At 43.5% G+C, this 59,095-nt stretch overlaps 1 protein-coding gene across 1 annotated transcript; it reads right to left on the minus strand.

Moving 5' to 3' along the window:
• Positions 1-7,363: 7,363 nt before the first annotated feature.
• On the minus strand, positions 7,364-31,823 carry WDR44 (WD repeat domain 44). The gene is made up of 20 exons (XM_084212881.1): positions 31,716-31,823; positions 25,337-25,370; positions 22,827-22,901; positions 21,692-22,322; positions 20,965-21,095; positions 20,776-20,868; positions 19,705-19,841; positions 18,609-18,692; positions 18,178-18,284; positions 17,047-17,198; positions 15,515-15,653; positions 15,355-15,419; positions 14,021-14,134; positions 13,110-13,232; positions 12,011-12,202; positions 11,752-11,853; positions 11,405-11,520; positions 9,630-9,757; positions 8,863-8,994; positions 7,364-8,418 (listed from the first exon to the last, which is right to left on the minus strand). The coding sequence occupies exons 1-20, from the start codon at positions 31,787-31,789 to the stop codon at positions 8,324-8,326; spliced, it is 2,724 nt and encodes a 907-aa protein (XP_084069007.1). The 5' UTR covers positions 31,790-31,823; the 3' UTR covers positions 7,364-8,323.
• Between the last annotated feature and the right edge of the window lie 27,272 nt (positions 31,824-59,095).

Consider the following 59,095-nt stretch of genomic DNA (forward strand, 5'->3'; position numbering starts at 1 on the left):
GTGACTGGGGCCACCGCCTGTGCCAGAGCCATTCCTGCCTTCCATTTGCTACATTAGGAACGGCTCTGAGAACCAGAGTGTTTGTCTGGGGAGGAGAGTGCTGGGAGGGCCACTTGACAAGAAATAAAACCCTCCCTAAAGCACACACTCCATTTCTTATCTAGACAGAAGCAAAAGGTTCCGACTAAGATTATGAGCCTGGTTGGGTGCCAGCATCCAAAGAGCTGCCCATCAGCATCCCACCAGCCTGAGCTCAGCAGCCAGGGAAGGCCAGGGAACAGGGAGGCTGCTTTTTGAAGCAAAGCATGAAAAGGAAAATAAAAGCAAAGGGAAGAAGACAACCATGAAAACAACCTGCAGAAAGCCGTGATTCCATCTTGGGCAGACTAAACATCAGAGTAAGTCTCAAGCACAAAAAGTGTTAAGGCAAGACAACAGCAGGCACAGCACTGCTGTTACAGACAAACCCAGGCCTGCAAGGACTGTCGTTTTCATCTCCTTGTTCACAGGGAAAAAAGGCCAGTAATGGTTTATCAGCATAAGAAAGGCACCCAAGGACACACAGGGGCATTTGGAAGTGCTGAGGAGTGGCACTGCCTCAGATAACCAAACTTCCTCCAACTCAGTTTGCCATGGGGAACTCACAGATTCAAATGTGCTAATATTTTCATCTCTCTTTTTGTTGAGACTACAGCCTTGAAGTCTCCAATGTCATTTTGATCCCACACCTGCCTGAGTGATCAGAGGGTCAGCAGTAGCTTGTAGCTCCCAGTGAGGATACATGCTGGAAGGTGCAGCCAACCTGGGCAAAACAGCTCTGCTGCACAGCACAGACTACAGGAAGAGAAAATTTCCAGAGGACATCATATTAGAGTGACTGTTAGAGGCATCCTTCCCACTTAGCAGTAGCACTGTAGCACAGAAGATGCACTAAAGAAGAATTTTTTTTTTTTTTTTTTGACAAATGCCTGTCAATGCAGCTGATGCTGACATCAGGTCTGGAACCATACATAAGGGACCCTGACCCAGCTCCACAAGCCTCCCAAAGGTGCTGAAGGCTTAGTGGCAGGCTCAGGATTTAATTTCTCAAGCCATCCATGATAAAAATCACTTAATATTATCAGGCAATCATCCCATTTTTCACTGCTTTCAGTGGTTATCTGTGGGCCTTTCTAGCACCTGCACATGAGTCTGTCCCAGAAAAACACTTACCTATGAGGTTAATTGAAGCAGGTGGGTAACCAAGAGTTTCACTGCATTGAGGAGGGTCCTGCATTCCTGCAGGGAACCTGCCAGACTCAGTTACCCAGATCCAGATGTGCTTTTTTTGCTGGGCAGGAGGAGGATTATGAATGCCATTACATCTTCCACTTCCCAGCTTCAAAATTCCTGTGAGATACAGCTGTGATATTTGAATGTATTTCAAGTACTTCAAAATTAAAAAAAAAAACAAACAAACAATCCAGAGAGTGTCCTTAGAATGGCATCTGAAAAATGACCCCTCTTGATAGCAAAGCCAAGACTGCCCCAGGTCCACACGTGAAGAATTCCTTAAGCAACAAATCTTGTGCCCTCTGCCAAAGCAAGGGCCAGATGAAGTACTTGGCTATCTTGATCAGCCATCACTCCTGAGCTGCACATGCAGCCAGCCAGCACTGCTGGTGTGCTCAGGGCAAATCTGGGAAGTCTCAGGAGAGACAAACACTGTGCAAGGCTAGGTATGGCAGGAGCAGCTGCTCAGACAGCTCAGCTATGGCTGTTCCTCCCCGGGAGCCACAGGCCCTGTCCCCCACCGCTGGAGGTGGCAGTGGCACTGTCACCAAGCAGGACTTGTTGGCTTCTCCAGGCTGTGAAGGGAGGCTGCTCCAGCGGGGCAGCACGAAACTGCTCCTTGGGCTGCAGAGCCCTGGTGTTAAAGGGCTGCCCTCTGCCGACTGATCCTGGAGGGACGGGCACAGCCCCTGGGACGGGAGGAGTGCCAACGGCACTGCCCTGCCCAGGAGGGCACCCTCCGGGAGCATTCAGCTCTGCAGGAGCACACACTGCTCTCCTTGCTCACCTCCTCCAGCTCCTGGGATGGAAGGCACGGCAGCTGCAGGTGCATCCTGGCAGTTCCCATCAGCATCCACCTCCATGGAAGAGCATACAAGGGTTTCAGGGACCTTGGGTAAACTCCTCCTTGCACAAAGGGTCAGTGAAGTAGCACTAAGAGGCACCACCAGTAATGGTGATTCCATGGGATGTCCCTGGCTGCCCTTAGCACATCCTTAAAGAGACAATATTGACCCTGCAGTTGCCAGAATTTTGTATTTAAAAGTTCTCCCAAACTTTACCTTGTGAAAAATAACGTAACTTCTTAATATTTGATTTTAAAAAATGTGACCAAGATGCTGCTTCTGAAACACCCAGCATTAACTATTTTCAGATACAGAACTACAAATAAGATTAATAGTAGCTCCAGCTGTCTCTAAATCACTTCTTCACTTTTCATATGTGGCTTTTTTTTATTTTGCCACAGAGAACTGAGCAGAGATAAAACCTTCTCAGTCCATGTATTCTGCACACCCAGACACTGGAAGGGAGAGAGGACATCCCCCCTTAGGTCAAGATGTGGTTGCTGCTGAGGGCCAGCACCAGTCTCACTGTACAGATGGAGAGCCCTGACAGCAACTGCAGAGCTGCTGCTCGCCCCAGCACATCACAGAGATGGTCACACACGACAGGGACAGCACTGCCTTGCCTGCCTCACTGCCCTGCAGGCTCCACCCCTAGCCCCAGGGACAAAGGGCAAAACAATTTCTGGTAAATTGGGAACACCTCAAAAGGCAGATGTTTGAATCTGTTCTAGTGTTTTACTACTCTGACAGGGAAAGAAAACCCAACCCAACACTTTTTACATGTTTATTTAAACATAGGAATTTCCTCTATCTCATTTATGCCCATGGTCACCTGCCCTTCCACTGGATACCACCAGGAAGTCTCCAACATTTACCTGGTCTGGAATTTTTACACATGGGCAAGATCCCCCTGAGATGGCTCTTCTCCACGGTGAACAGACCCAGCTCTCTCAAGCTCTCCATACCCTGACCAGCCCTCTGTTGGACTCTCTCCAGCAAATCCCTGTCTCTCTGTGTACTGGGGAGCCCAGCACTGCAGTGAGGATGCCCCTGAGCTGTTGCCCCTCTCTTCTGCATCCTGGAGCAAAGTGATCCAATGGGAGTGATGGAAGGAAAGCACAGGCTAAGGCTAAGCTGTAGAGCTCTACTGTAACACAGCAACATCCAGCTTATCAGCACTCCCCTATTTATCTTCCTCTGCTTGAAAGCTTTAAAGATCATTTACAATAACTGCCACACACAAGAGGATTATTATCTCACACACAACTCCCATGAGCAGCTCTCTAGCTTGGACAAAGAATACAGCAATTAAGAGGTGGATACACACAGCTGCTGGACATCCCCCCTTAGGTCAAAATGCCGTTGCTGCCTGCTCCCAGCCCAGTATTTTTCATGACAACTCTGTGAAAAGGCAGAAGAAAAAACTCCCTGATGTTTGTTTCCTTGTATAGCTATGTGAGGCCAACTGGGAAACTGTATGGGGGGTCACCATTGATCAAATCAATCTATTTTACAATGTGGTCTGCAGAGTCAAGTCCTGCACAGGTCAATAAATTAATCTCTCACCCTTTCAAAGTTTCTTACTTTGTAACTGCTCTTCATTATTTGTTTTCAGACAGCAAAAGGAAGGAGCAGTTACTTCCATAAAAACAGTCTCTTGAAAACCTTAGGCACAAATTGAACTAAGCAAAGTCCAGCAGGTGTAAAAAGACAAAAATGGCATTGGGATATTTAGATATGCAAACACAGGAATAAGTGGAAGCAGAATGGAAGACAACAGGAAACGCCTTCTGTGAGGCTGGTCACATACTGGGACAGGTTATCTACAAAAAATGTAGTGCCTATCCCTGGAGATACTAAAAGGCCTGTGCAACTTGCTCTGACCTGGGTGAGCAGAGGGGATTGGACTAGAGCTCCAGAGGACTCCCTGGACCTTGAGTAACGTGTGATTCTGTAAACAAGCTATTCTGTCAATCACCATAATATAATACCAGCCTTTATTCAGGAGGCTACTAAAGGATAGATTTAAATTTATGCATGAACCCTACAAAAACCAAAGGAGTTACGGTTAGTGGAAAAACAAACTTTCTGGCACAGCTCTAAACACGTGCTCATCACTTACTGCAGTTAAAGACAAATTTACCCACAGGCTTAAACCAGTAGTCGTGTTCCTTTCTGAATGGCCTTTTGTGTGCTGCTCTGTACATAGCACTTGGCTTCACTCATTTTTGTGCTCCATTTACTGAGCATTATAGTCTGAGCAGAATTCCACACCAAAGCCTGAAGCACCATCACTAAAGCATGTATCAGTTTCTAACCATGTGAATTGAAAAGCTTCCACTGCATCTTAGCAGGAGACCAATACTATTAGCAAAATACTAGGAAAGCAAAATTAGCAGCAATAGACATCAGCATAAAGAACATGGATTCATAACTCCAGCAGCACGTCCTCAGAACTAGCCAACAGTTCCCTACAGCCTTCCAGTTTGATCCCACTTTCACAAAATGAAGCAATGTGCTTATAAGCAGTTCTCAAACAAACAAGGTATCATATATGCAACTAGAGAAAACAACTAGAAAACAGACACAGATAAAACACAAAAAATTTTGCATTGCTGACATTCCAGCCAGAAGCAGCAGGTAAGTTTGCCTCAAAAGGTTAACAGCTTAGCATTCCTTACACTTCTAGTTTCACTTTGGCTTATTTTGAAGAGTGGCCAGTTTCCAACATGTGTTCAGCAAATTGGTAATGACAGGCAAAAAAAGCACAGTGGCCTTCCATGACTGATGAATCGATTCTGCCATGCCTATGGCTAATGCTGATATATTTAACGCTGTTAGAATCACGCCAGCTGCAGAGTTCAGCATTGCTTTCAGTTAAAAAACAAGACCCAAAAGAATCTCACCAACCAAAAGAAACAAAGACACCCCCCTCCCCCTTTTAACTTCAGAAAAAAGGACTTGTGCAGCATCTAGAAATCAAATTTTAGCATGATTCAGCTACTCGATCTGTTGTTTTTGTCCCTCTGTACGTGCACCGGGCTCGGTGCCCAGCTCTGAAAGAGACAAAGGTAGCAGAGACACAGCTTTGTTTCTACCCACAGCCACTCACTGCCAGAACCAGCTGCCAGGACCCAGCTACAGCAGAAATGAGGTGCTGAAGATCTGTGACACTCCAATCAGCTCATTTTATCGATTCTTGGGAAATGACTGGGTTAATTCACATTTCCTGCACCAAGGTTCCTCTGCAATGGCAATTCCTCACTTTGCCTCCTGGGAATTCTCACTTTCTCTAAGCAGAATTTTGATGATACAAATGTCAACCTTTTGTTCCTTAACAGAGGTTGTTAAGGAGCTCCCTGGAAAAAACCACTCCAGAGGGAAGAAACCTCCTGCACAAAGAGAAGTGTTTTATTTCAACAGATCTCCATCGATGCTGAGCTTGTGCTCCAGCCAGGAACATCACTGCAGTGCAAGGGCACTCCCTGACCTACAGACAGTGAAGGCAATCGACTGAACCCAACAGGCTCAGCAGGGAAACTGACATTTACCTGCAAGGAGAACTTGGAGGCTGTGGACAAAAGCAGAAGGCAGCACATAAGGTGCCAGAGAAGTCTCCAGACCCAGCAGTCGCTGAGATCAGACAGGACACAGCACCACTCAGACTGGAACAGCACTCAACCAACACAATTTTTGGAAGGAGAGGGAAAGAGGCACTGATTTCTGAACCATCAAAAGTGAGCAGAAGAGTTCAGCTGGGGAGAAAGCATTGAGAATACTAGATCAATGCAGAGGAACACCAGAACTGTGAGTGCTGAAAAGCTAAATATCAAGATAAATAGAAGTCAATCTTCCTCAAGATCAGCTTTGTTTACTGCCTGAATAATGAAAACAATAACCCTTTTTTAATGAGCACCTGAGTACTTAACTGGTCTAAACACAAACATCTTCACAATTTCTGACAGCTAATATGCAAAACTAACAGTTCAACTTATATCTCCAAAGTAGTCATGTTGAAAAAAAAAAAAACAAAATTATTCAGATCATTAAGAGGTTACAGAGGAGACTTTGCACAGATGTAAAAGCTGCCAAAAAACTGCAGGCCATTCATATTGCAGGAACCCCTCCCAAAGTTCACTCAGCCACACATGTACCTCCAACACTGCATGTTGACAGCAGCCAGGTCTTCAGTCACTCAAAGCTGGGTTTGACCCACCCACTTCTGTGTATTTCTCAGCAGCTAATAAGAGCTCCCTTCTCCTATTACTCATCCCCAGTTTTGGGATTTACTATTTTAACTATAATATGGGAAAAGCAGGAGTGAAAAAGCAGCACACACACACAAAAATAGCATACCCAAAACCCCCAATGCTAAGCCCATATGCCTCTTCCTCCAGTCTGGACTTTTAGTTCCAGAGAAAGGAAAGCCACAATGTGCCAAGACTCTGCAATTAAGGTACCTGTAAGCAAAGTGATGGCATTGTACTGCATAAAGCAGCTTAACTTGTATGAGTCAATAAATACGTAGAACATCTATTACAAACCCTAGAAGTGTCTGGGAACAGCTCACAGAAATCTCACTCAGTTACAGTTTTCTACACAGATATTGCATATATTATAGAAACTGAATTTTGGAGTCACAAACCAAATGTCTTCTTGTGCCACCTCCTCAATTCTATCAATTCAGTGGAACTCAAAGTAACAAAAGAACCCTGAGATAGTTTAGCTTGTTTCATCCTTGCAGGTATTTTCAACTCTGAGGCAAATTCACCCAACTGTGTCAACTGAAGATAATGTTATATAATAAGTGTGTACCACTCTTGTATCTATTTTGACTGATAATAAACCCCTTGGAACTGCCTTTCTTGTCCAAGACAATTCTGTACAAAGTCATAGCCAAATTCACCTGAGTGGAAAAGAATTAAATAGTGAGACTCACTTCCAGCCTTTCCATGTCTTCATTCCTCCACTAATGGGAAGGAGAGGATTCTGTGCACACTTCTGAAGTTTTCCTCATGTGAAACTATCGTATAATTACTCTTAATTCTACTTAATATCCAGTTGCAGTACTCCATTCCCCATTCTTTCAGAAATAAAGGTGTGACAAGATCAGGAAAAGTAGCACTCAGAAGGTAACAAGTGCTTGCAGGATCAATGATCTCAGAAACAAGTCAAAACTACTTAAGACAAAAGGCAAATTAACAAATCAAAACGGAAAAGAAGCAACAATTTCCAAGTGTGTGACCAAGTTTAATGATACATTTGTTCTCTGAAACATTTGACCATCAGTAACATTTCATGGGTTTTGATGCCCAGAATGTTACTTCATAGGTGTTTCATATGAATATTTACAAAGACTTTCAAAATTCAGTGGCACTAAACAAACAAGAAGAACTTAAAACTTTAAGCTACAATGCTTAAAAAATGTAAACAGTTTATTTTACATAGTTGTAAAATATAAGAACTTTCTAATGCAGCTTAATTTTATCTGGAAGGTGAATATCCTGGTGCCCGTGAACACGGAATGAGAGAATTCTTTACACAAGTATTGTGCTCCAGTGTGCAAAAAATTATACATAAGAAAGGAATCTAAAGTCCACAACAATTAAAAGACAACAAAAAAATTTTCACGTCCTGAAGTTGAGAAATTTATAAAAACATTTACACATGGTTGCTGACCCATCAAAAACTTGCATAACTTAAAACTCTGAATATTAGCTACTACAAATTCAAGATCTTTCTCTAATGGAATTTTGTGCAAAGATCAGACTACATTATTCAGCATTTTTCCAGCCTTCCTTTCCCCTCCCAGCTCCTGACATCTAGTGGCCAGAAACACCACTAAAACCCTTTTGATACAGGTTCCAATTCGTGCATGTATCCCAAAGGCACACACATGTGCAGACACGATTTTGTGCAGAAACCTGTGCAGGCTCACAATGACATGGCAAAACAACTGTCTGTAGAAAGTTTAGAGTCTAATGTTTGGCAGGATTATTCTTACAAATTCCTTTCTATCCTACAAGCCCAGGTGTTAATAGGCACACTGCTTTCCAAGGATCCAATAATTGAGTAGCCTTAAAATAAAGATTTAAAAATAAATCAGCCTGTAACATTATTATATTAGATACTTTGCTTTTGCCTGCATTATTTATGGAATTTCAATCCCACAGTACCATAGCTTTATGCTGTCAGTTGCAAACCAACTAAGATACATTTTTCTTTTTGTTAATGAAGACTTTAATTGCTCCAGTAAAGTCAGCTGATAAAAGCACTTCTGTGTGATCTGTCTTCAGAGCTCCTTAACAAGAATGAGAATAAACTGTTAGTTCATTAAAAAAAAATTTAAAAATCACACTCTCATTAAAATATATGACATCACTGTGATACCCTTCTTCTTTATCATATTTTGGATTTCTGGCCAATACTTCAAGAAATATCTGTATTTCTAGGAAAGAAATCTTTTCATTAATGGTTGGTGCAGCTCTATCTCCTAACAGCTCCAATGTAAAAGGAACAATCCTAAAGTACTTAGGATGGCAACTGTACTCATCTCACATCCTCCCTCAGCTTTTAAGAATGCAGCAGCTGCCAAAATGCTCAAGGTGGAATGTTAAATTGGAATATATACCCATGCCACTGCAAGGACTTTTCTTCTCAAGAAACCCCCACCCAGATCTAAAGTATTCATAATATTTTCCTGCTCATGCCATGGTACCAAGCAGAGTTCACCTTAAACACCTACCAGAGGGGATGGTGTCTGATATCTCACAATCTTCTCCCTTACTTTCAGCTTCTTGCTTTTCAGAAGTTTCCAGTGACACCATCAAACCAGGATTTGGAGCAAAGATTGCAGAGGTGACGACTGCATTGTGCGCTTCAGAAAGACAATCCAACTTTGATTATCTTGTTTCAAGAATTTATTTTACAAGAATAGCAGGCAGAACTTCTAGTAAACATACAAGAATCTCAGTGCTAGTGGCCATCAGGTAAATTCAGAATTTAAGGAACAACAGTCATTGTTCTATAATCTTAGGGATTTCAGAAGATGCTCTAAGTGCCCAAAACTAACTGGCAAGAGGTCCAAAACACATTTGATATAAACATGGCCCACATTTTCCAAACACAGTGTGTATGTGGAGCAGATAAAGGAGCTGCTTCTTACCCCACCCATTTTTGGTTTTAGTCTGCTGTGAAAGAGAAAGTTTGCATTTGTTTTCAAAGTCACTTTTCCATAAAGGATTATGGGTTGATAATTACTTTGATTTCTAAAATTAGCCAGCAAAACATTACATTAATTCACAATCTCTTACTGAAGCTGGACAAACTCTAAGGTACTTTGTCCCTTGTCATCCCAAAGAGAGTCTCCTGTGAACAAGGATTCCTGACAGGCCACCGATTACCATGCATCCTGCTAAGAATTTGTTCACACTAAATTCATAGCAAATAAAATATTTCAATTTTCAAATCATATGAGCTTTGATAAAACAAAGATCAAAAGCTGGTTTTTACCTTTAATGCCTTCCCAGAAGTCATTTCGATCTCTTCTTACAGATGTAAACTTGCTCAGGTCATGGTATGTACTCCAAATATAGACATATTTATCTTCTGAACCACTTACAATATAGGTAAAATCATGGCTAAAGATTCAAAGAAGGAAAAACATAACTTTTCTTAGCTGTTCAAACACGCATGTGCTTAATTCCAAACTGTGCGACCACTGCAGCTCGATGTGCTGAGCTAAAAACCAAGTGAAATACCTCAGGGAAAAACAAGCATGGATTTTAAACAAAGACATCATGAGAGCAGCGCACCCTCCCAGATAAGCCCCCTCATTCCTCTTTCAAAAACCTCAGGCTGAAGCCCGCCACACCAGCCTGTTCCCAAAACACACATTGCTCCTTCCGTCCTCTGCTGCTGCCCCGCACAGGGCTGAGCACAGGGCTGTGTGCTGCGACCCCATCCACGAGGGTCACGAGGCTGCTCTGGGGCAGCAGCACAGGCTGAACAGGAGCCTGTCCATCGGAGTAGTGACTCCCCACCAGGAGTGAGCAGGCCGGCATTTGAACTGGAAATTCAGAGGAATTACTTCAACAGAAACGTGCCCAAAACAGCAACACAAGGCTCTGCCTTGGGCCAAGCACGAGCACAAAGGGCCCAGAATGAGGGAAAACCCAAGCAAGGGCCTGGTCCTCAGGGCCCTGCTGGTGCCACTGCCTCAGCCAGCCTGAGCCCAAACCATGCCCAAAACAGAAACCACCAGAGAGACCAAACACGCTCGCGCACACTCGGTCAATCCCATGTGTGCTCGGGCCCACCCGCACACACTCACGCACATTCAGGCACGCCTGCGCACACCCGGTCACACTCACGCGCACCCGGGCACACTCGGGCACACCCACGCACACTCGGGCACACCCGCGCACACTGGGGCACACTCGCTCACACTGGGGCACACCTGCGCACACTGGGGCACACCCGCACACACTGGGGCACACTCGCTCACACTGGGGCACACCTGCGCACACTGGGGCACACCCGCGCACACTCGGGCACCCTCGGGCACACCCGTGCACACTCAGGCACACCCGGACACGCTTGGGCACACTCGGGCACACTCACGCACACCTACACACACCCGCTCACGCTTGGGCACACTCGGGCACACTCACGCACACCTACACACACCCGCTCACGCTTGGGCACACTCGGGCACACCCTGTCACACTCAGGCACACTCGGGCACATCCTGTGACACTCAGGCACACTCGCGCACACCCGGACACGCTTGGGCACACTCGGGCACACTCACGCACACCTACACACACCCGCTCACGCTTGGGCACACTCACGCACACTCGGGCACACTCAGTCACAGTCCCTCACACTCGCGCACACCCAGTCACACTCAGGCACACTTGCACACACTCGGGCACACCCAGTCACACTCGCTCACACTCGGTCACCCTCGCTCACACTCGGGCACACCCGCGCACACTCGCCCACACCTGGGCACAGTTGCACACATGGTCACACTCACGCATGCTCGGTCACAATAGTAATGGACACACAGCTCACTGTGCACAGGACGCAAATGCATTCACTCACCCACAGGAGCTCCCAGCTCATCACTCTTCACCAGTCTTTTTTTACCTTCACATCCCAAGCCAAGTGATATTTCAGCAGCTCAGTTTCATGCCAATGTAGATTGTTTAAACAAAACCCTCCCTACTTCAGCCACAGCATTTCCCAAATCCATAAACTCCATTGTTACAAAACTGTCCTACCTAAAGCTGGCTTTGATTTGGCTGCTGCTGTTGACATAACCTTTGTACTTCATAGATAAAGACAGATCTCTTAGGTCATACAACCTGATTCTGGAATCATTTGATGTCACTAGAATCTAGAAAAGAAATAAATAAATTTAGGAGTAGAAACAATGAGCCAACTGGAACCACTTTTTCACCTGCACATTCATCAGAGCATAACATCATTAAAAGAATATATATTTTATTTTACCACTACTTAGTATTGTGTTAGCCTAAATCAGCAAAGAGTAAGGCTCATTTCAGTAGTGTTAAAAGATTTTGCACAAACTTACTAAGCATTAGATAGCTGCACTCAAAAACAATACCTTATTTTCTCCAGGCAAGGGTTCAATGCCAGTAATTTTTCTTCCAACTCTATTTCGACCTCTGGTAGAACGCACGTGTATTTGTGTGTGATACTTCAAGTGCTGAAAAGATATCAAAATGCGTCCAAAACTGAAACAATTGTGTAAAAAGATTAGTTTACTTCAAGCTCTAACAGGTTTGTTTCTTGGTATTTAAATAACCATCTAAATCTCTTTGTTATTTAACATAAAAAAATCCACAGCCTCAAAGTTTTTTTACCTCTGTGTCATAAAAGATGCATCTTCCATCATAGGTGCCTATGACTGCATATTTGCCATTCTGACAGAAGTTGGCAGCTGTAATCAATTTTGTCTGCCCATCTACTTCATTCCATAATGCCACTTTTTTGTCAGGAATGTTCCAGAGTCGGAGTTTTCCATCCAATGAACCACTGAGGAAGTACCTGTCATCCTGAGAACACACACAAGGTTTAATCTCCACTTGTGCTATGAGTAAGTTTCTGCCTTCCTTAAAACATTCCCACCCCATTTCCAAACAGCTCCTCTGCAGAATTTCCCAATAAGAACCTTCAGACAAGCTGATTATAATGTTTAAGAAATTTGTGGAAAATGGAATTCAAATTCTTACAGGTTTTTGACAAGATTACACACATGCAGTTATACCTCAGGTTAGAAAATTGCTCACTGTTAGCACAGGTAGTTTCAACCCTCTCAACACTCACCCTGCCAGGAGCTGAAAGCTCCTTTCATGCTTTCCCATAGAGGTACTAGTGCTGTATGTTTAGGGAACACTGACAAACACTGTTCTTCCACTTGAGTTTTATTAATATTAGGAAGTTGATTACAGTATTTTAAAAAATTTATAAAAAATAAGTTGATATTAATCTCTGGAGGCCTCTGATCCACCTCCTCTGCTTGTAGCAAGGACAGTTCCAAAAGTTTGATCAGGCTGCAGTGGGTTATATTCTGTCAAGTTTTAAAAATTCTGAAGGATTCTGTGGTCTCCGGAGAATCTGTTCAATCTCATTATGATTTTTTCCCTACAAATATTTAATCACGATATCCCTCACTGGAAATTCTAACTTTTCACGAAGTTACTCTAGACTATACCAGCTGTGATGGTACAGCCAACAGACAATTCACTTTCCACTTCACATGTACACATGGTTAAACCCCATGGACAGTCCTGGTGAAGTTCGGTGAAGACGAACACAAAGTCCTGGAATATTATCCAGGAAGCATATTTTTGAAGTGCACAAACTATTATTCAATCTTTTTATTTTTTTAATTAAAAAGGGAATGGAATGTTGTAATTTTAAATGCTATCTCTCTAGAAGTAAGAGGGCAGTTACACTTACCCTTGGATGGAAAGCTATAGCAGTGACAAAGTCTATATGCTGGAAACAGCAAAGACATTCTCTTCTTGATATGTGCCATAATCTGACAGTTTTATCCATAGAAGAAGAAAGCAAGAAGTAATTCTGTGAAACAAGAGAATTCCACAGTTATTAATAGACCCAAAGTAACTGGAAATACAGAAGCAATTTGATTGGTAGAGCCTTACCAAGGCTATGCTGCCATGAAATTCAACATTATATATTTTCAGATAAACAGGTTTATCCAAATTACAATTACTGATCAATGCTTTCATTAAGAGCTGTACACTGACCCTTGGTAACAGAAAATTTTCTGGAAGAATCTCAGTGAAAATGAATACTTGGAATGTAGTTAAAGAATTCAGAGAAGAAATGGCACATCAGACCTCAGAGATGCCCGAGATACTTCAACCAGACTTTGTTCCTAAAAGTACAACTGCATTCCCATGTGGAGAATTATCTGAATAAGCCTGATGTGAAACAAGGTAACTCTGTAATTTTAAAACAGATGTATGTGTTCAGCAATTTCAGAACATGTACACTGCACAAAATGTGAAGCACACTGAAGACAGGAAAAGAAAGCACCATATAATAGAAACTACACAGCTCAATGGAAAACCCTCCCACTCTAAATAATTTACTTTCATTATTGAATACACAACTGTAATTGTTACTGGCTGTTTGGGTTTTTTTAAGACCACTCTAATTACACAAGCACACGAAGGTTGCTCACTTTATTCCAACTATTTCAGCTAGCATAAATGTTGCCTATACAAAACTTCTCTTAACTTCAAAGATCATTTCATATTGTTTAAATGTATGGTTCCAGTGGCAACTGACAACAGAAAACAAGGAAAACACAGAACGGTGTAGCCTGTATTAAGGTGCCTTACTTTAGACCAGGAAAGATCAAGAAGATCTGCTGTGTGGCCTTTGTATTTGCAAAATGGTCGCTGACGAAACGGAGCATTTTTATCATCTGGGTCTTCATCAACTGCACTGCAAATCTATCAGAGAAATGTATAGAAAAATTACCAAATATTAGCTAGAAAAATTTACCATGAGGCACTTAACTGCTTAAAAAAGTATAAGGACAGTTAACAATTTGAACAAACAGTATTGCACTAATAAACAACCAAAGTAAATGTCAAGTACAATGGGCTGTGAAACATCATCCTGAAAGTGCAAAATTAAAAAGTTCTAAATTTTCCATTTTTCAGCTCTTATTCAGTGGGATCAGTTTGACAGCAATTTAAGCAAGCACCTGAAGATAAGCTTTTGGAACAAAGTGTATCAACCTTAAAAACTGCATTCACTTCAGAATATAAACTGTGAGTTCAGGTTTCCAAGTTTCCAGTGCATATCATGAATGACAACTTCCTAGTAAGAGATCAGTTCAGAATTAACAGGTGTAAAATAATAATTTTAAAAAGCCCTAGAAGTTCCTATACAAAACCTCTCCAGGAAGAAAAACTAACCCAAACCCAACAAAACCCAACCACTCAAAACAAAATCTCTGGTGTGTGTGGCTTAGCAAGCCCACTCATTTACATGAGTTAAAGAACAATTGCTGGCCTCCCTGCTTCCCCCTCTGCCAAAACAACACACACTAAATAACGCTACTGCCAAGATCTTCACTTAAACCCTGATTTTGTCATCTGTTTCTTATACTACCGGAAGCCAAAAATAGAAAAAAAATCTTAAATCCATTCATTTTAATGGCAAGATTTACTACAGTATCTGGAAACTCTACAAGTAAGAGTGTCTGAATACTTTTCTTCAGTCATGCTCCATTTTTTTCTACACAGATGTGAAAAATTTAAATCTGTCAGGTATCATTATGCTTCTGAGAATCCCATTGCTCACTTTGGCCTTCCTCAGAAAAAACATCAAGTCAGATGTTAACCACAAGTAATGGTCAGAGATAAAACACTAAGACAGGAAATTCAATGATGGAGGGTTTTTCCCCTTAGCAATTCACTCAGCAATCTCCTCTGGCAGGAGGCCACAGCACAGCTATGCAGATTTTGTAATGCTTTCAATTCAGTGATGGGCTTCCTTGCTTGCACCCCTTAATATATTTGATTGAAGACATCTATTGAAATGACAGTTTGACAAAAAGACACAAGCCAAGAACTCCTTAATGTGTGTTTGGATAAAGCAACAATGAAGATCTGGCATTACAAACCAGACCATCTCCTGCCCTCCCTACACCTTGTGTACCTACCCCTGCATCGGTGTCGGACTTGGAAGAATTCAGGCTCTCCTGAGAGGGAGAAGGGGAGACACGGCCTGGAACACAAACAGAAACACCATGGTCAGCATCAAGTTCCCAAATACCCAGAATTTTTACTATTCCAGAGCTCCAGCCATGCACAGAGAGATACCTTCTGTGTTGTACTTCATGCGCATGTTATTGAAATAGTCAAAGGCATTCTTCAAAACCCATATCCTCACTACGTTGTCCTGCCCTGCAGATGCCAGTAATCGACCACAGTGAGAAAATTTCATTGTCCAAACAGCACCCTGTCAAAATAAAGACATGATTGTTGAAGTCACAAAAAGTGTTTTTCTGCGTACCACAAAGACTTTCTACAATGTCAACTGAAAAGATTTTAGACATACACAAGATACCACAAGTAAAATAAACTGTAGATCAAAATGCTGATAAGTAATTGTTAAGACTGGTGGATTGTGTAACATATGTGCAAAAGCAGTTTGAAAGAAAAAGCCCACAGGGCAGATGACTGCAAGAGAGGAGTTACAGGAGGTCAGCAACACCACAGAATTTCACATAAGACTCATACAGTTGTCTGAGGGACTCAGAACCTGCTGTTTGTTTTGCAGCTGCACTTGAGGTTTGTATGCTTTTTTAAAAGTAGAAACTGTGATTGTTACACCAACTGGCAACCAAAATGGGTACTACATATATTTGTCATATTCATCATTGGCATGAGGGTTTTGCAAAGCCTCTGATGATAATTCTTTCTTCAATGACAAGTCCAAAGAGCTACTAGTCAATAAAACATAACCACACAAGCAGTATCCCATTTCCTCCTGCTACTGAATAAAGAGCTACTAGGCATTTGACTCCACCATGCTCCACCAATCTGGAGGAATTTCCTGGGTTTACGAAGTCAAATATTGGCATGATGGAAACTAACAGGGATTACCAGCAGGAATGGGAAGTTCAATTGTGGATGACAACTTGGAATCTCTTGTCACTGACTGCTGTAGGTCATTACCCTCAGCCCAACACTTAGACATGAAGGATTGCTTCCAATGTCAGACAGCTGCTGTCAGCAGAAGTTTGGGAAATCAGGAATACTAGAGTGTATTCCAGAATCATAGGGAAGCATGCACACTTCAAACAGTGACAAATAAGCAGCTTTTCTGCCTGATTCTCCACAGGCATCTTTGCAATATCCTATCTTGGTTTCTCCTCATCTGATCATTCTGAACATACTCCATTAACCTCTCCCAACTTTTGCCTCCAAAACCTAGTAAGTATTTCTGTTCAATATTGTGTTTATCAGTTTAATAGACTAATTTATTTACTGCTGAGCAGGTCAAGCTTGCTGCTCTGTGCTCAGTTCTGATACAGGAAAATAGACTATTTCAGCCTAAAGTTGTAACTGCAGGAACTGAAAAAACCAAATACCACTTGATACCATAACTCTTCAAAGAAGAACTCTGGAGAATACCTGATGCTTAGGAATCTACATGCTTTTTACCCCCTGAAGATCAGGGCAAACCAGCCAATTTTTTTTTTGCCAGACTATTATTTTCCAGAATGAAGTTTTTCCACAGAGAATAAACCTGACAGTCATTTTTGGAGGTCAGCAAGTAGATGAAAATGAGAAGCTGAATCTCAGGCTGAACAGACTGAGCAAAACCACAGATGGAATTTGAGACCTACCATATGCTCTCCACTGAGATCCTGAACAACTTTAATTTGTTCAAAATCATAAGGTCCCTTGAAGCCATGTGCTGCTTTGAACTTAACTGGTCTTGTATAGGGCATTCCTTCATCATCACTGGAAGAGGGATCATCTTGATCTGTGTGAAAGACTTAGAGGAACACAAATTCAGCACTAGATATTGCAGCACCAATTTAACATGTTAGTAAGCTTTTTGGTAGTGGATTAGTCTTGAATTAGAGAATTGCTACAGGCAATTTAAAGACCTTAAAGTAAAATAAGAACAGTATTGCATTAAGGTCTAAAAATACATCTGCCTTAACTTTAGGCTACAGCAAATCCAAACACTGAACACTGAAAATAAGAACTGCTATCAATTTTTGTTCTGCCCCTTTCTTGGCACCTGTCTTGCATTCAGGAGATCGTGTACTAAGCGATTTCTGTCAGTTTGATGTGTGCTGAAAATGAGTCTATTGGCTTTTTCTCTCTAAGTACACTGCAATGGCCTGGTGGTTTGCCCATGAAGTACAAGAATTGCAAAAGAGCTGTGGCCAATATCCAGTGGGAACACAAGACACTGAAGTGCAGGAGTTCCATGGCACTTCTCTCAGGCTGTGGTTACACCAGCTTGCTGCAGCACTAGAAGTCTGTCTGAAAGATACACTGATGAAACAAGAAGGGGAGAATTCAGTTGTAGTTGGGAAATCTAATAGGAGCTCATGCTATATGAAAATTCCACTTGTAGTACTGGTTGCCAGTAAACAATCTGATTTACTAAACTAATGAAGATAATCCCCACTTCTACCTTTGCTGGAGTAACCTTCCAAAAATGTGTACGTTTTGATATCAAGACCTCTTTCTAACAGCACAACAAAAAATCAGAGCATTAAGCTGGTGGAGTTGAAAAGGTCTCTCAAATATTACTTTCCAAGAATTTATCCTTGTAACTTGGTCGTCTCAAAATGCCTACTAAGCTACAAGGTTCAACTCTAAAAAAATCGTATCACCAACTGTAGAACAGTGGTAGAATGCAGCAGTGTATGTTCCTCTGCCAGCTTCCTAAAAGCACAAGGATAAACCAACTACCCCATTAAAAAAAAAAAAAAAAAAAAAAAAGGATTGTCATTTACCTTCATCTCGAACACTCTTAACCTTATTAACAGCACGTTCACCATATTCTTCAGCAAGGTGCTTTGCTTTCTTCACAGATTTGCCAAGGAACTTTTTCAGTTGAGTCCTTAAAAACAAGGGTACATTTTCAACACATAATAATGGAAAATTGTCTTTTTTTTTTTTGCTACTATAATCAGTAATTTTGATTTGTAATGCAACCTTATCTTTTTTCATTACTGCTTCTTAAAATAAGCAGTAAATTTGACAGCAGTCATGCAATCTTCAGTTCAACCACAGAGCTACAGGCTTATATGAAATCAGATATCACTAGTAAAATGATTACTTGAAAGGCAACTTGTTCAGTAATCTGAAGGGAAGCTTCAGCTTAGAAAAATAAAATCTGTGTTTTCTTTCTAGGGAAAGGAAAAAACATAAAACAGCATCTTACGTTTTCTGTTTTAACCTCCCTCCATCAGTGTCAGTTTGCTGTGTCTGCATTTTGTCTTCATCATCAGACTGTGCTGCATCATTACTAGGAAATACAGAAGTGACTGTTTAATGGGATAGCATAATGAATCTAAATTGAGTGAAACATTAATAAAGTAGGCCATGCATTTTAGGATCCATCTTTATTCCTCTATGTAGCATGTTGGAAAAGCATGGACATTATTTTAATCACATAATAAACAGGTCTTTCAATTCTTAGGCATCTTGATACTAAAGCTGCATACACTCTGCAGGTGCCAGATATATTATTCCCTGCCACAAATTTCCAATTTAAGCTTATAGCGATACTTTGAAAGCTAAGAGCAGACAAAATACATTAAATTACTAGGAACTGGTAAAATTCCACTTTGTTCTCATATCTTGCTTTCCACAGATCAAATAAATTAATAGTTGTTAATCCTGAAATAGAAGTTTTTTCACAAAAGAGCTCTAGAAAAGTGAGTTTCTCAATAATACACCAATGCAAAAAGCCTAGAAGTTGTCTGATGTATAAATTCATATGGGCCTTTGAAAAGAACATCTAGACCGACATGATATTCTGATCATTAAGCATGTGTCTTTTTCTATCAAAGACTGCAAAAATATTCCGATTTACATATTAGAAGGATCTAAAACTCTGCTAAGAACAGGCAAACCTCAAAGCATCAGCTGCACTAATGACAAAAGATCTTCAGAGAAACAGTCTCCTATGAAACACTGAAAAAACTACAGGAGGTGGTGGCATGAACAACATCCAGTACTTGGACGTAAAATGTGTTTAATTCAGCATAGAAATGACATTTAGTACATCAAAGCCTAACTGGAGATCAGTGGATTTTCAGATGTACTTGCTTGTCAAGTTCCAGCAAGATCAGCAAGTTTTAGTTAACTTGAGAGAAATCAATAATGAGCCTGGTTCATTGAGAACTGGGAATCAGCTCAGATTAGTCAGACAGATGGACTGGGGCTCTTTTTACCTGTGTAAGAGCAGCTTCCGTTTATGCAAAAACTGTGAGAGCAACAGCATCTTATGAGCTGAAAGCTCTCATGATTCATACCTGACATATTCTTTAGTTCTCCTCATAATATGCAAAGTCAGGGGATTAATGCCTGTTGGCAACTTTTCTTCTGCCAAACTCAGAGGTATTTCTTCACCTGTATCAAGGTTTTTTATCATTACACTTGCTAGAATTTCCTATCGAAAAAAATAAGATGTGAAATGAAGAGAACTTGATTAGACTTGAAAACCTAGAGCAAACAAAAATCATCAAAACTTACAAATTACTTATCTTAATGGGAAATTCTGTAGCTCACTAAATATTTATTTTACAAACACTAAGTTTAAATTAGCATGTTAGTGCAAACATTATCAACCACTAGACAAAGATGAACAGTTATATATCACAAGCTTCAATTTCATAAATCAAAAATGCAGCTACAGAGACATCAACCACTGCCTGACACTTTTCCTGCTAATATCAAACATATTATGCAAGTAAAAGACATTGCAGTCTTCCCCTTTCCTACTCCAGCTGCTGTATCTTAGGTTGAGCTAAAGGCTAACTTAACATACAGGGAGAGAAGGAATTGAGAACTGACTAGCACCACAAAGGAAAAGGTTTATTTGGAGTATCTCATGAATGCTTACAAAGGTTCAGCAACAGTTAAAAAAAGCTATACAGTGACAGACACAAATGAAAACTTACAAAAGCCAAATATTATCAGGATTAGTGGAATTATTAACTGAAGAAACTATTTTTTAGTATGAGAAAGATCATTTCCCTATTGCTGACTCCTTTCCCTTTTAGACACATGACAAAATGCCAGGTTTGCTGCTGTTCCCTCCCATGAAAATCCTATGAGGTGGTTGCATAGCTACCAACATGAACTTGATGGCATTTCAGGTCTGTTACAGCTCAGACTTCCAAAGGGTAAAGGCACACATGACTCAGGGGACACAAAAGTTCTTAGGTGGACAAAGCCAGCTGTGCCATCACTCCTATTTGCATTCCTGGTGATAGCATGGAGTGGTTCAGAGAACAAGGAGGGACCTGATTACAACAACCCATCTACCAGACAAGGAAAGCAAGCACAAAGGTGTTCCATGTACAGACCACAGCCATAGATACCTCATCTGTGAGCTCTCTGCCAGAGTTAGACCTGGGTCTTTGTGGTCCAAGTACTTCATTTGTTGTTTGGCCATCAGCTGCTTTCCCATTTTCCTGAAATGGTGCAGACACAGATTACATTATCTCTACTGTATCACTGAAGCAATAGAAAATGTTCCAGTCATCAAACTCACAACCATTTCCCAATACCTGGGCAGTGACGATTTTATCTCCACTAGTTGCACTGGCTAAATCCAAGGAAGGCTGAGAATCTTTGGGCACACCTTCTGTCACTGAACTTGAAGTTAAAAGACCACCAGCTGTAAAGCTGTCTCGAGAAACTGAAAAGAGATTTATTAGAAAGAAGAGCATAACACTTGCCATAGAGATCAAATCCTCACATCAGTTACAGGCCTGAACACCCTTTCTGACTAGTTTGGTATTTTTTAACGATCAACTGCCACCATATCTAACTGACAATTATGTATTTCTGATACAGTTGGAGGTTCAGGCATGACTTCACATCTAGGCCTCCTAAGCTTTATTAACTTATTTTTAATAGCCATTTCCTAGTAACCCAGGACTACTCATTTTCATAAGACCTCAGTCCACACCTTGACTTGCATTTCTATGCAAATACAGACCACACACACATTTTATTTGAAGTAACTGTTTTTTAGCTTAGGTATTGATGAGTCAACTTCTCCTTGCTATAGCTACAGCTATTTTAGTAGGAAGTCTTACCTTAGAAGAAAGTCTGGGAATGAGGAACACTTGTAAAGCAGAAGGGTATTACTTCACTGGAATAAGCTAAGATTGTTGAAGGATTTTTTACCTATGAACTAAACTAAAATCACAGGACTGAATGATCCTTCACTCAAAACACAAAAAATAATGCCCTGTAGATAAATAAACCCATCTAAAGTAGAATACTTGCCTTCTAAAACAGGTTTTTGCACTTCAAAATCCAGTTCACTTTTCTTCTTCCGGGGAGGTGGAGCTGGCCGTGCAGGGGGCGGTGGTCTCGGGGGAGGGACATTGGTGGGAGGCGGGGGCCGGGCGGGGACAGGTTTCTTTGTGCTCGCAACTATGTCAGGCTCTACAGTCAGCTGCCTTGGGGGCTTGGCTGGGGGCATTTCTTCTGTTGTAGGAAGGTCTTTGGTAGATAAATCTGAAGCCACTTTCTCTAAAGTATTTGCCTCTTTCTTGTCTGTTGTGTCCTCTTTTTTTGATGTTTCTCCTTGTGCTTCAGTTTCATCCATTTTATGGTCAGTTGCATTTGTTACTTTTGTTGGTTTATGAGATTCCTGTTGGTCAGAACTAAACAAAACCTTCCCAGACTCCAATTCAGCGTCCTTACACACACTCTGATCCTCTGGTTCTCTAGTGTCTTCTGATAGTGATATTTTAGCAGCTAGTACTTCTGGGACATCACTAATGATACCTGCTCCAGAAATCCAAGCATTTGCATCTGAAGTTGGAACAGTCAATTCATTTCCTCTAGAAGCTAAAGCATCATCTTCTAGTTGCTGGGCCTTCTGGCTTTCTTCTATAATACTGTCAATAATCTAGAGAAACAAAACAAAACCATTCTACCAGTCACCAGCAGGCACTTCCTGGGTACACAAACCAGTCAGCCTGCACAATACCCACAAGAACTTTTCCACTGAAGAATTGTTTTATATACAAAATGCAGTTTGTTTAAAAAGGAGACCACAACCTTGGTGCAGAAATGGGCATATTCAAAAGATAAAACAAAGTAATTTCCAGTCTTCTTCAATATACATGGAGAGAAAACGAAACTACTTTTTGTTAGGAAACAAAAGCTATTCACTCTGAAGAGTTCTCATGTACTGCTAAATATGATCCTGTAAGTTACTAAAATAATTCAAAACTAGTGAATCCTAAATATGTTTTTAGAACACTCAGTTTGATTTTTACCCTTTAGATTAACATTCTTACTAACATTAACAACTTATTCTAACCTATGGTTGTTTCAGGATGAATATTGATCACTAAATTATCTAATTTTTTTTAATGAAGCTGGAAGCTCAAAGCAATATTTAACTTACCTCTTTTGAATCATCTTGTTTCATTTCTCGTACAAATGTTTCATTTCCAGCTTTGTGTAATTTATTGTCCATATCCTACAAAAGAAAAAGTCATAAGATGATGGTACTAACTTCTTCATTAAAATGATCTAACAAAAATGCAGCTCCAACAAATTAAATAGCATAAAGGACAAGAAATCTGCCACATTTTCACACATTACTGCTGTCAGATGTTTAAACAGTAATGCTCAGTACACATGAGCAGTATTTCAGAGTCATGCACACTATGCAACAAAATAGTCATATATGAGAGGCTGCAACCTCAACAAAAATCAAACTGAAGGCAGCATGAAGTTCAGAGAAATAAACACATGTAATAATCTGAAGCAAGGAAATTCCGTATTAAAATATTGTCTCTTCTTTATCAGCTTTTAGGAAAGGATGCAAGAACTGTGTAACAGCCACATATAGTAGAAACTCTTTAGAAATTTCCAAATTAGGGCAGGCAGCTCTGTCAAGTGGTCACAAATATGCTTCTGAGGTTCTAACATGGAATCTTACATTCTACAATTATTCCTAGTGCACCCTATATATTCATTGTATATTTTAGCCACCATTGTCTTCATGCAGATCCTTCCAAAATCCAAATAAGCTGAACATATTTCATTTGTGAGTAAACATCTTAATCAATTCCTGCAAAATTTTAGGTTCAGAACCACAAGTGGATACTGCTTTAACCTCAGGTGTTACAGCCAGTAACAACTTCATCATACCTTTTCTCTTCTATATGAATTATTAGAATCCTAAAGAGTTTGCGTTAGAAAAAAAAACAAAACAAAAAACCTTTAAAAACCATCCAGTCCAATGAAAGGCCACAACATCACATTGTCCATAAGCACATATATCAGCAATATCTAAAGTGGAATCTGATGGAATCCTTGACATTGGAAGGGATCTGCAGAAATCCAGTAGCCCCCAAAGCCAACAAGAACAAGGCATTTTCAATCATTTGTCCTTTTTTTTTATTTAGAGTGACTGTCTAGGACAGATATTTAAGAAATTTCTCTTTAGACTTTGTCCAGACTCTCAGACAACCAAACAGAACCTCTAGAGCATCCTAACATATTATGTTTGAAACTCCCCCCTGCCCCAAACTCTTGCAGACATCCATCTTGGAGAGTTTGACCCAAAGAAATGGCATATTGTGCAAAGAAAGCTGCAATTACAGAAAAATTCTGCCTCCCTCTCCACTCCCTCCTGCCACAAAGCATTTCTAATCTAAATGCAAGCTCTACTTTGCTTTATTATTAAAGCTTATCTTCAAATGTATGATGACATAAATACTTAAGTGTAATCAGTGCCTACAGAAGCCTATTATATTAATTTCCAATTCTGTTGACATTAAACTCACACACCTATTAGACTTCGGACTTAGAAATATTTCTTACCCATTCCAAGACAAATGATACCATTAGTCACACATTCATTGAACTTATATGATACCAAGCAGAGAAGCTACTACTTTTTCCACCTTCAGACATTTAGCTTTGAACAGGGGATTTAGGAAGATACTTCAAAAGATTAAAAATCGAATAGCAACCTAGAGAACCTCATAGCTAATAATTCATGAAGACATTAAAGTTAGTTTTGAAGTTCATTGATTGCACACAGTTTAGTGAGATTGATAAAACAACATTGCTTGAAAGGCTTACACATGTAATACTTAATTATTAAAGGGACATTAAACAGAACACAAAACTGGGGGTAAGGCCCTGTTCCCTAAGAGGTATAGCAAGATATGGTATCACTGTTAAAATACTATTGATTCAGAGCAGAGTACTGCTGACAGCTCAGAAACACTGGCTTCACTAGGATTTCCCAACACTTTGCAGACAAACCTACAAGGCTTCATTAGGCAGAAGTGTTGTACAGCAGCACCTTTGGCCCTTCTGAGAGCAGGAAATGAGTGTTATTTGCACAAGGTTCCAGCTCCTCACCTATTCACTGCGTGCTGGATTCAGCCGCGCTGTCAGTACGCACAGAATACCAATTACCTGTGTGGGAAGTGGCAACGCTGTCTCATTAAGCTAAATATAGTGGTTTATCTTCACATAACCTAGAGGGGAGGTTTCTGAAGTACAAACATTAAGATTTTTCTTATTTTGGAGACAGAAGAGAGCACGATCAACTATTTCATATATATAGACCCAAAAGCCAGGTGGCTGCAGAGCCTTGCTTACTACTCACAAAACAGTTGAAAGAGCACAGTTTAGTAATCACATACAGCTTAACTAAATTGCACATACACATTTCAGAATAAAATGAGCTTCGAGACACTGTAACATACCCTAAATAAAAGGAAAGCTGGAATTTCAAGACAACCACAATTGCTACATACAACAAGGAAAGTCTGTAATTTCCTCTGTCTGCAGATGTCAGGGGTACTGTAGCACATCTGTAGCACATTAGGTGGAAATACTCAACCTTGTGTTCATAAACAAGAACTTGACTGATTTTAAGAAGAAACTCACCTTTACTACATTGCTTCCAACTTTTGTTGGTGACCTGTTAGAAAGAGAAGATAGATTTAAGTAGAGTTCACAGACAATAAGATTTGTTTTAAAAAGTCTATAACACAGCCTTTCTTTGCAGGAACCGCATACTTGATAATTTAGATGAGTAACAAAGTAAATGTTTTTCACATCACTTCTCCACAAATTCCCTTCTCTACACCACACACAGATCCACAGCTTCTACAAGTTCTGAGAGTTTGGCAGCAGAATCTTCTAGGAATCACCTATCACCCTTTTCTAATAAAAAGATGCTATTCCAAGTACAAAACTAAAACCATTTTGCACTACAGAGATTCAAAATTAGCACGTGTATGCCAAGCATTGGGTGGACATTAAAGAAACAAAAACTCTCAGAGAGCAGAAGCACAAACACCCCAGTACTCTGCAAATCAAGTGCTTGAATCCTGATCCATAGAGTTGGCACTATCACAGCCAGTCTGCCCTTCAGACTCTGCAGCAAACCTAAGATCTTGTTTCTAATCAGGAAATTTGGTATAAATAGAGACAAAATACATTGTAACAGGAAGGAACTGGTGTGCACTACTTTCCAAAATACAGTGAAACAGTGACTTAGCATTAGCAACCACTCACACACCGCCTCTCGTTACACTAATTACATGAAAGAACAAGCTATCTTAGGGGAATGGTATCAAATAATTACTTCTTGTCAAGTCAATTCAATTAGTGGATGGTCAGCTCTTAATATAGCCTGAACTTACATCTTCTACAAGACTTTCGGAATTCTGGAAGATATTTAAATATTGATTCACACTGCTTACTCTGACTACAGAATCTTGCTGATTCATAAAGGAAAGGTTGGACCAGATGATTTTTCCAGGCTGCTTCTACCCTGAATTGTTCTATGATTTTATCAGTTTGTCAGTCACAAGCAGAGACAAAGTTGCAGATTAATTCCCTAAAAGCTTACTACCAAAAGAACTGCCTGGACTCCACACAGACCCCAGCTGACCACCAAGATCAGTGACACTCTGAACCCCAAGTATCACCTGGCACCAAGCAATACAGACAAATATTGAGATCCCAGCCTCATTTGCCCCTCCTGCCTCCAAAATCGTTTTAAAGAACAATACTTCCTGAAAAAAACCCACAAATATTTCCAATTGTTTTTTAAGAATTTCAGCTCTTCTCCTTACCATCTGGAAGCATTTAATCACAAAAAAGCAAAGAACCCATTTATACAGCAGAGCTAAGTAAACAAGAAAGTACAGTGGATTGTTACATAAACACTCTATCATTGCAACTAATTTAACATGCTACACTAAGGTGCTTCTGTCCAAATATTAACTTCAGGTGCACAATACCCACGACACCTGTTTTGAGGTATAATCCTCCTAGAAAGCTCTAACCTCAATGTGCAAAAAAAACCCCCAAAAATTAATATTTTGGCCAGAAAAACAAGAACATTTTTTTTGTATCACAAAATACATTGCTGGGAAAGGTCACAGCCTGTGTGAGATGTCTGGTTACTGAAACATTTTCAGTTCCACTATCAACTCTTGGATTTTCTTAGGAGTGGTAGAAATGTGTCACAGTTCATTAAGTCCATGAGATGACTCTAACAATGAAATATATTTATAATTACACCACTAATGCCTAGGCTTCAGCCAGGGTCCTATTTTACAAGACACTGCTTAACAACCTGAAAAAGACAAATCCCTCAAATGCAAATAGATATTTCAGTTTTCTACTGTGACACTTCCCACTAATTAGCCACTCACTTCTGGTACAGGCAACTCATTCCTACACTGCTTACACAAAATAGGAGGTTCAAAAGACAGTGCTATTGTTTCAGACTTCTTCAGCTAATTAGTTTTGCAGAAAATCTGCACTCAAACAAAACCAGATGTTACTTTCCATGCTCAGGCTACTCAGCTGCCTTGGGAAAAAGGTGCTTGAGTGATAAAGGTTACAGAACCAGCAGGTGTAGAACATAACATCGTGCTGATAGTTTGACATAACCCACACACACAACTAAGGAGAAGCTTTACCATGAAATTTACATGCTTTTAAAATACTGGAAAGCTTCCACAACTGTTTGGAAAAATCCCCGCTTTCAGATCAGTTTGTAATACAGGCAGGTAAGTTCAGTGCCTTGCCTGAGAGGACTTGAGCTGTGTGTCTGTCAGCAGCATTGCTCCCAGAGTCCAGAGCAGTCACTGTTTACGTGCTACTACATTTACATAGTCAGCCAGCTTGGTAACTGAAATCTTTTGTAGTTCAACACAGCTCTGGAATGGTCTTGTCTTCTCAGCCACCTGAACTTACAGCCTTCTCCATGCCCCTGTACTTTAAGCCCATTCATTTTCTAGATGCAGTGTATAAATCTTTGCATTTTTAAAAAACAAATATACAGTGGGAAAAGTGTCTGAAAATATTTACGTAAGATCAACCCAAAGATCAAATATTGATTTGGCTTTGAAAGGTCAGGCAGCACATGAAAACTGACATATGCCACAGAAAACATAAGGCAAAAACTGATCTGGTATGAACATTTAGTAAAAAGTGGGATTTATAAACTGATAGCAATACATCTTCTAGACTGCATTTCACATAACTTCTAAATTATCTTACATTGCACCACTTTTACACCAGTTTAACAAAGGAAGGCTTCAAGGTTATCTACAAAGATTAAACACAATTCAAAGAAATATCCTATTTCACCTGCACAAATATATGTCTGATTAGACTGAAAGTCAAACAAACTCACAAAGAAACTTTTTTTTAAAATTGCATATCCCACTATCAAATTCATCCTGACAGTAACTAGACCACACTAAACTCCCATTCTTACTATCAGGGAGCTGCAGCCTAGCACCTGTTTAAAGTGGGCTTCACATTTTCAACATGTTGTTGTTAAGTTTTGTGACAGAAAACAAAACATTCAGCCCTTCAAACAAAAAACAATGTGAGTACTGGCCTTGGGCAAATCCCAAACCAACAGTGCCTGCCTTCCTGGGAGGATGTACATTGTTATACAACAGGTGTGCTAGCAAGCAGATGGGAAGGTGTTTGCAGTGCACAGAGCAGCTGTGCCCTGTACAGAACATACAGGTTCAGCAGCCAGCCCAGGAACTGCCTTCACTTCTGTCCTGCACATGATGTTCCCTTGAACCTGTGGCTGCCCTGGAAGCTGTAATTACTCCTGCTGCAGCTCTCCATGGCAGTCACACCTCCAAACCTACAGGGATTCGCTGCTGCAATGCATGTCTGGGCTGCCCTGGGGAAGCTCCTGTGTGGGAGCTTCAACAAACTCTTGAGTGCAGAAATGCATCTGCAGCACTGAACACAACCAACACTTCCCACTCCATCTATCTGCTGCCACGATCAGCTTTGCACATTGGCTAAAACACTCACACATGCAAAAGTTGTACTAAAAATGTCCCACATGTCAATGGGGCACAACTTAACCTTACCTGTCTTCCTACACAGAGGAACACTAAATTCTCCAGGAAAAGCATCAAGGCAACGTCTAAAGTACAGGACTACTAAAGTTACAATCAGGAATTTAAACAAAACAGAGGACATTTCTCACTACCTACACCATCTCTCGTTTGGTTTCTCAAAACAATTTTTAGGATACAAGCTTACTAGGAACAAACTTGCCCCCTCATTGTAAGGCACATGAAGTCCAAATAATTAGGTTTAACAGTTCTTGATTTCAGAGTGGGTGGATCACTTTTCCTATAAATAAAATATAGAGGGTCTGTCACGTGCCTGCATCTAACCAAGTGTGCCTTACTTCATACTTTCCTTGTCTCAAAACTGATGTCCTCCTGCATGGGACTGTTCAGGCCTCTAAATTTCAGCATCTTTTCCTAAATACTTCCATGGTTATAGTGCTTCTAAAGTGAGTGACAGAGGTTAAATAGGGGCATCTTCTGTCACACTACTTCTCTCTTTTTACTCTGGACTTAGTTATCCAACAAATGGACACCCTCCACGTGTCAAAAGTAGAATTACAAATAAAAGACAAGATCTAGAACAGAAGGGAAGCACACAGGCCTTGCCAGAGGGGAGGCAGTAATCTCAGAACTTCTCCAAACACACCTCACCTTAGAGAAGTCATCACCCCAGAAGTGCTACCCCAGGAACACTACCTCAGACCATTCTAATCTGAAAGAAACACTTTGCATCAGGTTCTGTAATTTCTGCTAATTAGTTCTTAAAAAGCACCAGCTACAGATGTAGTCAAGGATGAGAATATGGTGCTTTCCTTGAGAGGGACTCAAGCATCAGTACTTTAATGACTTAACAGTGGGAACTGGGAGCCTACATCCAACTTTAAAACTCCATTCTTATAGACCAGACAATTAATAAAGCAAGTAAACAGCAAAGAAGTCAGCAAGCTGACGTGAACACTTGGCACCACTTTCAGAGTTTCTCTATCAGCAGCTATTAAACTTCCCCACATAGAACAAAGGCTAGGGAGGGAGGAAGCTACAAACCTCACATTTTTAATGAGGGCAAATGTATCTACACTGCTTTGCTGCAAACTAGTGCTGCCAAAAAGGACTCCCAGCTGATTTTACTGATCACCAGAACACTGAATGCAAGAGGAAATATCTGAAACTGCAGAGGGCAACACGTACTTGTTTTCAGTTGCCTTGCCTGCAACAAGAAGGTTTTGATTTTTTTGCTTTTTTGTGGTCCCAACTTAACATCATTACACAAGCAAAATAATATACCAGCCTGCTTCCTAGAAGTGTCCAGTGCATGTGTGAAATTAGCTCTTATGAAATCTCAAAGCTTATTTCGAGAAAATACTGTCCATATTGGTAGATCCAACAACAGACTGAAAAACAGACCAGCAGCTGTACTGCAAACTAAGCTTGTGGACATCACCTCCTTACTTGACTCAGGCTCACAGAATTCTATTGACTCGAGTCAATCATGCATTGACACAGGTTATGGAAGAGCACTAGAGAAATTAAAAGCATCTTTTGCTTTAATTTCTAGTGAGTGACTTCATATTATGAAGTTCTGCTTAGACACAGGTGGTGGAAACCTGCAAAGCCAGGACACGCGGCATGATCTGTATCAGACAAAAGGTAGATGTGCAGTTGGGCAGATTTAACAGCTCACTTCTACCAAACAGTCTACTTCCCCTTTCCTGTCTGTGGTCTCTAGTCACACTAATCCCTCACCTTCACCCTCTCCTGTCACAACCCTGAAGGTTTTAGCTGCTTTAACTTATTGAGCAGTTTTTGCTGTTTCTAGTTTTCAGCTGTTTACTGTGAGTTAATGCAACTCAGAGAAGAGTGTCATCAGTGTTCCTAGCAGGAGGTAAACGGTTGGAGAAAAACCTCATTTCACTACAAGCACTGTGAATCTGGCTTATCACATCTTGCAGAACTGTATGCTGCTTTTCATCAAGCTACAGCTAAGTAGCTGAGTTCAGAAAAACTTTAATTCAGGGTCTGAAGGTGAAGAGAAAAGATCTAGTCTTTCCTTTCTTGTGGGCATCCAGTGACCACTGAGTCGCAGCTTAAAACAAGCTCCTTGGCCCATTATTAAAGCTTCAAATGGATCCCACAATCCATATCTATTTACTCTATAAACAGGCCATGAGAAACCTCATCCTACCAAATAAAATATTGAAGAGGTTTGGTCCAGGCTACATGAAAACCAGAACTGATACAAGCCATAACCTGTCCAGCACACAACCAGAAAGAGATTTACAACAAGAAGGGCACATTTGGCTGACACCAACAACACGGTGTCAGGGTTAGTTCTGAGGCAGCAGCACTGGGATCTACCTCACAAAACGCTGGTAAACCATCACTACTGGCACCAGCTGGCTAATGGCAAGAAGCATCAAAGCGACACCAAATCGCAGATTTGTTAGGGTTGGAAGGGAGATCATCTAGTCCAATCCCCATTAAAAACAGTAAAAGTATTAAAGGCACTACTAAAAACAGAGCACGGAGCACACCAGAAGTTGTTCTTCACGCAGCAACAGCTGCCTGTTGCTGACGAAGCTCGCTCGCTTCTCCTTCCTCGGAAAATCGGTTACTTTTATCGCATTTCAGGGATTATTCTGTCGATGCCGATGCCATCTCCGCCCGTCTCCTCCCAGCACTACACCCGCTCCCGCCTCAGGAAGGCAGGTATGAGCTCATCCTCTCACGGCCGCCGCCGTCCGCAGCAGCGCCGGGCGAGCCCCGCTCGGTTCTCGCACCCTCCACGCTCCGAGCGGACCCCGAGCTCTCAGCGGGGGCCGCGGCCCCGCTCTGACCCCGCTTCCGCCCCACACCCCCGGGAGCTGCCCAGAGACGGCGGGGCCGCGCTGACAGGAGGGAGGGCAGCGCGAACTCACGGCGCGGGGGAGCCCGCGGGGTGCACGTCCTCGGGCGCATCGTAGAACTCCTCGGTGTCGCTGTCGGACGCCATGGCCGGGCCGGGCCGCCACCTCCGGGCACCGCGGGCCGGGCGGCGCCGCGCGGGTATCGCGAGAGCGGCCCGGCCCCGGCCCCGCCCCGCGGAGCCACAGAGGGCCGGGAGGGAGGGGCTCCCCGCGCCGCGCAGCGCCCCCTGGCGGCCGCCGTGAGGGGGTGAGGGGGAGCCGGCGCCGCTCGGCCCGTGTGGAGCCCCCGGATCGCAAAATCACGGAACCGAGCGGGGTGGAACAGACCTCGGGGTCACCGAGCCCAGCCCGTGGCCCAACACCACCTGGTCAACCAGAGCATGGCACCGAGTGCCGCGTTCAGTCCTTCCTTAAACACCTCCAGGCGCCGTGACTCCGCCTCCTCCCCGGGCAGCTCCTTCCAATGTCTGATCACCCTTTTGTGAAGAAATTCTTCCTAACGTCAACCTAAACCTCCCCTGGCGCAACTTAAGACTTTGCCCCCTTGTCCTGTTGCTGGTTCCCTGTGAGAGGAGCCCGACCCCCATCTGGGTCTTTTCCAGCCAAAGGATTCTGTGATACAACCAGGTGATAGAGAATTAAGATCGTCTACTAGACAAAACGACAAGAACTTTTTAAACGTTTTTTCTCATTAATTTCTGTAATGAATGCTTCAAACCGGCAGCAGGAATTAAATAATAATGGTTCCTTATTTGTTTTTCCTCATATTTTCCTCCCATAAATTTTCATCAGATCTTCTGGTTGGTTTTGGCCTCTCATCTAATTATGAGTGATCAACAGCAACTCCCAGAGGAAAGAGGCTTCCCCTTGAAACCTGTATAGCTTTTAATATTTGCTCAGTAATATATGCCTGTTCCTGAGCCAAAACACTTAATCAATACATGAGACCATGGCAGGCTGAGCATAAATTTAGGCTTCCCTCCACATTCTCTGCACTGACCTCCTGTCCCCTTCGCTCTTTGGCTCCCTAGCTCAGCTAAAGCTCTTTTTCTGACTTCTAACAAGCACAGAGTTTCCCAAAGCACTGACACAAACTGGAGTTCTCTGTTTTCTTATTTTTGTAAAATAAGTAAAGGCTTAACGTACTGATACTGTTGTCAAATGTTCAACACAGAGGTGGTTGTGCACATGCAGGCAGGTACATGCACACCTGTCCTGCACATGCAAGTGACATCAGGCCACATCCTCCCATTCCCTTAAAAAATCATTTTGCTTCTCAGCCAAACCAGAAGTGCTGGGATGACTGGAAGAAAACACACTGGAAATGCAAGAGCAGTTCTGATTCTTTTTAAAAATAAGGAAGAATGAGCCTAGCATGCACCTCAAGCTCTCAACGTTGAAGAATTTGAATAAATAATTAGTACAGAAAATTGCTGACTTTATTCATCGCACACTGTTTCTGCTCTGACAGCCAAACACAACAATTGCATTAGAGTAAGTAGAATGGCCTCTAAATAATTAAAGTCAGTAATGATGTAACCTTAGCTGGGGAAGGCAGATGGCTCTGGAAACTGGAGAAAAATGCTATTGAAAGGCATCTTGAATTGTTTATCAGTTTGTCACTAGTGGCAGCTGCATGACTTCATGTTTTATTAGGCAGAGGAAATTATGTCATTGCAGAATTAAGGAACATTCAAATAGAAGCCCAGTTTTGGTATTTAGTCAGGTCTTACACAATTATTAAAATTCAGCTTTACCACAGTGGTCTTGACCTTTCCACACCAAACCCACTTGTTTTTTTGCATCAGAATGTCTTCTCAGAGGTTGATAGAGCCCCTAGATCAGGCGGATTATAACCACAGGACCACAGTGACACAGCCATGCCTGATTTGTCCATGGAAACAAATGTTATAGTGACTACTAAAGTATTATCTAAGCACCAGCAAACCCCCTGGCCAAGACAGAGCCAGAACAAGGACTTGTTCCTGTGGGGGTTATGCTAGCTGCTGCCTCTGCAGGGTGTTGCTGGGGATGTGTTTTCAGGCTGGCTGACTGCTGTTGTCTCTGCTGCTCATAAAGATCAGCAAGAGGACAATTGGGTGTAACAGGGACAAAGTTTCCCGAGATAGAAGATAAAGGTCATAATTAGTGTTTGCAAGTGACCTGGCTGCTTTCTCCCCAGAACTGGCACAGCTCTTCCCCAGGTGCAGGCAGGGAGGAGCACCAGGATGGCAGTGAGGGCTCATCTCACCTTGCCATAGGAGTGGGATGTATTGGCTTGGAGGGACTGCAATGCCCAGCTCTGCAAAGAGCTGTTAAATCTTCAGACTTACATCTGATATTGTCCCTGGCCCACTTTTCTCAAAACCAAACCCACATGAGGAAGAAGAGAAGATCATAGGTTAAAATCCTTATGGATGGCAGACTCCTTGACATAGCAGATTGTACATGTGCTATGCTTGGCTAACATGAAATCATACACAATGGAATTACTTGAATTGTTTTCTGACTTTCACATCCTGCTCAACCATTCATCTATGCATTTCACACCCAACTGAGCACAAACTGGTCCTAGTGTTTCTTCAGTACACCATGGCTGTGCCCTGTGCCCAGCAGCTGAAGGTCCTCCATGGCCTCTTTGATCTGGACCATGTAATGAGAATTTTTGTCTTCTTCAGCTTGGACATGGACTTCCCACAGGGCCTCCCATGAATCAAGCTCATGTATCAGCTCGTCCCAAGCACTCTGTGGTGTCAGCAGGACCATCTTACCAAAATCACTGCTGACATGTGGAAATTTCCTGGTCTTTTGCCATAAAGGCTTTTGTCTTTTTGAGTGACTTGCTGCTGCTTTGATAGCTCAGAGGCTCAGAAATCACAGGAGTCCCTCTCTGTTTCTTCCTAGGTCATTTGCTAGCACTGCTGAGATTGGCAGATAGGTTTTGGCCCCACTAAATCTTTGTATACTCACTGCAGACAGATACAGGGTGGATTTGCAGCCTCTGCAAAATATCACCCATCTCTGGATTCATCTGGTCTCCTAGGGACATAACGTTTTAAAGCAAAACTGTTTTCTATCATTGCATTAAAAAAATAAGGGCAAAAAGTATTTTTAGGGATAACTTGGAGCTGATTCCATCCTGCAGCATAGACAGTGAGTGATCTCCTATCTGCCCTCTGGGCACAGGGAGACTCAGGGGGCACAAGTGCTGGAAGAACTGCTGGTCCCAGTCTACCATAGGATGAAGACGGTCAAAGTAAAACCAAAAACATCTGGCTGAACTAAGAATTAGACTGAGGTTTCCTGCATGGCATCCTGGGGCTTGGAGATGCTTCTCTGTATGACCTTGCTCCCCGGGGATACAGAGTTTGGTGAGAGTGGAAGAGACCTGTGTGGAACTGTGAATGACATCAGTAGCCAGATAAAGCATGGTAAGTGCCTTTGATTCAAAATCCTGAGCACCATGCCTGTGCTGGTCTGAGAGAGGCAGGGAAACAGGAAAAGCTGCATACCTTGAGCACCATGTAGGAGCATCTATCTTTGCCAACTTGTTTGACAAGCCACTGATGCAAATCATGATTTCTGGTTCTCTTTGTGAGAACTGCTCCTGCCCAGTGCTGCAAACCACTGTTGATGCACGGACACCTTCCCTTGGCACCTGCCACCACAGCCATCACATCGTGTCACCTTGGTCCCTGTGCTGTCCCAGGGGGAGCATGCTGGGAGGTTTGGTGTGTTGACAACTGTCTTGCACAGGCAACTTTGTGTGAAGAATGGTCACACAGGACGCAGAGTGCACCCAAAATGGTGCAGAAGTGCCGGGAGGATCACAGGAAGATGAGGAGGGGCGAGAAACTTTGGCAAGTATTGGCAAAGAGAGGAACCAGGGGGAACTGGAGGAGGGAGGGAGGATCCCAGCTAGCAGAATGCTATGAGGGAACTCAAGTCATCCTGCAGGGGGTGAAGAAATGCACTAAGAAATGCAAACACAAAGATAGCAGTAGAATGTGGTCCAACACCCACCTCCAGGCACAGGGGAATGGGAAATCTGCACTGGGAAATGGAAAATGCTGGGAAATGCTCTGTACTCAGCTCCCACAGTCTTCCCTGGGCACCCAGGTAACAACAGTGATGAATAAATAGAAAATCAGATCACAGATAACACACTTGTCAAAAATATATCAAGCAAAATGTTTCCTGAGGAAGGTGTGGCCAGGAAGAGAGATATGGCAAGGTTGTCTGTGGCTGTATGTGTCAGGTGTGGAAACAGACGGTGGCATTTGCCAGCTGCTGATGACTGAGTCACACTGCAAGCCCTGTGCCTGGGCTATTTACACCAGCAGCTATGAAACAGGTTTGTTTTCATGCAGGTTATGAGACAGATAGGGAATGGTGCTATAACACATGCCTTTCCTTTCTGGGAGCATGGGAAGTGCTTAGCACAAGGCATGCTGTAGGAAAGAAAATATCATGTAACTGAAAAGCAGATCTGGAAAATATTTGTCCTGAATGGACTGGGCCCTCTTTTCCTGTTGTGATTAAGAGGGAAATGTCCTCTGACTTATTTTTTCTGAAGGTTCATCAGGAGCTGTAGTGATAGGATAAGGAGTAATGGGTTCAAACTGAAAGAGGAGAGATTTAGTTTAGATATACAGAAGAAATTCTTTATTGTGAGATACTGGAACAGGTTGCCCAGAGAAGTTATGGATGTCCCATTCCTGGCAGTGTCAAGGCCAGGTTGGATGAGGCATTGAGCAAACTAGTGACAAGTGCCCCTGCTCTCTTCCTTATGGAGATACACACCCGTGCCCAGCCGTGCCCAGCAGGGTGTGCTTTATGCAACTGAAGGGATTGGCTTGTTTTTTCTCTGCAAAGGCCAGATCCACCCTGGAAAATCCAGCAGTGAGGCTCCTTCCCATGGCTCAAAAGGTGGGAAGAAGAGGTTTAATGTCCACTGGGAGGTTGGTGCCCTTTTGCTCCAAACACAGGGTATGCCCAGTCTGGATCCTGCCTCCATCCCACAGGTGTAGGGACACAGTATGTGGGACTAAACAGCAGTGCCTGGTCCTTGGCAAGGAGGAGCCAGGACAGTCTGAGGAAAACTGGCAGTGCCTGAGGGGTTTCCCTGCTTCCAGAAGCAGAGCATCAAACTTTTCTGTTGGAAGTAGAAATAACCTTGTTATTTTATGGTCAGTTACCCAAAGTGTGAAGCCAGATAAAGTGCAGCTACTAAATCAAAGGTGAGGTGAAGACTCAGTGCCTGCTGAATGGGTTAAGAAACGGTTGAGAAAGCCCCATTTGTCTTTTGAGGTGGCCTCCCAAAAACTCAGACTGTGCATGGCTTTCTATTCAAAGGATTTTCCTGCTGCTCTGACTTGCACTATATCATCTGCTCTCACAAACAAACCAATTTAACCACACAGACGTGCTGTTTAATCGCTCTTCCTGGCATGCTGACAGTTCCTGCATGTGCAGATGAGTTGTGTCTCAGCTTTGCCAATGCAAATGCTCTGTCCTCCAAATTTCCACGTTTTATTTTTGTCTGAAGATGCTCAGTGGATACATATACAATTGTTACATTTTTGTTTTCTCTATATTCTGTCTCTAGATGTCTGAAAGTGCACTGCTATTTTATGAATCAGGCTTGGCGTATCAATGTATAGCAGAGTTGGGAGTTGTGCTCTTCTCTAAACATCTACTTTTGTTCTTCATTGTAGCTCACCAAAAATCATGATCAAAGCAATGAATACTGGCACAATGAAAAAGAGTTCATTGGCTGTTTTTGTAAGGAACAATAGAGCACAGCTTTCTTTGAAGTGAATTTTGTCAGATTTTAAAAGGTAATTTGTTACTTGTGAAGATTAGACAAATCCAGAATTAATGTAAGTGTTGAAAGAGAAACAAATGCATATCTTTTACTGACGAGATTTTAAAGAACACTTATATTGAAAGGGAAAGAGAAATAGAAAAGATAACAACATTACAGTGGAGGAATTATGTTGCATACATTTTCTGTGTTGGACAAAATTAATTCTGAAACGACTGCATTCTAAAAATGCTCACAAGGATCAGTCTGATTTCTAAAGATGCTGAGGAGTCTGGAAGTTATAACTTTACATATTCAATTAACATGAAGCCAGTCAGTGCTAAGAAAACACCTTCTCCAGCTCCTGGTCATCACACCTCTATTTAATAACCTGTGACTGACTCTCCTGGGCACTGCCTCTCTGACATGGTGCAGGGAGGACCCAGACTCTCCTGGCCTACAGCCAGCAGGTCAGACTGTTTTTAACTGAGATTTTATCAGCCCTTGGTCTCTGCTTTAGACTCAATTCCTCCACAGAATAACTGCAAATGGGATGCAGTTGTAGGAAGGGATTTCCATGATGGTAAGAAATTTTACTTGGAGGGAAATGAAGCTGTTCTGTTGCACATAGGTACCTGCTGGGCAGAGCAGGACCTGGAAGTTGTTGCCCTGTGGGCAGGACCCATGCTAGAGCTGGAACTGATTTAGGGTTCACAGGTGGGATTTCAGTATTCCAAGCTTCACTACTAAAACTTTTGTCTTCCTGACCAGCTTCTCATGGTCCCATGGCTTGCTGGGGCTGTGGGCTCCTCAGGAGTTCATGTGCAAGCTCACTTGTGATCCCAGATTTACCTATGCCTGTATTGGTACTCTCCAGATCTGGGTTTCCAGTTGTTCCCTCAAAACTTGCATCCTCTTCTACAAACACAACAACTGCTTTCTCCAGCTCTATTACCTGTCCACAGAATGCCCACAAAATGCAGAGCACACATCAGCACTTGCTGGGAGGTCCCAGGGAGGTGCTGCAATGCCCAACCACCATGAGTCAGAGTTGCCATGGCAGCCCCAGCTTTGAATTCTCCTGCTTTCATGGTTTTCTGCCTAAATCTTAGGATTAGTTTAACCCAAGTTTATATCTATCTATCTATCTATCTATCTATCTATCTATCTATCTATCTATCTATCTATCTAACTATCTATCTATCTCTATCTATCTATCTATCTATCTATCTATCTATACATCTGTGCTTTTGATGATAATTTTTTTAGTGACCCATTCTGCTGCTTTTTCTCTTGATAGACTCTGGGTCCCAGAGGAAATTGAATTGTTCCTTGCTGCTCTTTCCAGTGCCCAGAAAGAACACATGATGAATATCTGTGAACCTGGGTGGAAGATGTGGGAGAAAATTCTGAAATGGGCCTTCTCAGATTTTGTGGAAAGAATCTACCGAAAAAACTCCACTGATTGAACCACCTGCTCCATTCCTGGGAATGAGCTTTACTCTCTGGTGCAAGAAGTGGTGTCAACAGAGTACAGAGATGGGGAGAGAGGTGGTGGTGTAGTGGTAGTGGTAGCAGAGAAGTGTCAAGGCAGGATGGCAGTAAAAGCTGGAATAACAGTGGTGATGGGGTCAAATGAGCGTGATCTCTCCCAGATCAGGAGTATTTGCTGATACATCAAAGTATTTTATGTGGTAACCCTAGGGCTGCACTGCAGCTTGCCAGAGTTTAATCTCATTCTCTTTACTGCTCTTTCCTTGCCAGCAAGGAGTGTGTCCTATTCTGCCATTGTGGTTTACGTGAAGGATCACTCAGGGTGCAGCAATTTCCTGCTGTACACTTCCATTTGTGCCTCTTTGCTGCTGAATATATGTCTTTAATTATAGGCAGCAGAAGCAATTTATTTGTTTAACAGTGGCCAGGAAACATACTCAGGGGAGATCTCTGAACATGACCACAAAGCTGAAAAAGATTAATGTTAGGTGATAGAACACTGGATAAGGCTATTCTCACATTTGGGTCAATATCTGCTATTCATAGCATGAGCATTAAGTAAATGAATATCAGCTTATTATGTGCTATTATATTTAATGAAGTTCAGCATTTACTTTTCCTCTGAAGACTGCCAAGGACCACATTAACATTGCTGTGTGCTCTGGCAGGCAGGAGAGCAGTGTGGTGAGTTTAGCACAACAGTCACATCAGAGCTTTCAAAGGGCACGATGTGACCTCTGTTTTATTGTTAGACACAGCTAATGATATCTGAGTTAGTCCCCATTGCTAACACAGAATTCATTATTAGTGGGTATAAATCTCTTTCCTGCTACAGGTGTTGCTAACTGCTGTGGAAGCTAATAAAGACATCAGTAGTCATTTAGAAAAAAAGAAGCTCCAAGGGTATTGTTGTTATTGTTGTGCTTTAGTCAACAGCCCCGTGTCCCTGCTGCGTTCAGAATAACAAAGCAGCTCCTTTGCTGACCTCTGCACTTCCAATCTCACCTCTATTCGTTTCCTGCATTGATTAAAAAGTAATAATAATAATAACCCCAGAAATATTTAGGAAGTGCAGAAACCCGGCTGCATCCTGCACGTGGTGGCCAGTCTGTGTGTGTGTAAGACCAAGCCAAGAAGCTCCTCACCCCCTGAACAGCTGCCTCCACAAGGCTGCTCCCAAATCCCTGCAGCCTGGCAGGATTTCTTCCTTTATCCCTTGGCTGTTCATCACCTCTCTCCTGCTCACTGACCACTTCAGCCCTGGCACCCATTCTGTAAGGCCAGGACTGCCTGCTGCAACCCCCTGCAATGCCCTGCTCCAAGGTTAATCCAGAGGCTGAAGATCCCCAGTACCAACCACCATGAAAAAGAAACCAACTCACATCCAGCAATAGCTTTTGAGGAGAAACAGGAGTTTACTGGGAAAGTCTGGTTTTCTGTTCAGAGTGTTGAGTCACACTGTGGTTCTGGGGGAGCTGAAACCACTCCGGGAATTCTTCAGGCTGCGCTAAAAAGAGCCTGATTAATTGTGCTGAGGAGCAAAACCACCTCTGGCTGTGGGGAATAAACAACTATTTATGGAGGCACAGAAAGTAGTGATGTTAAAGATTATAAAATTGAATGTATTTCTTAGTGACACAGTTATTCAAGAGAGCCAAGCCATGGAGCACTTCAGATGCTGCAGGACAGCACTGCCAAGCTCTAGACCAGCACCGTGCAGGACCAGCATCTGCAGTAGCATGGGGCAGATTGAGGGTGTTCACAGCCCCACTGAAGATGAAGAGAGGAACTGTAGCTACCAGAAGATAAAGATGAAGAGGGAGCTGCACTGAACCACTGCAGGTGAGGAACATCTGTGTGCTCCAGAGCAGGACCAGCATCCTGCAGAAATGGTTTTCCCATCTAGGGGAAATAGTCAATATTTTAGGCTTTTCGGCCCCTTATCAACTGAAAATTCAAACTAAGGAGAAATTAAAATCTCAGACATTATATTTTGAACAGAAGTCCTTAAATTATGCAGCCTAACAGGCAGAAGGAGTTACTGCAAGGTCTTTGTTTAGATCTTTGTTCTAAATTTAGAGCTTTTACTGGCTGTAAATAAAATCTTTTTAGCTGCTTATACACAACAATTTTCCTTCTCTTGGTTAATTTTGGGGTGTTAAATATGTATTACTAACTGATTGAAATGTCATAGTCCTAGATTAAACTCCTCTAGTGGAATGAAATTAAAGGTTTCTGCTCCTGGTTTAGAAGAACCCAGAGTGAATGTTTTATAGTAGCAGCAAAGCCAGAATTACAGGTTAAACTCCCAAGCTGTGTGCATGACTAACACCAGGAAAACAGAAACAGTTTGAATTTTAGAAGCTCAAGCCAAGAAACAATGAAGGAAATGTAACTTATTTTAGATCCAGTGTTCTCCTGGAAGGGAGCAAGTCTTGCTAAATCTCTGGGTCTGATGGCTCAGGGCTGGGGGTGCATCCCAGGGATGATGCCTGGACCCCGTGTGGATCTGATATTTTCATCCCAGATATCCCACAGTACTTGATTTGGTGGGACTGGCCAAGGCTTGCAGCAAAGCAGCAAAAGCTGTGCAATCACCTCTCTCCTTCTTGCTGTGATTTAGGAGCTCATACCCACAAGAGTCACTGCCCTGCAAGTGGTTATACTGCCCTAGAGGACCAGAGTTCTGGCAAATGTTCATTTGGTTGGGGAAAGAAGCCCCACACAAAAACCTGTTTGTGACTGCATCAAGTGTTCCTCACAGAGGCTGCCCAGAGGCTGGGCACCCGCTCAGGTGGGTGTTCTGTGGGAACAGTGGGTGCTCAAGGCCAGCCCTCCCCATTCTGCCAGCTCTGGCTCTGCCAACAGTGGGATGGAAGCAGTCAGAGTGGAGGCTAAAAAACAGCCTCCTCCAGAATTTTCTGCACCTCAGGTGACCCCAGGAAAAACAAGAGGGCTACTTATGTCTGCTTCCATATTTAGTACAGGAGGGAAATGACGTCTTCAGCGGGAAGGCAGCATGCTTGATCTTTCTTTCTGTGTGTCCCAGCACGCAGAACACCAGTGAACCTCATGAGAGTGTTGGTCTGGGGCAACCGGGAGCTTTTCACCATCTTCAGCCCTGCAGTGGGATTCTCCATCCAAGTTTGTGACTGGGCAGGAGTTGGTGGCTATGGGAGGAAGCAGCAAAAATGCTCATTGTTGTGCTGATTTGATTTTAAACTTTCACCTGAGGAATGCTGAGTCAAAGCTGCCCTGCTCCTCACATGGGCCAAAACTACCCTGCAGCATTCAATGGCAGAGTGCTGCTCTCAGCTGGCTTCTGCTTCATTTCCTCCTCAGCCCCTCAGCCAGCTCCATGACATGCCAGCGAGTACAATCTCCCATTTCCTTCCTCAGCTAATCCTGAAAGGAACAATAAATAACAAGAGGAGTCCTTTATAAGCAGATATGAAGTACTCACATCCGCAACCTGTTACTAAACTTATAGAGTAATTTGTTGTCAGAATATCTCTTGGTGTGAGCAGCACTTGGACAGGTCTGTGCTACAGAGTGTCTCACTTCTCAAACTTCAAGGTTTCCTCTGCAGCAGTGTCCTCCTATTCTTCCCGGAGGTGATTCTCCTGAGCTGATGGTGCTGATCAGCAAATGAACAGAAAAAATCTCCCAACAAACTTTTATGAGAAAAGATCAAACCAAAGGTTGAGATTCTTAACCGAGAGAGGAAGATGTAAAAATCTTTTAAATACACGTTTGTTCAACAGCTGGTTCTGAAATTACTGATAAATGTCCTCTTTCCACAGCTGAAAAGGCAGCGCCAAGGTGCAGTGGCTCAATCCCCAGCGCTGCCTGGAAGCCGCAGCCCCATCCCGCACCGAGCCCCATCCCCGGCCCCTGATGCTTCGCCCGGGCTGAACCCCGAAACAGCGCTGAAGGGCGCTGGGAGGGAAGCAAAGGCCCTGCTGGGGAGGGAAGCGGGGCCGGGAGAGCAGCCGGGACCGCGCGGCTGCGGCCGCGTCCCCAGAGGGTGGCGCTGGGGCCCCGCCGTGCGCAGCCGGCAGCGAGGGGCTCCGGGCCGGTGTCACCGGGCAGCGAGGGACGACGGGCCGGTGTCACCGGGCAGCGAGGGGCTCCGGGCCGGTGTCACCGGGCATGGATGGGCTCCGCGGGGTGTGCGCTGCCCCGGGGTGCCCATTAAGTGATGCGCAGCGGCTGCGGGGGCTCCACGGAGCCTGGCTCTCCTCGACTGAGCCGCACAGTGAATCTTCGGTATCAAATCCCCCTAGAGGCTTTGGGGAGGCTTTCCCCTGCGTGGGCACGGGTTTGGCACTCCAAAGGGGGCAGCGTGTCTTGCTGCTGTATCCAACAGCTGAAGCCATCCTTAGGGGAAAATGAATCACGACCATCCCTGGAAGTGTTCAAAGCCAATTTGGATGGGCCTTTGAGCAACCTGGTCTTGTGGGAGGTGTCCCTGGCAGGCAGATTGGAGCTCGATGCTCTTTGAGGTCCCCTCCAACTCGAAGCATTCTGTGATTCTGTCTCTGCTCAGGGATTGGCAAAGGAATCAATTTAAAGCCATTTATTTGCTTCTGCATGGGAGCTGAGCTTAAGCATGCTCACTCCCTTGGGACCTTTCCACTTGCTTATCTTTGCAACAGTTCTCAGGGGTTGTTTTGATCATCTCTGCAAGAAATAAGACTCTGGTGGCTTTCCCCAGCTCCTTTCCAACGGTTTGGTTCTTGGGTATTAGTTGAAAGACTGGATATAGCATGACAGCAATAAGCAAGCTGAGATCTGCCCTGTGCCTGGTTGACTTGGCTGGTCTCTTTCCTAATTGAAAAATGCAGAAAGCCCCCAGGCTCTCCTGTACAGATATTTCACAAAGGCTGAGAGGCAAAATCAATTTTAAATGGATTAAGTCTTATGAGTGTACCTCTGTTTTCTTGAATATATATCACAGAACAATTTAAATAGATTAAGTCTTGCGAGTTTAGCTCTGTATCCTGAATACTGTGGAATTAAGGAAATCTTATTTTATATCTCTGGAAGGACACTGATTCATCACACAAAGCAGAGGTCTAGTGCAGGCCAGTGTCTCTTGGAAAGAGTTTGCTGTGTTGCTTATGTTGCTGTCTGGTGTTTATCTCCCCTCACTGTGTCTTGAAGCAGAGCAAACAACATTTCACAGCCCCCTTCCTCAGGCAGCAGTGGAAGGGCATTCTGGTATAACAGAAAAGCACTTTTGCTTCTGGGGGAATGATTTTGATGAACATAATGGTGTGGGGAAAGAGGGGCAATGGAAACAGATCCCCCTTCTTTGGAGCTGGGGCAGAGCAGAACCTGGGTAGCAGGGCAGGAGGTGTCTGGTACTGAGTGCTGTGCTGAGGATGGCACCCACAGCTCATCTCCCCCTCCTGCCATCAGAGTTTGGGGGTTTCCGTGGCACATGGCACTGCTGCAGGGGACCGAGCATGTGTGAATGCAAGGGTCACCCTGCCGGCAGGGGGATGTCTGCTGCTGGAGCCCTGCAGTCCTGCTGCCTCCTCAGCCAAAGCAGCATAAGGCCCCCAGGCATTTGGGACACAGGCTGCTGGAGCTTTCTCTGAATACCTGGTTTGGAAGGCAGCTTGCAAAGCCATGGAGACCTGTCCCTCCCTGGCACAGTGCTTGCAGGGCAATGCTGGCACCAGGAGCCTGGGCACTGCTGCAGCCCGTGGAGCAGTGTTCCCGCTGTCCTGTTGGGCAGATAAGCCTGCCTGTGCTGGATCTGCAGCTGCTGTAGGCAGGAACCCTGTTTCACACTCACAGCTCCCTCTGGCCATTGGGGCCATCACCTCCAATAGGGTCCTGCTCACTCGCTGCTTGCAAAGACAAGACAGGATCTTCCTGTCCTGCAGATTTAAACTCCTCATTTGTTTTTACAACAGCCAAATGAGCAGCTGACTCTATCAAGGCCATAAAGAAAGACTTGCCTGATCTGCTTCAAGTATGCATCCCAGACTGAAAAACTGCATGCATGCAGCACAAATAAATATGTCAAGGAACAGAAGAAAACAATTTGAGAGATATCTGTGTATAAAAAGCCCAACAAGTAACTGCTAGTATAAACTTTGAAAAAAAGGAGCCACATCCTTACAAGAGGAACCACAACCGGATGTGCAGGGGGCAGCTGCCCAGGACATCAGTCCCCAGAAAGACTCTGAGGGCTCAGAAACACTATCTGGACACTGAGCACCTGCAGTTTGCAGCACTATCCAGCAGGAAGTGTGATGCACTCTGCTAGCTTGCAGGAAAGCAAATATTGACATTTTGGAGAAACTTGTAAATAGCATCTTGGATAAAACTTTATTTAAACAGACAGGACCTTTATGCTCACAACCCATGTGGAATCCAGTAAAGACCAAATGTCAGACCATAGCCTTTAAAAAGCAAGACAAATGAGTACAGTAAAGGACACATTACAGTAAGTAAATCTGAAATCAGCAGCAGCCCTCAGAGCAGCTGGAGGAAATAGGAGCTCATCCAGTACTCACATGTCCCCCTCCCCATGGTGCAAGGTTCAGGACATGCAGCAGAAACCAATTTAGATGTTCGTGCTACTATTGGCAGCCCTGAACCAAAGGTAGAAGATTCCTCCCCCTTCTCCAGTCCGTGGCAGTGCTGTCACAGTGTTGCCTCACAGCACAGGCAGCTGTGCCCGGGGCATTTCCCATCGAGCTGCTCCAGGGCAGAGAAGCAGGGTTCCCTCAGGAGCAGAAGCGTGGGGCTCACACGGCAGCCCCCAATGCTGAACACAGCAATGTGTCCCCTGGCACTGGAGAGAGGCTGGCACTCACCTACCCGGGGGGGCTGAGCTGGAAGGAGCCTCTCCTTGTGACATAGGAATTGCAGAGCATACTCCAAAACAAAGGGGGCAAGGTGGAGCACGGCATCAAGGCTCCTGGCACGCTTTGTGTCCTGGCTGGATGCGCTGGCAGGGCAGGGAAATGCACTCCATGCTTTGCCAGCCATTCACTTGTGCCTCTAGCTAGCACTAAAAATAGGTCACTTTCATCAGCCTCAAGTTCATCACCAAAAGAGAGCAAGCAGATTGAGTTCGTTTGAACACAGCTTCATCTAGTCTTCAAGGGGAAGATGTGAGGCTGGCTTTTGCATTTATTATTTATCTCTGATGGAAACCTTTGGGGTGCAGTGGCAAGACCAGGTGGGGACTTCTGATGGCAGCTGTGACGATGTGTCCTTTTTCCTGCTAATGAGGGTCAGGCCAGATCCAGCCCTGTGTCAGCAGCTCTGCTGAATCCAGGGGTTACACCCATGTTCAAATTACTTCCCATTAGTTAAAAACTGAATAAAGGAAGCTCAGTGAGGCTGAAAGCCCATGCAAAACCTGCACAGCATGGGGAACTGTCCACATTACAGAAATGATTTTTCACCTCTGTATAGGTGATGGCCAAGTCAGAGACTTTCACAGGGGGTGGCTGTCCCAGAGCTGTGGTCTCAACAGAAAGTGTAGGTCAATCAGTGCTTTAAAGCATTTAACTCAGGTGCTGAGAAAAGCAGCTTGTCAGGAAACAGAGTTCATATTCTTGTTGGATGCATCTGGCCCTCAGCAGATTGAAATTCAGGCTCCACTGTCATCTCAGCTACTTGCATTTGATTTACTCCTTGGCCAGGAATGATTTATGTATTTCTGCCTATTGCAGTTCATTAGATCTAAATAACAACCATCTTGCTTCAACCTGAAGGCTCATCCAATTCTTTATGCTGATGTGCTCTGACACAAAGTCAGTCAGGAATGTGAAACGATGGCAATATTTGCTTTAGGCCCACTAATATGAGGTGCTCTGGCAGGGAGCTGTGCCTGGCTGCTCAGCCCAGGGCCTTCTGGTGCAGCAGTGCTGGGCACAGGCACCCCTGGCTCAGCACCATGGCCCTGACAAGGGGAGCACCGGGGCTCTGGCTCAGGGACTGGCTGCTGCTCCAATCCAGGTAACATCACAGCCCTGGCTCCAAGGAGGCTCTTGTGGGAAAATGCCAGTGGGGCTTCTGTTGCTTATTTGCTGTGGGACAATACTAGCAACAAGAACCCACAAATTATACCTGGCTGTAGGAAGACAAAGGCAACCCTGCAGGGTGACTTCAGGAATCATGGAGTATGACATTACATTTTCTGTAACGTGACAAAGACACCCATGCCCTCTTCCAAATGTCCTTCCAGATATCCTGGTGAGCTGACACCCATCCATCCCCAATGCCACCATACTCTGGGCCTCACTGTCCATCAGCAAAGCTCAAACCTCAGTTTGTAGGTTCAGCCTAAACTGCCTCCTGGGAGATGAGAGCTGTCTTAGGGCATGAAGCTTGGGGAGCTCTTTGCTCAGCAGTGATGGGCACAGGTCACTGGGCATGTGTTGTGCCTTTGTTAAATGTCAAATTAAAGAGAAAGAAAGAGTGAACTGGGAAATGGCAAAGATTTTCAGCACTGCTCTGGGACAGAAAGGGTGACTTCCCAGGGCATGCTCAAAATGAAGTTGCACCATCTTCTCACATATGTGTAGATTTGTTTTGTACTCTTGCAATTGCACCTTTTAAGAGCAAGTAAAAAACTCAACATGATAAAAAAAAAATTAATCCTGTCTGGTAGCTCGGAAGCTGCTGCTCTGGAGGGAAATGACTTCTTTATCTGCAGAGCAACAGCTTGCCCTGGTTATTGGGGGGACTACAGGGTGATGCTCTGGTGATGCTCAGGGTGAATTATCTGCCCTCCTGAGTGGGAGGTGGTGTGTGTGTGTGTGTGTGTGTGTGCGTGTCCCAAAGTGCACCAGGAGCAGGTCAGCCCTGCTGGTTGGAGCTTTCCTCCCAGTTTGGCTCCTTGTACATCCTTGTGTCACTCTCTGCAAGGTACCACCAGCCCTGGCATCTTTTTTTCCCCACCCACAGTGAGAAGCAGAGCTGGCCTTAGACCACACCCGTGTCAGGGGACTGTGGTGTCCACATCAGAGGGCTTGGGGCACGGAAAAACCCCAAACACCCAGCAGCATCCAGGAGCAGCAGACAGAATTGCTGCAGGGAGCGCGCTGCTGCCTGAACCTTCCCATTCCCAGGGGTAACACCGGAGCTGATAAAAGACAATTTCCCACACATTCTGCAGTTTACATAGTGATGAGCTTCTATACTAATTCCCAGGGGGAGGTAGCTGAATTATAATTGGATATATGACGTAGCAAGGGCGTAACTTAATTCTCAGAAGTCTTTTCTGAAGCAGATGAGTATCTTGATTACTCCGTCTGCATTTCTCGCCAAATGTTTGTTGAACGAGGCGTATTCGTTATCTAGATCCAATGCGCTCCCTGCTGCTGCGGGTGCTGAGGCAGCAGCTCCAGGCCAGGGAGAAGCCAGGGAGGTGCAGGTGTGTCCAGGAGCGGCTCACCAGCCCCGGGCGTGCTGCCTGCGGCCACCAGGACACACACAGGCACGGCTCTGCTCCCTGATCCTGGCCACACCTGGCCACAGGCACTGGCGTATGGACAGCTGGTTGGGGTTCTTTTAAATGTGTTTTTCTAAAAATCCTACACAGTACTGTGGGAGTTTTAATTCACGTTTTTCCGATAAATTTATCAGATAATGTAATTCTTTTTTTTAAACCATGTACAATTTCAATCAACCTTTGTGTATATTTTGAAGGGAGAAATGTAGGAAAAAGAGGAAAGGGAAGATTTGAGGTTGACTCTCCCAACAGCTGCAGAGCTCTTTGGCCAGTAAGTGATGTTGGGGACACAAGGCTGGGTCGGCTGGGAACATCCCCCTGTATCTCCTGGCTTGAACTCTCTTCCTTCGGGCCCAGACGGACCCTGAAGACCACCGAGGACAGCTCACCCCTATCCAGAGGAGACACCTCTCAAAACAAAGCCCAAAGGTGGTGGTGGCTGCGCTCAAAGCCCAAAGGCGGTGGTGGCTGCGCTCAAAGCCCAGCTCTGTCTCCCAGAGCGTCTGGGGCAGCATCTCCCTGCAATCAGGGAGAGATTACCGTGGGATGGAGCACTGAGCTGCGGTGTGGAACAGCAGAAGCCCTTTCAAAGTGCTGGGTTGGTTACATCATAAAAACTTTAGTCACTGATGAAAACAGGGAGGGATAAAAATAGCATAGTGTGTGTGTGACATACTGTGGCACATCTGGTTACGAGTCACTCTTAGGACAGACTTTGTTTTGAAGGAGTGGGACCTCTAATGTTGTTTGTGAATCCTTTGCAGACAGGCTAACAGCAAAGGAAACAACTGGAAAATCATCTGAATACAAGTGGGTACAAGAAACTCTATATATGCTACAAATACATGTACTTTGGCAGGGGAGATTTAAGGGAATTGCATGCACATCTGATTTCCAAAGAATTACTAAGTAATTATTTTTGTCAGCCAATTCTCCTAAGGGAATCATTAAGGGGAAAACATCCAAGGGGCAGCAAAACAGTATCTCAACAAACTCCTGAAAAGACAAGCTGTGATTTCAGAGTTAGAGGGAACATTTCAAAAGGCACAGTAAGTACGTGCCAAGTGCTCAGATGTGTCCGGATTTCCATCAGCCTCTTCCCCCTTCGCTCCCTTGGGGCTCCCTGCGCAGGGAAGGGGCTGGCACCGACCAGGAGGCTGGGATGTGTCCAACCCGTAGTGGCCACACACAGGGAGAGCTGCCATAAAGGCAGAGCTGGGTGAGACCTGACTGCTGCTGGCTCTGCTTCCCCCAGCGTTTACAGGTTCTTAAACTGTTTGTTATCACCAGGCTCTCAGAGGTGTCAGCACGTCTAGTGCTGAAAGTGGGACGGATGTCCCAAAAGACATGGACTCCTTTTGCTTTGAATTAAGCTCAAATAAACAGAATTAAAGACCATCTGGCTGAGGGATTGCAGGGGAGCAATCCAGCAGAGAAAACAAAGGTGAAGTGATAATGCTAGTGACAGTTTTTGAGCAGAAGGGCCCCGAAGGTTGAGTCTTTGTCCTAATTTCACACTGTTGGTTTCATACTCTTCCTTGTATCCTGAGGAGTGTTATTACAAGATATAAATAGCTGTGGCTGAGAACAGAGCAACACCTTTGTCTCTTCAGTGGCAGAGACCATAGTTTTGGAGCATTAAGCAAATAAAAACCAAACCACTTGAAATAATAAGCAAAACTGATGAGCTTGGTTCACGCTTGTAAACACAATTACATTCTGTGATGGTACCTGTACGTTCAAATGAATCTCAGTCTAAGGCTGATGGGGATGACAAGGGACCACTCTTCCCTGAAGTCCCAGTGAGCCCCATGCAGATGCCCAAAGCAGCAGAGCCCAACCTCTGCAATGCTCCATTCTCCTCAAAGTGGGGCAAATGCTTGGGACAGAGATGTCAAAATATGAGAGCAACCGTAACATTTCAAATTATTACAACACCCCAGAATGGATGGTGCTCAGGGCTGATGGATGGCTGCAGGGCAGGAGCCTGTTCGTGCCTGTGGCCATTGGCTTAGCCATGCCTGAGATGAACAGGACAGAGAGAGCAGAGATCAAAGCATATTCTAGGTCAGAATCTCAAGGCTGACATGCTACATCCTGTTTCTGACATCCTGCATTTTCCTCCATAGCCTTCTCCCTACTTCTGTTGGTTACATGTGTCCTACTTGTTGGACTGTGCACTTTTAACTCCATTTTCTTTTAAAAACTGCAAGGAATTCCTATTTGAGAGCATAGCCCCAAAGGCTGAAGCTGTGGCATAGAAACTAAAAGCTTTTCTAGAAATATTTTTTTAAATGTCATATTACAGGCCAAGGCTGTAGAAAAAGCAGTAGCAAGAATTAGCAATGTCCCTGGTGAAGGCCTCAGCATAGTCTATAAAGGTTCTTGATGATTAACCACCACCTGGAAAAATGGTTCCTGTTCCAACAGTGAAGCAAGACATACTGAGCAAGTTTTGCTCTTTAATGAAAAGTTTATTTTTACACTGTTCTGATCTTCTTTAAACCAGGAAATTGGAAAACAGGAAAATCCAGGAAAACCAGAAAAATGGCTAGAAAATGTTTAGCAGTGGCACTGCTGGACCTGTGGTGTTTTGAGAATAGAAGTGGTGCCAGTTTCATGAAGACACAGCTTCTTCTGTGACATTGATAGAGCTGGAAGAACCAACACGCTTTGCACAGATAACCCACACTTCAAGTCTAAAATAGCAGATACAGTCTTCAAATGCAAATGGAGAAGAAGTGTGCTAGGCTAGCTGATGGTGCTGGGCAGTGGAACTGTCTGGAAAAAGAGAGGTCAGTCCCCACAGAGCAGCAGCCCTGTGTGGCAGGGGATGTGACAGGGCAGCTGAGTTGCCCCCAACGCTCACAATTTCACATGGACAAGGAATACAAACAAAGCCTGGTCAGACAGCCACATCCCTGCTCTGCAGATGGTCTCAAAGCTTTGAGAAAAACCTTTACTTTTTTCATAGGGAAATGTGACTGTTCCTCCTGGCACAGCTGCCAGAGCCCTTCCTCCTCCTCCTCCTCCTCACCTGCTGACACACTTGGCTGGGGGTGCAGGAGAGGGACCCTCTCCTCCTGCTGCAGCTTGAGGGGACAGGGATAGAGCAGGGACAGATGTAGAAACTGCAATTACACCTTGTGAGAAGCAGCTTCTGCAAAGCCCAAATATCCCCTGTTGCCCCGGGTGAGCAGCAGGTTCACATCAGCTGGTAGGTGTGACAGTGACCTCTCCTCTCAAATATTACAGAATCTTCTGGCAACAGGATACTCTCCTTTGTGAAACACAAAAGCTAGAGACTATTTTTAACATTTTGATTTCAGGGGTCAGTATATTCAAATATTTATTGAATCTCCACTCTTGCAAGGGTGTGCCCATTTATTTATAGCTGCTTCATGTTTCTGATTGTGTTTTCTCCCATTCTTATGTTGTTCCAGCTAAAACCGAAACTTTTATAACCCTCCTCTGCACATTTTCCATGTTTGTGTTACACAGAGTAACTGAGAACAACAGCACTCATGGTGCGAGCTAAATCACTCCTAGAGCAGTGGATGCAGTTGCTGTAGCAGAAGTTTGTACTAAATTGCTGTTTGGGAGGGACCTGGTCCTCCACTTACTCCCACAGTCACCAGAACCTCTCACTTTTCATCAAGATGTCACGGAGGATCATGAGGCATCCTCGCTGCTCTTTTCTCTGGAGTGCTTCATGCCCAAAAACCCCAAAGGCAAAGGGATGGGTGAATCTATTACCTGTTTGTTTCTGACATTTATATTGCATTTGGCAGCACCAGGATGGAGTGGCATTGCCAAACCCAGGCTTTCTTGTTTCAGGTTTCAGGTTACACTGCCAGAATCCCTTGTTAGACTCAGGGCTCACCTGGAAAACCCTGTCCTTATGTTATCCTCATTAAAATGTAGGAAATGGATGTGGCCAGCACTGCCAGCATCAGGCAGTGGTTTGAACACTGTCCTGGGGCAAGGTCCTCTTCTCTGTGACCTGCCTGGGAAGTTGTACCAGGCTGCTGGCAGGGTCTCCCAGGGCTGTGGGTGAAGACAGAGACAGGGGAGAGAGTTGATCAGTTATTTCAGAGGTAGGGTGGAACGTCAACTTTAGAATGAAACACTGAAATTTCATTTTCATGTCTTTCCACACAGCTGCGGGCTACAATTCAATTAAAATTCAGATGCTCTGTATTGAAGTGCAGTTCCTCACTACCCCTCAGGACCTGCATAGTAAAAAGCAGGCATTATCCAGCATACCTGCCGCATTCCCAGGCATCAGCAGCACCACAGGCAACTAGGAAAAATGTGGTGAGGCAGAAGCAGTAATTTTTTTTCAGACATCCTGGGCAATAATGTGGTAGGAACAGTAAAAATTACTGCTGTCAGAAATGTGCCTTTTTAATGCTAAGTCTGCTGATGAAAAAAATAGACAGGGAAGTACCTCAATGTCTTATTTCTCCTGAAAAGCCCATAGTATTTGGGAATTCCTTCTGGGGTACCACCACAAAGAGTTCATGCAAGGAGACTAAAGAAAGGTTTAAGCAGCTCTGCCTTGAGACAGAGAAGCTCTGAGGGTGGATATGATTTTTCTCATTTAATGAGAATCCTCATTCCATTTTTTTAATAAATTGGCTCTCTGCCAGGAGAAGTCACAGAGAAGGCACAAACCCCCACTGGGACACACGGACTGGCCAGGAAATGAAGTTGAATATTAAAAATAATACATGTATACTAAAAATAATTTTAAAATATGCACTAAATTCCTCCCTGAATAAAAAAAAAAAAAAAACCAGCAAAACCAAACCCAACCCCCAAAGTTACAGGGCATCACTGCATGCCCAGGACAGCTCTGAGCATCCCAGCAGGATGGAAGATGCACTGCAATGGCTGTTTCCCCCAGCTTCACATCTGCCCACACGAGGAAAATTGACTGTTGCTGTTGTGTCCAGGATATGTGAGTGGGAAGAAACAGCAGGAGCCCCTCTGCCAGATAGTGGCAAATGTGCCAAGGCAGGGAAGGGAGGCAGAGTGTTAAATGGGTGTGATACAACACACCCAGACACAACAGAGTGTTCAGTGTCCTCAGGAAGGCACTCGGCACCTTCCTGAGGGATCAAGTGATCCTGCTCAGCTGTGGGATGGCAAAAGACCATAAACTGCATCCTTAATCATGGACTAGACAGGACAGCCTGCAAGGCACAGCCTGTGGATTGTGTGCATTGCAACCTCTGCTCCTGAAGGGAAATGAAGAACCAGTTTTCTTTTCCCCTCTCTGCCCGACCACCTGGATTAGAGCTTCCCTAAGGATTTCTCTCTCTGGCGCTGAAGGGATTGCTAGAGAGCAGATATCTGGGGCACTTGAAAACAATGGAGCATCAGCCTCGTACAGCTCCACAAATTCCTAGCTGTGCAAGCTCCAGTCATCACATAAAAACCACTGTCACAGAGCCCAGACAACACAACCCTGGAGAAAAGACACTCAGGACTCGCTCCTGTGCCTCTGGTTTTACTGGCACTGAGAGGAGTAGGCACTTTGCTTGCTTGTCAGACATTCACAACTATTTCCAGGAGCCTTTCAAGGATATTTTGAGAACACTTTCTATATAGTTTCATGGAAATGGTTTTCAATGATGTGTTGAGCCAAATGAAGCACAGCTTCACTGGCACAGACTCCCCATTTTATTGTATTGTTTTCGATATCGTGTTCCCCTGTTTGGTGTAGGGGTTTGCTACTACACCCTGTGGACAGATGCTCTGTGGGATCTCCATCCCATCCTTCAAGGGCAATGTTTACAGCCATCAGAGCCTGCAGCTGGGACCAGCAGTAAATAAGGAGTTTCAAAAGCAATTGGCTGGGTTCACCTCCACTGTTTATCCTGCTGCCAAACACCTATAATTTCCCTGCCAATACTGATGAGCTGTTATTTACAACCCCCACTTTATGCTAATTTATTTGATCTCCTTGAAGGCAGACATGCTGCTGAGAACTTCTGCCATAACACAGAGACTCGAGTTTGATATTAAAATAGTATGTCCCCACTGCCCCCACAACAGCAGGGTTTTATCAGTGTTGGGGCACAGCCAGGAGAGCTGATGGTGATCCAGGTTTCTGTCAGTACCGATACTCTTTGCTGTGCCCTCTCTCATACACAATATTTAGGGTAACCTGTTGAGTGATACAGAACATGTATATGCAGATCCATGAAACTTCTATCTGGCATTATGCTGTAAAGAATATGGACTAGAAGTATTGAAAGCATGATACTACACTCTGACTGTTGTTTATGATAAATATCCCTCTTGAAATGAAGCTCACCTTAGAAAGCTCCTGGAGAGAGTAAATCCCTGGTCAGCATGGACATTCCTGGGCAGACCTTGCACAGCCTGTTCAGGAGCTTGGCTGTGAACCTATCAAGGAGCTCAGCCTGTTTCTTTTCCGATACATGCTATGTTGCATTTTTGCTTCTGAATTTTATTTTCCTTATGCCATTTAGGCATAAGAATTCAGGATCAGTTGTCTCTGCCCTCCCTGCTGTAACAGGCCTTGGTGTTACCTATTCAGGATGCAGTAGCTGAAATGTTCCCCTGTAGATAAAGTATTGGACTGAACATCTTTGTTTTCTCTCTGCAGTGATTATCCTTGTGCTGCATAGAAAAATAAAGACACAGACTTGCACTGCAGTCATGGCTCAAAACTTTGGATTTATATCCGTGCAGCTACTGCAGTAAAATACCCTGTAATGAGGTATCTGGTCTCACTGCATTCTGCTGATGCTGTGCACTCTGCAGCATCTCAGTGGTGCAAGCACAATTTGTTTATCTCTCTAGAAACAGACCCTTCACTGTTGTTGCTGCAGTGCTGGTTAGCCTTACTAGAGGTGCCTGAATCTGCCTCAGGGAAGATTCCCTTGCCTTTGGGAATATCATGATGAGGCACTCTGTTTTATCCTGTTGCAATGTAAAACTTTTTTTTTGAAACATTGTTTTGGGAAATGGCCACTGGGTAGTCCTGTGTTGTTCTCCTTGTTCTCCTGTCCATATTTTGTCATGGCTCAGAAGGTTTATTAAGATTATTTAGTATCAGCTGATGAATGGAGTCATTCCACACCACTGCCAATTACTAAATTTGCTCCACTTAGAACCATTGAGCTGCTCTTGCTTGGAGATGGATTTGTTAATGTATTTCCTGACAGCAGTCAATAATTTATTTTATATTCATTGTGATCTCTAATTGGGAGCGAACCCTAAAGACAGATTGCTTTGATATAAGAACTATTGACTGCTGCAGAAAGCCCATTTAGCAGCTCACTTTGTGGAGAATGAGAGCACACAGTTGCTTTCACTGCTTTTGTGATGTTAGGGGTGATCAGAGGCCGCTCTTCTGCCAGGACAAGGCTAGGTTGTGTCACACTCAACTTTGATCAGATCCTACAACTTTCAAATGAGCTGTGCTCCACAGATCAGCACGAGTGTTTGCAAGAGGCAAGCGAACTGCAGCCTTTATTACCTTTCTTTTTGTGATAGGAGAAATAATACACAACAGAAGTTCATCTCTTGTTTTGATATTGCAGTGATAAATGGTAACTTAGTAAGACATACAAGGGTTTCTACAATTCCACATTTTCTATCGTTACTGCTAATTATAAAGAAACGAAGGTACATTGCTTTCTTCACTATGGGGAGAAATTCCCAGGTATCAAACCAGTGTATGGATTCTGCCATGGCAGTGAGCAAACGAGGAGTACAGCGCTGTACTACAAGGCTCCACTGCTTCATCAGGAACCACTGCTCTCCCTGTTGCTCCAGGGGAAATTGTATATATAATCCCTCCATCTGGCACAGGCCACTTCTCCTGCATCCTGGCTGAACTGTGTTGGCTGAAGCAGTTTCCTCTCCTGGCACTTGTTCCCTGTTCATTCCCACCTGTGGGAAAGGAAAGGAAGATGAAAGTGATGTTATTTATCTGCATTCCTGGCAGTGTTGAACTCCCATTTCCTCTTGGTGATAAGAAAGACTTGTAACACCAGCTTTATGAATTAAAAGTAAGCTGATTTTACTCAAATTGAGAATTATTATTAGGGTTTTAAAATTCCTGTCATGTTCTGAAAGCTGCCCTGCAGTCATATGAAAGGAGTTAGAAACATTTGCCAGCAGGGAACAAAAGCATAAGCGTGCAATGACAAATTGTTTAGCCTGGAGAATACACAGTCTGCAGTGGTGGAAGTAGTTGTCTGTGGTGATTAGCAATTCTGTGCAAAAAGTGTTGTTCCAGTTGCTGCCCAAGCCAGAAGAACAGTGAGAACTTGCAGAAGACATTGATTAACCCAGCACTTCTGTTGGCTGTTGGAACTTGTAGAAGCTGAATGCAAACATAATTATTTCATGAATCATAAAATATCCCCATGCTGGCACTTCAAAGCTCAATGCTGCTGTACAGACATTAAAAAAAAAAAAAAAAGAGTGAGAGATTGATGGGAATGATAACAAACACCTTATTGTAGTGCATTTTGGAAATGCATAGCATTGAAAGGAAGTACTGTATTTTACTTTTTTCCTCAGACATTTGTTGGAAGCACTTCCTGACTTGCACTACTTCACTTTTTGCCTAACAGTGAGAAAGAATTGCATCTGGCTATTTTTTTCCCCATGATTTTAAAAGCTCTACAACAAGCCAAACTTTAGAAAAGACACATTGAACACCCAAATCTGACATTACAAAAACCCAGACAGCTGAGACTTGTGACTTGCTGATAATCTATAACTCAAGCTTCAGATTCCTACCCATCTCTGGACTGCCTCAAAGCTTGCATAGGAAATCAAGATAAAAGCAATGTAGAGAAAAAATACAACTAAAATATTGAGCTGCTTCACTCTTCTTTATAAATTTGAATCTCAAAGAGAGCAAGCAAGGAACGACTTTGCAGGAAAATTCCTGGATTAAAAATGAAAGCTGCTGTGGAGGAATACCTGAATTATCAAAGAAATGTCTTGACTGAGTCCTGCACTTAGTTCAGGCACAACCTGCAGCCTGCCCCAGCTCCCAAATGGCTCTCTACCTCAGCTAAGGAGGAGCACTCCCTGATCTTTTGATAGTGATATTTTATTGTAACATATTATAACATGAAGAAATCTATTTTAAAAACAGCTATTCCTCTAAATCTGAAATTCTGCTTCACTGATTTTTGATGGAGGAAAAACATGATAAACTCCAAAATTACTTTGGAGGAAATGACAAGTTCCGCTGCTATTTATTTTTTGAGTGAAATCCTTTGAGGTAAGGGAAGACTTGGGGCTGGGACTGGCAGACTGCAGCTGGTAAAGGTTGTTATTTGTCAGTGCTTATGTTCCCAAGGAAGGCTTCCAAAACAATTTAGTCAACAGAAGATGAGGCAGTCTTTGCTACAAATGGAAATGTTGCAATCATACTCTGCACGACAAAGTGGGTAAAACATTTTGTGTGTCTGCCACAAGAAGCCATACCCTGGGCAATGGATCTCTGACTGTCTGATGCCCACTTCACCCTTTTATGCAAAGCTGGTGTGATATGGAATGTAAAATCTACTGGTATGTCTTGAAAAGAATAAGTCAATCAGCAATCTTAGCATGCTTTAAAAATAGCATTAAAATGTCAGCGTTGCTTTTATATCAGTCCTTCATGGCCTCAAACTACAGAGGTTATTGCTGCACTGGACAATGTAAGGATGTCAGGGGTGTATTTAGGTCAGATTCTCTCTCTGTAGTCATTGGGTTAAATTTTAGAACTGCTCTGAATCCTTGAGGCATTGAAATCTCTGCCTGCCCAGGATGGCCTCCTTTCTGCCTGAATGCCAGTCACAGACTGTACTCCCTGCAGTCATCTCCTCTGATTTCCCCAGCCCGCCTTCCACTCCCTTCACATTTCATTTGTCTTCCCAAATTCCTAAAATTTGGATCAATTTTAACCTAAATGTTTTCTGTCTTCTTTTTCTTCCACATGATGAATTTTAATGCTCAGTGGCCAAAGTAACTCCCCCTTCCTACATATTTTAATATTTTAAATATGTCTCTCCAGCGAGATGCTCCATTTACATTGGAAATGTTTCTCTGAGAGTAGCAATGCTGTTTATGCTGATTTCTTCCCTGTTGCCTGGCAGAGAAGGGCAGGCTGTCCAAGCTGTCTGTGATTCTCTGCTGCCCCAGTAATTGCCATTTCAGTGGTGGCTGTCTGTGTGGAGGGCAAAGAGAGACAAAACATTAAGAGGGCAAAGAGAGATGAGGCGTTAAAAGTGGTATCAAGAAAAATTAATCTTTAGGTTGTTGTTTAGCCCCCATTTTTAGATTTGTGAAAATGGCTATGGATGGTAAAAAAATTCTAAAATCAGAGCTTGCGTATGCAGGATTTGTTGGTATTATAATTTAATTTAGAATGCTTTTGTGTGCCAGCACATACCAGGCAGCTATTTCCTCTTCCAGGCACTGGGAACTACTCTAATATCTGGTACTTTTGTAATGTAAAGGCACTGACTGTGCAAGGAGAGACATTTCAAATATCTTTTTGATAAAGCTTTAATATATATTTTAATGTAGTTTGCTTTTGAGGGCTGCCTGCAGCTGTCT

Source organism: Fringilla coelebs (assembly GCF_963513975.1).
Source record: "Fringilla coelebs genome assembly, chromosome: 11".
NCBI classification, from domain to species: Eukaryota; Metazoa; Chordata; class Aves; order Passeriformes; family Fringillidae; genus Fringilla; species Fringilla coelebs.

Excerpts from the sequence above, each read along its gene's own strand:
- WDR44 (XM_084212881.1), bottom strand. The coding sequence starts at position 31,789 with ATGGCGTCCGACAGCGACACCGAGGAGTTCTACGATGCGCCCGAGGAC. Across the intron at positions 15,654-17,046 it reads ATCTCAGTGGAGAGCATATG|GGTGCTGTTTGGACAATGAA; the intron begins GTAGGTCTCAAA and ends TTATTTTGACAG. Across the intron at positions 13,233-14,020 it reads TTGATCTTTCCTGGTCTAAA|AATTACTTCTTGCTTTCTTC; the intron begins GTAAGGCACCTT and ends CTTGTTTCACAG.